This window comes from Osmerus eperlanus, chromosome 16, assembly GCF_963692335.1.
Source record: "Osmerus eperlanus chromosome 16, fOsmEpe2.1, whole genome shotgun sequence".
Taxonomy (NCBI): domain Eukaryota; kingdom Metazoa; phylum Chordata; class Actinopteri; order Osmeriformes; family Osmeridae; genus Osmerus; species Osmerus eperlanus.
The window spans coordinates 1,589,914-1,662,002 of NC_085033.1; the positions used below are offsets into that span (position 1 = coordinate 1,589,914).

Here is a 72,089-nt window from a genome sequence, read left to right on the forward strand (position 1 = left end):
GTGGATACAAAACGAAACGAATGGAGCAGATGCTGCAGTTTGGACGGCTGCGAATACAACAGAGAGATGGAGATCGAGCCTCGGTTGTAGATTTGGTCCTAAGGACACAATGGCTACTCCATACCCTGCAGACACGATCTGCAAAACAAGCCATTTTATATGACCCGAGTTAACAATTATGGACTCTTGTAGAATGTGAAATGGAAAATATGTATTCCAAACGCCTGGGTAATCCCACGCCGGCTGTCCATCTGTCACCACAGTGACGTCTTTGATTTCTATGCTTGTGTCTGTTTGCTGCTTCATTTACCGCCACACTCTCCTGATCTTTGGCTGTTTCCTGTTTGTGTCCACGCAGGTGTTAGTGTTGGGGTCGTGCCTCAGGGCTCAGCTGCAGTCCTCCCCGGTGCAGACGTACCGACCTGCAGGCGCAACGCTGCACTCCAGCAGGCTTCAATATGGTCACCTTTGTTTTCATCACCAAAATCCATTTCTATGTGTCCAATACTTAGGTACTATTGATTTATTTCATCAACTTCAATTGGTCCATTAGACCAGGCAGCTGAATAGGAAGTCAATGTAAAAAGGTACTGTGGATATTTGTTATTCTTGAATAGAAATATAAGTAAAAACTATTATTTATACTTGACAGACTGTGATTGGGTAAAAGTCATCATCAGTACCAGTTGATATTTTTAGGGACAGTGTGCCGAAAGGCTTCCAACCTCCAAAGCAAGGAGGAGCAGTAGAGCTGATATCAGCAAGACTGGGTCTCCAGATTGTCGAGGGGTGATGCCATTCCAAGGAGCTGCCTCAGCTGCCATACTGCAGGGTACCCATCGCTGCACAGCGCCCCTGGCTGCCACCAGGGGGGGTTGGATGGAAACAAGGCACTCCAGGTGGGCCGAGCTACACCCCCACCACCACCCACCCCGGGCGCTCTGTCACGTCTTGAGAAAGAGGAGGGCATGCTGCGCGGCTCCAGAACAAACACAGCCTTCCAAAACTCCTGCCTTCAGGAGTCAGCCTGAGGGGCATCCCCGATTGGGGGGATTGGAAACACATGAAAGAAAGGAAAGAAAAAGTGAGAGAGGAGGAAAATGTGCACCCAGTTGCTCTTCTACAACTCAGTAAGTGACTCACAGTTTGCAAGGCTTATTTTATAATGATGGGATGGATCCCTGTGGTGCATAACAACCTTTTTTCTCCTTTGTGAGAAAATATTGCAGTGAGTTCGTGCATTTGTGTCTGTAATGCGTGTGAGAGTGTGTTTGTGCAGCCCCCCAGCTCCCCTCTCTTGTGTCGACGCCATTAAACACAGGTCACAAAAGCCCCACAACCGAGGTGGGAGGTGGGTGATTGGTGCATGTCCCCTGCTGCAGACAAGCGGACCCCCTGCAATCTGAACGTGTCCATGCTGAGAGTGTGGCCTCTCTCTGCCCCTCTAGGGCTCCTCTGGGCCTATCGCCACCCTATGTCTCCTAGGTGAGAGGGCGGGTGATAATTGAACGCTCCCTGGCACTTCTAACAAATGTATCGAAAGAGAGAATCGAAAAACCTGTTAATGAGATTTCTCTCCCCAGGCAGCGCTCAGGGTTATTATTCTTATAATTTTCTGAATCTAATGAGCAACTCAAAGTTTATTTTCAAACCTGTTTCTTCACTCCCCCCCCAAACCCCATGTTTCCGTTAGCCTCTGCTTTTTCATAGGGTATCACAATGATTGTACATTGGCAGAAAGTTGACCAGTTATACAGGGTATCAATTTATAATAATATGAAATGTATTTCGTTTTGACATTTAGATATGTAATGTTTTTTCCTTTGGACTTGTTTACTACACAAAATGGCTCCTAGGCTCAGGAATGGGCTGAGAAAATGGCTGCTGTCTCTTCCTTCCAGTGTTGTGAGGGACGGGAGCAGAGCAGCCTACGTAGCTGCTGGCTTGGGCTCGGGGCTGCAAGGACAGCCTCTGGGGGATAGGCTCTCATTAAGGGAAGTCGCCTCAGGCTCTTCTCCTTCGTTTCCTGTGGCACTGACCTCGTTCTCGCCCTCAGGGCTTCTAGCTCCGTCCTTCCCTTCTCAGCCTCTCCATCTCCGCGTCTCTCCCCAAAAGCCTCGGGCCCACTCATGTGACTCATCTGACCCCTTCCATGGCCCCCTCACAGCCCCTTCCCTCTCCCTGTCCCATTGGCTGGTGGGCTGGACTGCAATGTCAGGAACAGCATGAGGGTCACATGTGCCCTTCCAAAATGGCGGCAGCATCCTGGAGCCCTTATAGGTTTCCAGGCCTGACAATGTGTCCAGACACTTTGTCAGAAATCATGTCACAAATGTCAGAGGCAAACTGTGTGTAAGTAAAGTCCTTTTTTTTTACTCGACTCCCTGACCTGGGTCAACAGAGGTTAGGACACAGCTGGTCATCCATCTTCTCTCTGAACCATCTCAGAGGCCATCTCCTGTCTACCAGACATGGCCACTGGAGACACCAACGAACCCAGGAACATCTTCAGGTCAGAAGTGTTACTACAGGAAGATTTCCACTCCAAGGCTTGACCATCAACCGAGAAAACGTGTACTCGAGGCACTGAAGAACAGTGCCTGAAATAGATCGTAAAATGTCAATAGAAATGGCCTGATCTGTTCATTAAAGAGCCAGCTAGGCCTTTTGACCCCTACTGCCTGATTGTGTAAAAAACACTGAATGTTGTCATCCTTGTGCCCTGTTCATCAGTCATCTGGAGTTGGGTGTCATTAAACCTTAATGACTCGTGAGGACACCTCTGTGGCAACAGCTCATCTCCATAGTAAACATTTCAGATCTTGTTTTTTTTGTAAAGGTATAGTTTAGGGGCTACTTTAATTATTTTCTTTAAAGTCCTCGGGGGGTGGTGCAGCATATGATTGTAGATTGAGATATCAGGCTAGTTCTCATCAGCGCAGTCCATAGTTATACCTGCAGGCAGTGTTTCTCCTTTGTTTGCAATTAGATTACCCTCACACGCACAATGTCCACCCCTTATTTACCCAATGAAATGCATTTGTCTTCCTCACAAATACCACACACTTTCTTTCTGCATATGCCTGCACAAAATATGCATGCTCTCTCTATGGCACACACACACCCTGCAGGTATAAGGTTCCAGTTGGTATATCTTTGTGTCGTCCTATTTTGATGCCTCAGTCTCATGGTATACAGCCCCCACTCTCTCTGCATCCCCTCAGGGTTCCTCGATGAGTGTGTGTGGGTGTTTGTGTGTGCGAGTGTACATATGTGTACGTGTGTGACAGGGCCTCTGAACCAAGGGCATTGTTGTTTTCCCCACAGTGTTCACATACGTGCGCACACACGCACCCCTCCACTGCTACAACCATATCCACTATACAGACACACAGGCTGTCACGCCATACAAACTCTGGGGTTCCACATTGGTCAGCTCCACCTGTCAACTGACAATGAAATGATTCATACAGCTACAACGTGGAACCTTCTGTTCCTGTGTGTGTGTGTGTGTGTGTGTGTGCGCGCGCCTGTGTGTGTAACTATCTCCTCAGTGATCAAATCCAACCCTCTCATAGCAGCTCGTCGCTAACGTCTTGATAAGGCGCAGTTGGCGGGAGGTGCGGTCCTCTTCAGGTTGTGTCGGCCGGACACACGTGTCAGCGAGGCGGGGAGGAGAAAAGACAGCGGGCAGCAGGGACAAACCCGTCAGCCACTCAGATTGCATCAGGTCTGTCGGGACACATCGGAGCACGACGAGCCTGATGGGAGATGCCCTCCGGGGCTGCCAGACAGACAGGCAGGCCAGAAACAGGACCACATCCACACGGAGGAGAGGACGAGGGAAGAAAGGAGCACAGCGTCTTCCGCACACACATCCAGTATGCTAGCACAACAAAGACTCACACGCAGGCAAATATATACTGTACAACGTACACACCATACTGGACATCTCGCGTAGCGCACGCATAAGGAGAAGGAAAATAAAAAAACGAGGCATTTTCAAAAACGAATGAATCAGATACTTACACACACACACCCATACCCACCCACGCAGCCATGTTCTCATAAACATATAGCCTGGGTCTAGCATCAGATAGCCTACATGACAAACAAGGCAGATATGCTAATGTGAAATGTGAAGGCTTGATGTTTACGAGCTGCACACAACACATATGCTCCCATGTGTGGGTAAACGCACATGGACACGCTTGGCTACATATGTCCGCGGGGCCAAAACAGGAAATAGACACTGCTTCATGCCTGTTCTTTAATTGGGGCATTTATTGTTTTGTGGTGGTGTTTACTTCATTAAATTAAAGCACATTTTTTAAGAAATGCAGTGTTTCAAGGTTTATATAAGCAGAATTATGCTTTCAGCCATAAAGTTTCACATTTACATATTTTATGACTGTGGGTTATGCCAGTTGAGGATGTTTTTGCATTTTCACACTAATCAATTTGACTCTAACGTGTTGGATTTCAGTTTGATTCGCTTTCATCACAAATATATTTTTCCCCCATGGCGCGCATGCTTGTGTGTGTGTGTGTATATGTGTTTCTGTGTGTGATATGGTTGCGCGTCTGTGAGTCTATGTCAGTGTGTCTGCTAGGTGTCCATTACATCGTGTTTGTCCAAATGTTCTCTTTAATCAGAAAATGTATACAGGGTGTTTGAGCATGTGGGGGATTACATGGACAAAATGCACTAATGTTGAATATTCTGTATTGGTTTTAGTGTAATTCTTTCCTAATTCTTAGTTTATTCAATTCCGTCTCCTTGAGGCTGCTAGGTATGGAAATGAACACAGAGACACACATGAGTTTTTTCTTCTTCTTTGCCTGTGTAAATTGCAGCTATCACCTCAAGCCTTTTGAACAAGATTACCCAGATGGCCTTGCGTGGTGTGCCTGAAGTTTTATTTTCCTCCTCTCTCCCTGCCTCTCCTTCAGTGCTGCAGGGCAGAGGAGGGGGAGGCAGGGGAGCCTCCTGCAGACTGGGGGCCAGGCTGGAGGGCGGCAGCTGTGGCAAGGAGAGAGATCTGGGGGGGGGGGGGGGGGCGGGGGGGGGGGGCTGCAGAAGAGAGAGATGGGTTGGTAAACCTGCATCAACGGATGCCAGATACTGTGAACCTTCTGGCTGCCCCCAACCCCTCCGCCTGGCTGTGGCTGTCAAGGGGACCAGAATAGCCCTTGGAGTAGGAGCATGTAGTAGAGTGCTGGAGTGGGCTGCATGGGGGTGGAGGGGTAACTAGTGGGATTGAAGCAAAGGTATGAGGTATTGGTGAGTCTGACGATTCCAGTCGGCCAGCTCCCCAGCCTGGTGGTACTCGTGTGTACACAGTCCACTCCTGACCAGAGGAGGGCTGTTGTGTAGAGCTGTGGGAGTTGTCATTGAATTTCCTCTCACAGCACGCTGGACATAATCTGCCACTGGTTCTCTGCCCCGAGGAGGAATAGCATTTTAATACATTACGCCCAAGTCAAGATAAGGAATTATGCTGGGTTAAAACGCTCACCTGTTTATTATTCTGGCAGGTGACGGCCCACACTAATCTGCTCAACAGCCTCCCCCCCCCCTTCTCTCCTCCAACCCCACACCTCCCCCCCAGATCTCTGAGCTCTGAAGGAGTCGGGGGAGTGAAGGTAAGGTTGGCGGTGCTGGTGAGTTGAGATTCTCACCTGAGACAAATCTTAAGGGAATAGGTAGGAGGTGGCAGAGACAACACCCAAATAACCAGAACTGAGAGGCAGGAGGAAGTGAGAGACTGGTACTTCTTTGGGGGAAATAATACTCCTTTTGTTGCCTTTTGAGACCAATAAGCTCCAGTTATGTATCTTTGAATTGACATTTAACATTGTCATTTAGCAGACGCTCTTATCCAGAGCGACTTACAGTAAGTACAGGGACATTCCCCCGAGGCAAGTAGGGTGAAGTGCCTTGCCCAAGGACACAACGTCAGTTGGCACGGCCAGGAATCGAACCTGCAACCTTCTGATTACTAGTCCGATTCACTAACCGCTCAGCCACCTGACTCCCATTTAGAATTAGAGGTGCATGTTTCCTGTACTCCTGGAGTCAGGTTTCATATTCTTGACCTCACAAGCATTGGTTTGAGATCTTGCACTCCAATCTTTATTCCTTGACAACCGATCATTATCTTGTATTGAGGCGTGTAAAACTTTCAATGTGTAGAATATCATCCACCAAACATCCACATGGGTCATCCCCTGGCCACACGACTGCTTAGGGTCCATTTGACAATAAAAACACTCCTCAAACGCTGTCTTAAAGGAGTCAATTGTATCTTTCGTTTTTTTTGTTTTTTTTTTCAAAAACCCATTTGTTTGTTTTGTTAAGGTCTCGCTCTCCATCATAATGAATCACTTTTTTCATCTTGTTCTTATTTATTCTGCTGGCTGGAGGTAGAAAGGGCTGGTTGATGAGGGGCTGGAATGAACTGAGCCTTAGCCACAGCCTGAGGGCCGTGCGCATATCTTAGCATAAGTGATGGCCGACCGGAGGGCTGGAGCCTGGCTGAGAGCGCCCCCAGGACAGTCGGCACTGACAGATCATGTATTTATAGGTCTGTTGAAAGACCTCTATTGTGTCCCACATAGCCCCAGAGCATGTCTGTCCTCTGTATTATAATAAAGCCCCTGGCCTTACCACAATGATGGATGGGTGGCCCTCGAATGGCAAGCTCCCCCAGAATCATTAGAGCACTGCAGGTCTACCCGTGTTGGTGCAAAGGGGGCTTCTGGTTCTGAGCAATGCAGTCCAGTTTGGGCTTTTTAATCAACGACACGGTGTGGCTCTAAATTCCTAACAGAGAGAGAGTGAGGGAGAGAAAGAAAGATTGAATGAAAAAATTGATTGAGTGAGAGGGAATATATTGAGTGAGAGGGTGTATATAAGTGTGAAAGAAGGAGAGGGAGGGAGAGAGAGAGAGAGCTTGCTGATGTCACAGCCAAAGGGTTCGTTTGTAATTATCTCAGTAGCTTAAAACAGCCCTCAGGCTTCTTCAATACAGGTTTGAATGAGGATCCTATAGTGTCCATAGGCAGGCTTGCCACTGGGAAGACTTATCTACACATAGAAAGATCCGAACATCTGGGTAAATTGTAACTGAACAGCAATGTGTGGGTTGTGTTGTGTGTGGATGTGAGAGAGCAAGAGACAGACATGGAAAGAGAGAGTGAGAGCCGAGACAGACAGACAGAGAGATCGACAGACAGAGAAAGAAAGAAAGAAAGAGAGGAGGTAAGTGGGCACTGGATACATATGAAGAGACTTGGAAACTATCGAAAATGAAAACACAACTTGCGTTAGATATGCAGGGCAACCCCAACTCAGCCTCTCTGTGCCCTGAGCCACACAGGCAGAGTTGAGCTTGAGCCGTTTCCCAATCTCCCATTCCTCTGTTACCTCTGGAGGAGAATATCAATGATTCCCTCTTAGCGTACAGTGTGCGCCAAAGGGCCCACGGCGACCATATTCCAGCCTCAATTCCTCACCCCAAGCACACCATAACTCTAGGGCGGGACTGATAAATAAACTATAAAGAGCTCCGAGTATTAGGCAAGCACTACTGCCAAATTTCCACATGGAGCACTGTCACACGCACGAACGCGCGTGCACACACACATTGGCTGAAAGTCCTCTGAGACTGTTGGAGCTGGGGCTGGTAAGGGGGAGGTGAGAGTTGTTTTTGGACAATCATAGTGGTGGAGGTGCTCACTGAACCAAGTCCCTCCTGGTGGAAATCCTAAAAGGCCTCATTGACTCACAGTGGCAGGATTTCTGTTAGAGCTTTAACTTTGGGAATAATAACATCATGTAGGTCATGTAGGTACTCTGGAGAGTTCTAACACTCCCATTCTGTACTTCAGATATGTGTCTGCTGTCAGTACTGCTGGATTCTGAATCTCTGAAGCACAAGACATCATTGTCGGGTGTTGGGTCACATGGTTTCACTATTGCATGTCCATTTCAAACCTATCTAAAGCCCCAAAAGACAGGAGAGATTAACTCAGGTCTGACAGTCAGATGAAGACTAAAGGGAGAGAGAGAGAGAGAGAGAGAGAGAGAGAGAGAGAGAGAGAGAGAGAAAGATGAGATAGACAGAAAAAGGACATCACCTGACCAGTGTGCTTTCCCTGGCCTCTCATTAAGAATCGTTCCCTCTGTTTGTACTCCTGCTGTGCTGCCTGGATGGCCGCTGTAAGCAGCAGTGGTTTGGAAGTGTGGTGAGAGTAAATCCCCTGACCTTCACTAGTGGTGAATAAGCAGAGCCTGGGGAGGAGGGGCTGGTGGGGGCACAGCCACAAACCACAGCTACCCCCCCCCCCTCTGCCTTTTGAAGAAGAGTACTAATGACTTGAGAGAGACAGAGACAAGATCCCAGAGACACCATGACGAGAGGAGCATCTCAAATTAGCGCCGCCCCCTCCTTAAACCCCCGTCCTCTAAAAACTGTCGGATGTGGGTTTTCCTTGCACCATTCATCTTTTTCACTCTGACAGGCTGTGTCCCCAGTGAAGTCTAATTCCTTTTCAACTCTGTTGGAACTCTGTTGAAAAGGAAGTGAAAAAATAAGGGTGGACAATGTCTCATTACCTAGGCTGCCCCACAGGTTCAAATAAAACAACAACTTTGAAATCACACAGGGGTGCATAAAAGTATACATCTGCCCCTGTAAAAGACTAGGGAGCTCTGAAGTTGGGTTTCCAACTAAAGTCTGGCCTCAGAAGACACTTGACTCCCCAGCTATTCCACAACAACCTGCTAGCCATCTGCCTGGTCTAAAAACGGATTTACCTTCACCTTCACCATCTTTTCTCTCTCTGAGCTCCCACATGTTATTCTGCCATCGTGGACGCTTTCTTGACTAAACTAATAAATGCCTCGCACATTTCTGACTTGAAACAACATTTCTGACCCTAACCCCGAGCATTGGCGTCTTTGACCGCACAGGAGACGCTCTCAGTTTACCTTTAACCTACCGGAGAGTTCAAGTCTGTCATATGGGTATCTGGGCCACCGGAGGTTGAAATGAATTTGGCGAATTGCATCGCTACAGAAAGTGGACATTCTGCCAAAAGCGTTGAAGCCGAGACGACAGCACTCCGCATGGGGTTTCACTTTGGATGCGAGCCCGGCGGAAATATGTGAGAACAGCTGACAGCACTTGCGTGGAGCAGTCGTCTTGACTCAAACTATGTATTGAATGGCTGATTCAGTCAACCATCTGCAAAACGAAATCCGTCAAGGTAGCCTACTTACCCCCACCGGCCTCGTACCCTAAATGAGCTAGGCTATTGCAGGCTCTACAGGTGGAAGTATAGCAATCACCATATTTTCTCCACAATTTCTGAATTCATTTTAATACTGTTGTATACTATTGTATATCATACTATTGTATATCATATTATTCCAAAGATGATCAAATTACATAGTCGTGCCTATCTGATTCCAACCTGTTGGTTTAACATAACTAAAACATTGTTGAATACAATTGTATACAGACTCATCGACAGACATGTATACAACACATTGTTGATGCCTACTAGCATGAAAAAAGACAAAGTTTGAACCCAGCCTTTATTACAACTTATGTTGAAGATTTATTTCACATTTGTGAGCTACATTCCTCTTACCTCAAATCTAGGGAGAGTAGGTAGGTTGGTCATGTTAGAAACTTCATTTCAATATACGCTAAATGTGAGGGTGATCTTTAGATTGGGTGTTACAATAGGCTTGTATCAGTTCAGTCATGTATGAGGCAACAGATTTGTTTTAAAAAGATGTCAATTTCAATGTAAAAAAACACAAACAAACACGTATACAATGACAATATCATACAGTTTGCCACTCCAGAGGGTTATAACCCGCTGAATGAATTACCTTGGTTGTCTCTAGGATAACCTGTATTCCCTGTACAACAAGGCAATGATGTGACATTATAATAATAATTTACTTAGCATTTTCTTTAAGTGATTATAGAATTACCTATGACATAAAATCTTGATGAGACTAAAGTGAACTCTATTTAATAGCATAATCCAATAAGATAACTTCCATTCATGTAAAAACAACTTCATTTGTGGCACAATACTAAACCCTTTTAATCATGAGAAAAATAATGTAATTATTAATTAGTATATTCAATTCTATTGAAAAGCATTTATGGAAACGGAGATCTTGTACAGAAAACTAGGCAATTTGCCAGTGGGGAAACATCTAAGCACTGATAGAAGGGTGTGCACTACATGTACAATCAAACCCTTAAAAACATTGACAGGTAAAATTGAGAACATTAACCTAATGTAGGCTCAAAGTTTTAAAACAAACTTCATTTTGGGCTTCGGTGTATAATTCTTTTAAATTCACTCAAAAGGGGCTAGTAAACAATCAACAAATGTCCTTGAGATTTCAATAACTTATCAAATATTCTGTATCTTCTTATGGCAAAAAAAACTAATTTTGCACCTTTTTTTCTATAGGTGGTTCTCAAGTAAAAAGAAAAAGAAAAAATGACAAAAGAAACAAAACCAAAACGAAAAAACACAAGAGTCCGTACAGAGAGCTCCGCCCACGCAGAGCTCACGCCTAAAGTAAGTAAATAAGTCTAGCGCCTCCTGTGGTTGTGGAGGTCTCTAGTCCAGCTGCTCCTGTTTTATTCTGTTTGAGTTGGGCCCTCCTCTCTGGGGCGTCCTTCTCAGTTCCCTCCTCAGGACGTACTCGCTGAACTGGGACGAGTCCACGCCCCCACCACAGGAGCCCACGATCTCAAACCCACGCTGCTGCAGGCGCTCCAACACCTGGGGGCACCACGGAGAAGAAGAGGGGGGAGAGAGAGAGATGGTGAGCAGAAACTCAATGCCACACTGTCCACCCTTATAAACTCGCCCACACGCATACACGCACACGTGCACACACGCGACCGCTGCGTGTAGAACCAAACTTGTTTTGGAGCCGCCGATATCTTGTGAGTGAATTCCAAACTTTTTTATGGTATGTGGTTTTCGCAGACAAGCAGTCTTGCGCTTCCTGAATTGTGTAATGTTGCATCAAAATATAAACAAACTAGGCTTGTGTATAAAAACCAATGAGATGAAGCACAGTGTCAGCTAAACCATAATTTTAAATAAGGTATATGTTGGACTGCACAGACGACAAATAAAGCTGAATAAATAAGAGAAAAGAGGGACTTTTGTCACCTGAGAAAGAACCCTTCAGTCTCACAGCCTCATTTATCTTGATTGTTTGTGTGTGTGTGAGCGCATGCGCATGTTCATTTCTTCTTTGTGTGTGTGTGAGTGCGTGAGTTCATTTATTGTTTGTGTGAGTGTGCGCGAGCGAGCGTGCGTGTGTGGATACGTTCCTGATCCCCCCAGCCTCTCAGACATCTACAGACATGTCCGCCGGGCTCTAGGATCACATTCCATCAAAGAGGCCCCAGGGATCTCTGGGCCTTTTTCCCCCAAACCCCCCGCCCTCCCCGCCACTTGGCGCAGTCTGGGCTGATCAACCAGTCCCCCCCCCCTCCTCCTCCTTCCCCCAGCCCCAGGCCTTAGCCCCCGCCAAAACTACAAAGGCCCCCACCCCCCAAACGGCTGGCAGTCTCCCTCAACCCCGCCCGCCCCCCGCCCCCCGGCCACCAACCCCCCCCCCCCACCCACCCCTCCTCCCCTTCCCCCCAGCCTCCATTAGCCGCAGATACAGAACCCACCGCCGGCGTGCTTTAATAACCAAACAGGATTATGGGCCCTGCCTAGGGATAACCTGCCAAGGAGCACGCTCTTTCTGTCTCTCTCTTTCTCTCTCCTTCCATCTCTCTTTCTCTCTCTCCTGCATACATGGGCTAGAATGTAGAGTCGACTTCCTGCCTTCTAAAATGGAGACCGAGCCAGTTGTCTGATCTATTCACAAACACTTTAGGACTGTCATTTATTGACGTGCTTTGTGTCCTGTCTTTTGTCATCCTGATTAGTGGATGAGTGGTTTAGTTTGATCTAACTAAACCTGCTAGAATAGTTGTTGCAGTTGACTCTGTTGTAGTGTTGACATGTACTAGAGAGTACATAACAACACCATTGTAGCATGTTCATATGTCCTGCAGAAGCAGACACCCCCTCACCTGGACGGAGTTAAGATGGCAGTAGCCGTTGAGGGGAAAGCGAATGACGTGCGTGGAATCGTGGTTCCAGCCAGCGTTGACCGAGTTGCACATGACGTCGCCGATCTCGGGGAAGACGTCCTCGATGAGGGCCTTGTCGCCGCTCAGCGTGATCCTCTCGCCCAGGTCGGGCGCCACGCGCACCACCAGGCACTCGCAGGGCCGCGACACCCGGCCCTGCTCCCGGTCCAAGCGCCAGCGCTCCAGCTCGCTCAGCATGGGCTGCAGCTGGAAGTAGCGCGCCTCCTCGTACAACAGGCTGTAGTCCTGCAGGCGGGGGGGGGGGGGGGGGGGGGGTTAACGAGCAACAGTTAACAATACTATGACGTGGGGGGGGGGTCAGGGATAGAAGAAGCAGGGACAGAGAGCCGCGTGGGGTTTAAGTTCTTCGAAATTCAGACTCTCTTCGAACACTGTCAGTCTGAGAGACTCTTCTAGAAGCCCCACAGTGAGAGACCCAGAGGGCGGGGTGAACGCCCCCCCCCCCCCCCCCCGCGCGCGCGCGCGCGCGTCTACCGGGAGACCGGACCCTTCCGGGATGACAAAGGAGCAGAGCGGCGGAGATACTGAATGGGGAAGTCACACTGTGTTGCTTCATCTTTTTTTTCTCCTGTTTTTCTACTTTAAAATGGTCCCCTGATGTGAACATGGCCTCGGTCTGAACTTGAGCCAGTCTTTTAGTCTCTGCTTATTTTAGCTGACATACTTTCCACTGATTGAGTCACAGTGTGGACAGTTCATCAGATAATGTGATTATTTATTTTCTCCCAGGGCAAGTTAGTAATTAAAGGCTAAATGACACATAGGAGAGAGCTGACGGAATGCAAATGTGTCACATACAGTGAGGATCAACCTATCTCTGCTGGACACTTGTAGTGGGAACATATAGCCTCTGGTGTCAAATAGCATGTTCGCTATCGGGCTTTTCATTTTCATAACCTTACGTCTAAAATAACGACAATTGGGAATGTTGGGGGTTGTGGGAACAGCGGGATTTCCTTGTTAACAAAACATGGCTTGGCATGATGAGAATGATGGATTTCTTTCAGAATGGCTCCCCGTGAGACTAAAAGGAACTGAGAACGTGTCGGCAGCCCTTGACCGCCCTGAATACCACTGCTGGGGTGACTGATGGTACTCACTTTGAAGTCATCTGGGATGAGGAGCTTGGACGTCCTGAGGAAGTTGAGGATGTAGCGGAACATGTGTCCATCCCTGTCTATGAAGTAGTGCTGCTTCAGGCTGTCCAGGACTATGGGCTCTGTACCATCAAAGAGACGTCCGATTCTGGAGGAACGCACGGAGAGAGAGAGAGAGCGAGAGAGAGAGAGAGCGAGAGAGCGAGAGAGAGAGAGAGAGAGAGAGCGGGGGGGATACAACATGTCAACCACACAACATACAACATGTCTGTTGTTGGCCTGCAGAAAACGATTTGATTCCTCACAGCTGCTTTTACAGAAGGCAGAGCTGACACAGGTGTGTGAGCGTGAGCCAGCGCCGGAGATGACTCACTTCCGCGTGTCAACTCGGAAGCGATTGTTTCCCTTTACACCTTCGTCGAGAGACGCACACGTTGCCGTGCTCAACGCACACATACCGCCGAGAGCAAAAGAGCGAGAGAATGAGGGAGGGAGAAAGAGAGGGAGGGAGACAGAGATGAAATAGAGAGAGGCGGTGTGGTGTGGTCTGATGCCCCTGACCCCTCTGATGGAGGGGTCAGGGGCATGGCCAGCTGGTAGAGAGGTGCTGCAGGCAGGATGCCACGCCAAGGGCTGAGCCCCCAGCGACAGTACAGCCTCCCAGCCTCCAGATGGCCCTGCGCCCTTTGGCCCTTTACTGCTGCTGTGACATCTGTCAGAATAACTGAACTGCTTTTGTCTGTGCTCTGAATTTAGGACTTCCAGCCCCTGCAAATGTTTACGGCTTGAACACAACTGTGGGGTTGAAAGCCATTTTTCAGTTCAGTTTCAATGTTGTGTATTCAATTTCAATTCGTAGATAACGCAAGCATAAACCGTATGAAATAAGTTGCACGATAAATATAAATGCAATTAATTATGAGCACAATTCCCATGCACCAGCTGCTATTGCTCCTTGTTTAAACAAGGGCCTGCCTGTTCATTTCTGCCAAAAGGACTGTGAGCTCTTCATGATTGGACGAGGTTTGACATTACAGTCGCCGTGAATGCTGATGCATACAAACACATCTGGCGTGAGGACGTCAGCTCACTTTCTTAGTCTGAGTCATCCTATCTGAGAGAGTTATGCCCTGAAATCAACCACATTCTTCACATGGACGGAGGCATGTGAATACATACAAATATGTATATAGCTCATTCACTACTCTGCAGTTGCTGATTGACAATGACAGAAAAGTCTTAATTAAAGTAAAAAAAAAAAAAAAAAGTAGTTTTTTGTAAATACTGTCTGGCGTAGGAAACCGTATCTCTGTAATATAACAATAAAAAAACATTCAGCAGAATTTACATGTGACGTACAGGGGGGTTTTGAACCCAGGACTTCTTGATCTACGGTCAAGTACTCTACCACTGAGCTATACCCATCCCCACACATCATTATCTCCATGGATTGTTTAGCCGGTAGATCCAACAGGGGGCGCCTCTCACCTGGACTCTGGGTACTTTGTTAGTGTTGCCAGGCTGCTGGTGTACATGTGTCCTCCCACATCAATGTGCACGGGGGCGTTGGACTTGGTTAGCTGGGCGGGGGCTGGGATGCCCTGGTTACTCATGGGAGACGCTGGCGATCTGGTGATCATGGGTCTGGACATACTGGAGCGGTTATCCTGTCAAGTACATAAAAAAGACGTGTTAAGACAGCAGGAGACCAGATCAGACCTCTTAATGTCGTGGTTATTGATGATCACAGTACTTTTAACGGGTGAAACATTTTCAGAAAGTATTCTGAAACTGTCCTGTTCTGCAGTTCACAGAGAGGTTCAGGAATAATTTATCTCACTCATTGTTACAACATTGCCTAATATTTCCTGACCTTGACCTGAATGTAACCACAAGCAGGAGGCTCTATATCTGTGGGCTATCTCCTCCAAAACCAAATTAATTTGGAGCAGCAATCTCACAGAGAACAATCAGTCTAGATTTGAATAATGTAATAGGATTCTGAGGAAATGTTCCCAGCTAACCTAAAAGCACAATTAGCTGACAAGATTTTTTTACAAAATAAAAAAAATAAAAAAATTGAGAAGATAAAAAGAGCGAAGAAATGGAATGTGACTATGCATTGGTAAAAAACAACAACAACAAAAACAATATCTGAAACAAAAAACTAAAACCACGTACATTTTCAAGTATGTAAGGGGAATTCCCCAGTAGCCATGCATGCACGCAAAAGGCTGAAAGGTGACAGGTCCAACACACAACTGGCCCGGAAAACAATTTGTTTGAGACAATAGCCTGTACCGGACTTATCCATTACCTGTGCGGGCATTACTGTAGTTGGCGAAGTAGACACAGAATGATCATTCTGCTTTAAAGATGCTGCAGGTATGTTGTCGCCTCTGACTGTGAACATGAACGCTGGGTCCCTGCATTCCCCGGTTCTTAACGGGATTCGTTTTAAGGACGCGTGTACGGACAAATCCACAGAACTGATTGGACGCGGTCGTTTTCTCGTTTTCTGATGCGTTAAGTCCATGATATCCGTTTCGTCCATTGCAACAGAGACTTAAGTCGGAGATTCTCTCGGGTTTCACCTTCGGGTTTCACCACCTTCTTAATAGAGATACAGCGCACACACCGAGACGGCGTAGGCTATAAATGCGGCAGTCGCACTGAGAAGCTTCTAAGCAATGGCTGGGAGAAGTCAAAGCCCCCGACAACATTAGCATTGTTGTGCCCTCGGGTCTTTTGGATTGTCGCTTTTTTAATAGCAGATAATGTCGCGTTTTTAGACCAACAGCAAACCTCTGCTAATGACTATTTTACAAAGGGAGCCCCTCGTTGAACTTTTAAGCACCCATAAGGTGAATGTCGAGTCCAAATAACACATCTGGATTGCGACCTGCCCAGTGAACTCTTGAGAATCTTTCTTTGCCCTGTCCTGCTCCTAAAGCTATCCTTTGTTCTTTCTGAACTTTCAAGCCATAACATGCAGATAACACGTTAGCAGCACCGAAGTGAAATTCACTACATTTTCGGTCATATCACTGGCAACACATCTCCACACTTTGAGCAAATAGGGCAACAGCCGCTATATAACTCATCCAACTAGCCTAACAGTATCCAGTAACGAATCGAATGGTATCTTAACCACAGAGGCGGTTTCTGTTCGAGATTAAAACCAGTTACACCATTCACTGGACAAATGTCCCCAGGGCAGCTGTGACCTCACATGAACGGCTGACCTTTCCACAGACATTTTATAGTCTCTGCATGCTGCAACCTCTCCTTTCTCCTCACATGTGTGATTATGTATTTCCTGAACAATGCCTTACATTGATTGTAAGAAAGTTGGTGGAGTAGGATCCCTTTTTTTAAATTAAATAACCTGCATGTCCTTCCCAAACATGTTTTTTTTATGGTAAAAGATTATCTGTTACAGTGTAAAGAGACGGTATTATTTGTGATAAAGGGTTATTCTGTCCTGATCATTTTGCTATAGAGACACTGTTGCACCTTCGTAAAGTGTAGCCATGTCCAGCTATGAAGACTTCAGAGTATTTGTAGATCTGATCAGCTGTGACCACAGGCAATGATTCCTGCCTCTTTCAGAAGAAACAGACTGCATTTCCTTCCACAATGTTCCGAATGATAAATGCACAAATCACAAACGCCCCTCAGAAAGTGGCACCATCAGAACACCAGGCCTGTAGCCGCTAATGTTGACACTCAAATCTCCACACCACACAAATGCCTGACGCGTGTGTTCAATCATAATACCACCCCTCCATGTCTTCCTTGTAACGAGAAGGGAATCCGTTAATTAAAAAAATTAATTCAGGAATATGTTCGGAATAAATTGATTAACAGAAACCACTGTGGCTCTACGTCTCGTTGGCAGTGTGGGTTTCACACCTAGATACCCAATTAGCAATTAAGCCTGCCTCTGAGTGCAGGCCTCCACTGCGGTGTGTGATCCTGGCCTGATTTGCATGCCGTTTGTGCACGCGCTGATAAGCCCAGGCAGCAGCCATGCATAGTTTTTTTTTTAATTCAACTCCAGAATCCCTTGCAGAAGGCAGAGGAGGCCTTCGGGGCGAAGGGGAGAGAAATCACACGGCTGCTCTTCAAAAGGGGACCTGTGTAAGGCATCCGCCAGTGTGCGTGGGATCACACTCAGAATGCAGGTAATTTGTTCCTTGACTAATTTGTGGAGATGATGTTGGTGCTGCTGGTGGTGGTGTGTATGCAGAGGGAAAGAGACACAGAGAGAGAGGGAAAGGGAGTTTGTGTCTGTGGAGTAAGTTCTGGAATTGGATTTCCTCATAGCTTAGACATAGCCTCGTGAAATATTGTTCGGCTTCATAAAAAAAGGCTGTGCGTCTGTGGATGACCTCCTGTAATACGTGTAGCATAACTCATCCTGGCTCAAATGAGGAGAGAAAGAGAGGGAGAGAGAGATGCACAGTGGACCAGTTTTGAAAATAAACAACTTGTACTACATTGGGCCAGGCCTCTTTAGCTACAAAAATGTTGGTTTCAAAACATAAAACCTCTATTGACAGTCACTGTGTCATAGAAGCCTACAGGATATGAGTGACACTACAGTAGCCTCTATATAATATATAATGCTGTTACATCTGGACTGGAAAACTTAACTTCTGGAAGCACTTTACTGTAGCCCCTCTGCAACAGTTATCCCACCTGTTGCCTTTAGTTTTTCTGTATGATATCTAAAAAATCTAAACACACAAGTGAATTAATCAGTTCTCTTTAGACAGCTGTGTTCTGGTCCACTTCAAACACTCACAATGTCTCATGTAGCAAGTGGTCTGTCTGTTTACCCAAAGTGCACAATTTAAATACACAATTTAAATACCCGCAACTTCACAATTTTGTCAAACTGTCATGGAGGAATAAACGCTGTGGTTGTTGGAACTGTAATTTTCAAGCATGATCTCTGTAGAAAACATGCTGTGGTATGTGGCAATGAACCTCTTTTCCAACCTGTTGCAGCCAAGTCATAAATGTAAACATTACAGCCAAATTACCAGGCACATGCAGGATGAGATAAAGCAAATGGAATGGTCTGGATGTCACATCAATGTTACTCCAAGCTATGTCAACCAATCCCCCACTGCAACGCAGATGAGTATTGCTAATAAGTTTGGGCCGGTCAGACTTGAGTTTACATAATGTAGGCTGTCTTTCTCTGCCTGTGGGTGTTTGTTTGAGAAGACCAGAGCAACAGAGCAACCCACATCTATATTTGCAGATGATTCAGTTTTACCTCAACCAAGTAACTGAAGTTAATGACAAGCTCTGTATCTCCAATGCATGTTTATAAAGGTTTACATGACTAATAATGAATAGAAGACAGATGGTGATGACAACCTTGTCCTAATTTTGTGACTCTAACATACCAGCTGATCAGTAAGCCAATTCAGTTTACAGAAATGTAACCCAGTGTGAAATGCTTTCTCTGAGGTTGTCATAATAGCGCCCTCCAGTGAACACAATACAAATTTAAAAACCACGCAACCTAACTCCTTCAAATGTGCACCCCCCCCCCCCCCCCTTATAAACTGGTTATAAGGACATCCAACTATTTAAATTGGTGACCTTGAATAAACGTAGAGTACAAATGCATAAGTTTTATTTAGTATTGAATGTGTATTGAATGGCCGTAGGGCCGTATTTGCGGGAGCAGAAGTTCAAAGAACTGCATTCCCAAGATATGTAATTGCAACAAGGAGCCAAATTCTGATGCATCCTTGCCATCCTTCAATCTAATATACAGAGAAAATAAAATCAGTTGCGTCTAACACAGGCAAATGATCTTGGTCTTGAAATATCTACATTTTCAGTTTCAAATTAAAACTTTATTTTTTACCATACAGAATTTAATAAAAAATCATAGAGCCAGACTTCCGCCCAGAAGTGTTGGATTTGTACAGTCGCATTTTAGCCTTGGAGTTCCCTTGGTATACGGCTTAAGGTCAGCCCCACAAGAAATGGGTAACAAAAGACAAGTAGGTTAGCCTTCAGTTTAACTTGGATTGCAAAAATGTAGTCTTGTTACAAAGTAGCGGAGAGTGTACTACAAAGAGATTATTCAAAGAATCTGCATTGACGTATGTAAAATAGGTACCTCCTGTCTTACAAAATAAGAAAACCCCTCCGGCAAAATTACTCCACAATGGCGTCTTTCATTAGTGGATCTGGGGCAGTCAGGAAATGAAACTGGTTTGGGACTAACTGACTAGACTAGAAAAAACTGTATCGACATGCTTAATCGAGGTTTGTGTAAGTATGTGACAAGTATTCCAAGAGGGACACGGCGACGATAATGCGTTCAGGGCTGAAACAACGCGCCAGAAGCGAATTCGCATGGACGATAGCTATGTGTTTCCCCAACAAGGTCGTCGTATTCGGTTGAAATACAGTCAAATTGAGTATTTTCAACTACGATTTCGTAACATCACCACATACATGCACTTGTAAAACAACGAACAATTTCCAGTAAATGGTTAAACATTTTTTGTAAGAACTGTGGAGCTCATCGTCTGGCACATGCGTAAAAGCGGCTGCGCCTTGAATGCCCCAGTCAAACCAGCCTTGGAAATAATAGCAAACCAAATAAATCTCCGCTTACCTGAAACATAGATCGGCATAAAGTATCTTTTTGAGCACCTTTTCCCTCCGATTTCTGCCGCGATCTGCTTCCCTTCCTACACCAGTGAGAAATGCAATAGCTTGGCTAAGGTAGACAGAACAAAATACAGAGAATACTTGCTCCAGGGCTCCGAAACCCCTCAAGGCAAAGATCAGGATACAATTAGCTCATGTCTCTCTACCCCAGTCTCAACCAATCTGCAGAATAAAACTCCGAGCAAAAGAGCAGATCACAACAGCAGTGTGTCGGCCTTTTTAGAATGTTATGTGTTATAAACCGAATAAAGAAATCTAGCTATTTTGGGGAATACGACACTCTCACTCACTCTTGCCTCCAACTTGCCTATTGCCTCCCTCTCTCGAACAGAAAAGCTGATTTTAATCGTTATGATTAGTTTTGATGGAACGTTCCCTCAGGCGATTTCTACAAATGGATGGGGTGTTTCTTTGCCAAGGAGGAAAAGCAGCACATGATGATAATTATATAGATTGTTAGTAGAGTCTTTTGATATATTTTTTCTCACTCAATGTATCTTGTAAAAGATAAATGGGTACTACATGTAGGCCTACATCATACACAACTTGTTGATAATAATCAACTTTAAATCAACGGAATGGGTTCAAATAGAAATTCTACACCAGATATTCCTTTTTTTGTGCTTTTGGCTAAAATCCCAAATGACGTAGTTATATAAATAAGCACTTGCAGCTTGCTTTGCCCCAATCAAGTCTGAATCAGTGCCCCGGGCTGATGCGAGAGCTCATTTCAAATGTTCAACCATGCATAATTTCAGGAAGATTGAAGCTCTTCTGAAGCTTTTAGCTTCAAACTGCTGGATTGCAACAGTAAAGGGCATTAACCAGTATGTTTGAATTACATCTTCTCAAACATATTTGTTGGACATAATATGCTATATTGTTATTATTGTTATCTAGATGTTAAAGAATCTGATGTTGTCTTACTGCTCATCTCAATATAGACCTACATTTAGAATAGGACAGGGAAGATGAAAAAAAAAGATGATCAACACAAGCTCCAGGATTACACACAATCAACTAACATTTGACTGAAGTGGAATTCTTCCGGTCTCTCTCTCTCTCTCTCTCTCTCTCTCTCTCTCTCTCTCGCTCTCTCTCTCTCTCTCTCTCTCTCTCTCTCTCTCCTCTCTCTCTCTCTCTCTCTCTCTCTCTCTCTGTGTCTTTCTTTCTGTGTCTTTCTTTCTGTCTCTCTCGCCCCCTGCTGTCAGAAACACTAGCTCGTCAGGGTGGATGAAGCCACAATGCAAATCCACATCTCACAGACTTCAGCAACACTGCCCCCATCAACAGCAAATTCCAAAAGCTGTGGAATTCTATCAACACCGATGCATTTCTGCAGATCTAGTTTTTCCCTGGCATGTTCTAGTACAGAGGCTACAGATGATCAGTGTAATTGCTTTTGGAGGAAGAGCCTGCCCACCGTATGTGCCACCCAGAGCAGAGGCCCTTTAAATTTCCACTGTTTGACCAGCGTGTCCTAGAGGAAAACAAACACAGGATTAAAGTGTTACGAGGAAGTTATTTCCCCCAGAGGGTGCCGGCTGGCGCACACAAACACCAAGCCTTGCATTTTCTATTTTCCCCCCTCCTGCACTTTTTTTTTTTTATCTTCGCCATCAGGCTGACAAACTGTAGCAAAGTGAGAACACCCCAGGCGTCCGAATCTCATACGTTCTCCATTTTCCACACAAATAGAGCCAAGTAGTAAAAGAACCTCTCCTGATTCAGTATTCAACATATGCATTCAGTGTTGTAGGAACCAGCCGCTGGTAACTTTCCTGTCTGAAATACTCTTGTGTTTGGGGGCCAACATCTAGCCATTGTTCTAGCACTGCGTCTGAAGGGTTGTGTTTTTAGTTGGACCTCAACCACGTCGTCGCAGCCGCAGCACTGGGAGAGGTTCTGACTGAGCTGTAGTTTTCGGTGGACAAATTACAAAGATTGCTTGCAGATGTGAATGAGCCTAAACAGAAACTGGCCGGCCTCGATGACATCATGCCCGTGGTTATAAACACCTCTACGGGACTGGGGGATGTGTTTTTCCAGCTCTCTTGAAAACGGGATCACCTGAACCCACCTTCAGATTCTGACCATGACATGGAACTGACCTCGAAGCTGCTTCTCATTATCTCACGGCCAATCTGCCCTTTGTCTCACTTCAACATCATTGTTCCCAGATTGGCACATCCACAACAGGCCTATTCTGATTCAGAGTATTATGGGATATCTTGCTCTAGCCTGGGACCATGTTAATTACTCTCTGTGCTCACCACACCCTTATAATGGCCTGTGGTTATGTAAGGGAGTGGGCTGCAGAAAGGGAAAGGACTGAGATCATTCCAGAATCTGACTCAATCTGCCTGCCAGGCATGTACAGTTTAGGGCAAGAGTTTTTCATTGTGTAGTATTTTGGGCATTAAACAATATCACTTTTACAGAAAGGCTCCATGCAAGCAAGCTCGTATTGGTGAAGTATGACCTACAGCTAACACTGGTATCTGTATCTGTCTTAGCATGGCAGTTGAGTTAACATTGTGTTTAATGTGTTTAAGCTGTATACAGTTTAAGAGGTGGGTCTGATAGTAGAGGTTCTGATGAAGAAACTGGGACTGTCTTATTTCACCCAACTTGAACCCAAGATTCCCAGAGCAGGGTATCCCAAAGATAGTTCCACAAGTGCGGAGAAACTTGTGGGCCCTACCCCTCTGCCCCCCCCCCCCCCCCCCGCTCCTGTGGTGGACAGAGAAGCTGGTGACACTGCGAGAGTAGAGGAAGAGAGACAAGAGGAGGGGGTTGCTTGGGTGATGCTGGGAGGCTCCAATAAAATGTAATCCTATTATATGGTTCCCACTAGAGGGCAACAATAATAAAGGTTTCCCTAATAACAGGAGCAGTCCAGACTCAAATGGAAAACAGCTCCTCCGGTGCAGTCCCACAGTCGTACATATATCCTCTCATTAGGGCCAACTGCTGATGGCCCACATTACACCGCCAGGCCTTTGAGATTTGGCATCTGTGCCGGAGCAGGAAGAGTTAAGCCAAACAAATGTGTTTCATCAAAGTGGAGTTTGGGTGTTTCTGCATACAGGGGGAGTGGGGGGGGGGGGGGGGGGGGGGGGGGAGGGAGTTAGGGAATGTGTGGGGGTGGGAGCTGAAGATGAGGAGCCCTGAGGACACCAATCAGAAGCCTCCCCCCCCCCCTGCCCCCACCTTCCTGTCGTGGAGCCATCGGGGTCTCAGGTGTGCACTACCCGGGCTAATACCACCTCGACTTGATTGTTTGTGTTCAAGTAATCAGGGTTTTGTAAATTACCATTTTGGAAAATGAAAGTCCAATCACTGGCACAACACAGTTTCAGTTCAAGGGCAGACACTGGCATCAACATAGTGAAGGGGGTGGAAAGCCCTTCTGTGCAGATCTGGGTCCATGGATGGCTAGCAGGTTTTTAGCATCCCTTATCCACGACAGGTGCTTCTCAAGGAAACTGAGGGAGCATGAACCGTTGAACATGGCTCAGCCCAATGTTAACCGAATGTGGCAAATTGTGTGTTGAATGTGCACAAATACAGAAATCTCATTTTAGTTTTATTTGATAATGTGATAAAATGCCAAAGTTACTCTGTCTTCCAGCTGTCTCCAGCAAAGGCAGCAACGTATTTATCATAAGCGACAAGGTGAGTGAGGATATCAATCATATTCTCCTGACAGATAGAGTTATTAAGTGAGCCAATTGCAGCATTATGAAACCCAGAATAACGAATGATAATTTATCTCTCTTGTGAGCATCTATGTGTATCTTTGCATGTGTGCCTGTGTGTTTATGTGTATGACAGACAATCAGAGAGAAAAAGAGAGATGTGTGTGAGTGTGTGTGTGTGTGTGTGTGTGTCACACTCCTTCCTGTTCCTGTACCACCCTCCAACCCCTGAGCTGCAGACTCAAGGCGGTTTCCAGAATCAAACAATTTCACGCAGCTACTGGAGGAGGAAATGAACTAAGCCCAGAGCAATAATAAAATTATACAAATGTTATTACAGACTCGCCCGCTACTGTCCTACTTTAATTCAAATTTGGGCACTCCAGGCACTGCTGGTGGCAGAGACCTTCCTGAATAAATCAACATTAGCTTACGTCTAAATTATTAAGGAAGTGGGAGACTTTCTTGTTTATAGTATGAATTATTAAGCAAGAGTTTAACGCTGTTTTTCTTCACGAATCCCCAAATATTAATTGCTAATGATCTTTAAGGTGTGTGTTTTATCTTTGTGCCCCCGCCGTCACATCTGCTGAGAGGCATTTAGCATACAAAGTTTTAAGTTGGAAAATGCTACAGCAGTATTCTCTATGGAGCGTTAGTTAATCAAATATGTTTTGAGGTAAATTATTTCCTTCTATATCAAACCAAAATGACCTTTTTTGTTCTTGTGGTAGTTTTATCCAGCAGATACATTCTTGTTCTTTTCTGTCATCGTGTTCTCTGGTAAAAAACAAACTAGCAAAATAAGCTATCAAATGGGTGAAATAATTTTGCCTCGGATTAAAGCATAGTTTTTGATTATTCTAATGAAAATTAGCTGGTTGGTCAGAAAGCATTTGATCCTCCAAGAATTCAATGAGAGCAGCGTGGAACTGTTTGGATTGAACTTGTCCTAAAGAAGGTGTTGGGGGGCTTGTCAGCGTGTGGAATATAGTGAGGGACTCAGCAGATCATGGTGGAGACTTTCCCTCACCAACAACACTTTAAAACTTCTCAACTGTGAAAGTAAACTGCTATATTGCCCAATGTCATTGTAATTTTTTTCTTGCTATTTGTATGGTGTATTGTGATCACACAATAAAGATCAAAATACAAAACCTATGCTACACAGTCATACACTGAACATGAAACTATAATATCGAAAAACGTAATGTCAGTGTGTGTAACTGTATTGTTTTGTATTAGTCGCACACATGAACATAGAGTTGAGAAGGACTGATGTTCTTGTCTATGAACCTCTGCTGTCCACCTGTCCTGCCCTATCTGATCCTGGCATGATCCTGTTCTAAATCACTCCTGGTGATAAAGCACTCCAGCCCAGATTCCCAGCAGAAGCTACATGCTCAACACCTTCCATTTATAGGTTCAGTCATGGAAGCTGTAAATGTGATGCAGCAGGAGCTGAGGGGCTTGACAGGTGGTCGGGCAGGCCAAGGTGAGCTGGTTTGTTGACACCAAGACTGGTTCCTGGTAAGAAACCATCCATCTGTGTCTGTCTCAGCCTGTAAATGATTTGTGGTATTTATCCAGAAACATCTTTCACTGGAGTCAGATCAAGACAAAGCAGCCAAGCTGAAGTCATCAAATTTAAAAAAGCCTGATGAAAGGCTCATGACTGCCTTCTCCTGGTCAGTGATGGGTACACGCATACAAATGGAAATTGTTCATATACAATGAACACCTCTAATACAGTAAATAGACTGTGGCTCATTAAAAGGTTATACTTATCAGAGGAATACATTATTGTCCACACATTTTTGAGACCTTTTACCATGTCAGTATGTCTTTCATAGAATAGGCTCTAAATGTAACATTGTGATTCAGAAAGAACTAACTTTTTAAACAGGTACTTGTGGCAGACCAGAATTCACTGTTCTTGTTTTTTTTATTTTAAATTTTAATTGTAATCATTATTACCAAGATCAGTGGTACAAATGTACAGTATTACAGTTTCTCATATAAACATGTCCAATGGGTGGCGCTGTAGTCATACATTTTCATCAGGGGAAGGAAGTTGTGAGAGTAAACACACAAAGGTATACGGTATGACATGATTTAGTGTCAGAACAAAATTGCCTCCCATTCACAATAAAAGCATTTACTATCTCCCCACAGCTTTGTTGTGACAGTGACACAATCTGTCTGCCTAATCAGTCCCCTTTACTTTTTATTACTCAGCATGGAAGAAACCATGGAAACCACATGGTCCCCAATAATATTGTACTTGTTACTTTTTCAGAGGAAATAAAGTGTTATTGTGACAAATCACCACTATTGTGTGTAACTGGGCAGCGCATTTTGTCAGTGTTCCCACGGATGAGGCAAGATGAAGGGCTACTTTCAGAGACATAAACTCAGAATGAAACGGCCGCACAGCCATTCATCTGGCCTGGGGAACACTAGGAGAACACGGTCCACACAGAGCTGTGATCATCCATCATTACTGCGAGCCTTTCTCCTCTACTCTGCTGAATTTCTATTGCCAGAAGTCTGTGCTGTAAGAGTTTTAGGGCCCTATTTTAACGATCTGAAATGCAAGTATCAAAACGCAATGCGCAATTAACTTTGTGGGCTGGACTCTGTTGCTATTATACCGGCGGGATAAATGACTTATGACTCTAAAATGGGTTGGTCTGAAGTAGCTACATTACTAATGGGTGTGGTTTGGGCATAACGTGCAATAAACCAATCAGAGCGTCATCTCACATTCCTTTTAAGAGCAGGCGCGCTTGTTCCATGGCGGATTGCTATTATAACGGCGGATTTGCCAGGCGCACGCCAGGAGCGGTTCATAGCTGAGGAGACCGACGTTCTCGTCAGGGCCATAAAAGATAGAGAAGTGACATTGTATGGGAAAGGCAGAGCAGTTTTCTCATTGCACTAAGTTGCCCACTCATGCTGCTCATTCAAATTCGTCGTCTCATTTTTATATAGGCCTATATATCTTTTTTAATTTTTATATTTTTAAATTGTTTAGTTCTTAGAATTAGTTTAACCATTGTACTTTTTTTTTTTAACTTAATTTAAGACCCGTATATTATTGTTCGCACCTTCCTGCCACAGAAAATTCCGTGTTTGTGTAACATACATGGCGAATAAATTGAATTCTGATTCTGATTCGGATTGGGATGGGAGAAGAAATCCACCCAAATTATTTTCGGTTAAACAGGCGTGGGAGGAAATTGACACAATTGTTACAAATAAAGTTCACATACATAGATATTTCTCATGAAAATCTTTTTAATTATTGACATGAAAGAAATGTAACACAGCCTGAGCAATACAATAAATCAAAACAATGTAACGCAGGAAGAAGACCCTGGCCTCGTAAGCAGTGCGCACGGGCCAAGCTTGTGCCCTTAAAATAGCATCTGAATAATGCGCCATTGACTTTAGACCATGTTTTTCCTGGTCTGTGGCGAATTGTTTTTCGGAAACTGCAAAATAGCACCAGGGAACGTTTGCGCCGGAACACGCCCCCTTTTTTAACTGAACCGCCCCCGTGAGTAGCCTGGTCCTAACCAGACTGTCAGTGCGTTCACACTGCAGCGTTACACAACATTTATGTAAGTGCAAGATTTTACTAGTGCAAGATTACAGTAGAATACATGTTACGCCACCGGTCACTCAACCAGTCGTTTGTAGGCTGGGCTAGCGAGCTAGCAGTGGCACAGAACAGTCACGTAATGTGACGAGACTGAATTTAAAAGTAGGCTATAAAAACACACTAGGAACAATGACGACATCGGCAACCATGCACCATGCATTATTAGTTTAATGTAATCTTTAAATTCAGGCTCGTCACATTAGTAACTTTGTTCTGAACAGAACTGGGTGTGCAGACACATACGAAAAGTTTCTCCTCCATCTTGAAATTGTCAAACCTAGAAATGTTTACCATGACGAACAGTTGCTACGTTACAAGAAACAAGAAACCAATCCGATTGGCCAACGCTAGCGTTTTCACGCTCCTCATTTACATAAAGTTGAGAAAATCCAACTTGCAACGCTCCGCTCCGCTCCGCTCGCCTTCCCACAATGCCCTACGCGAGCGTCAACGCCTGGTTTCATTGAAAATGAATTGGAAGCCGACGCCGCGCGCCGCCCGCTCCGCTGCAGTGTGAACGCACTGTCACAGTGCGTTCACACTGCAGCGTTTTTTAACGCTCTGCATCGCTTGCCTTCCCACAGTACACCACGCTCGGGGGCGTGTTAGACAAGTTAATACAGAGTTGTAGTTCTCTAAGGTCACTGTTGTAGTCATGGCCAAGCGTGCAGATTTGGGTTAATGTACTCACAATATCGATCAAAATACCACTTTTACACAACATTTATGTAAGTGCAAGATTTTACTAGTGCAAGATTACAGTAGAATACATGTTACGCCACCGGTCACTCAACCAGTCGTTTGTAGGCTGGGCTAGCGAGCTAGCAGTGGCACAGAACAGTCACGTAATGTGACGACTACATTTAAAAGTAGGGTATAAAAACACACTAGGAACAATGACGACATCGGCAACCATGCACCATGCATTATTAGTTTAACGTAATCTTTAAATTCAGGCTCGTCACATTAGTAACTTTGTTCTGAACAGAACTGGGTGTGCAGACACATACGAAAAGTTTCTCCTCCATCTTGAAATTGTCAAACCTAGAAATGTTTACCATGACGAACAGTTGCTACGTTACAAGAAACAAGAAACCAATCCGATTGGCCAACGCTAGCGTTTTCACGCTCCTCATTTACATAAAGTTGAGAAAATCCAACTTGCAACGCTCCGCTCCGCTCCGCTCCGCTCCGCTCCGCTCCGCTCCGCTCCGCTCCGCTCCGCTCCGCTCCGCTCCGCTCCGCTCCGCTCCGCTCCGCTCCGCTCCGCTCGCCTTCCCACAATGCCCTACGCGAGCGTCAACGCCTGGTTTCATTGAAAATGAATTGGAAGCCGACGCCACGCGCCGCCCGCTCCGCTGCAGTGTGAACGCACTGTTACACTGCATTTGTACAGAGAGTCTGGCCTCGCTCCATTGACAAGCGTTGACTTCCTTGTAGGCGGGTACTCTGTTGAAGTTTAAAACTATTGGATCTGCCCAGAGCCACTCTGATCTGCCATAACCAATCGCTAGCGTTCGCCTTAGCCAATTCCTTCACCACTACTGTAACAGAGCTAGCTGCCGTAGCTGCATATTCGGCAGCGTTGCCACAACGGACCGAATGGCTTTGCTCGCATCTTTCTCCGCCGCCATTACGGAACTACAACACAAACTAGCGCACGACATCAACGTCATCGTTGTCAGCCACTCCCTCTGTTCGCTGATTCTCCGGTAGAAAATCAACCTAAAAAATCTGACTTATGTACCTCATGGCCAGACCTATGTACAGAAGCAAAAATAAAATTGAGTGGAAGTACGTAGGAGGGCAGAGCCAGGCTACCCCGTGAGCGCAAGGTCATTCCCTAATTTACCGACGTGCGTCTGTGGAGGGAAAGTCCGCTTTGCGTCGAGTGCAAACTAGGAATGATACTTTGTCGTTGACAAAGTCAATTGCGATGGGTGTAAGATAGGGCCCTTAGAGTTAAGGAAGTGGGAAGATAAATATAATTTCAATGGATTTAGATATAACCGAGGAAAGTTAAAACTACAACTCCCATCTGTGGCTCAGTATCAGGCACGGGACTAAACAATTAACCAAATGCATTCATCATACATCAGATATATATATATATCAAGCGTATATAACCGCTTGAGCTTAATAGTTTAATACGCTTGAGCTTGATGATGACCACATAAATAAAATCCAGTGTCCTGCCTCGGCTCTGTATCCTGTCATTCTCGTATGTTTCAGTGAAGCAAAGATGCGTTTTGTTTTTGTTTTCCCACAGAATGAGTCTTTGGAAAATGGTTATAGAGGCCAGGCAATGTACAAGGTTTTATGTAAAAAAAAACATTCAGTATACAAACACATTCACAACAAGATAACCAATAAAAGTTAAAATCACAACTATGACACATGAAAATCTTCAGATTTCTAGTTTGACTTTTATCTAACATCTATTATGTGATAAAACATCCACAAAAATTGAAGAAACTAACGTTTTTACAAATGTAGAATCAAAATATGGCAGACATTTTCCTGACTAACATGGCCAAAAAGGGACAATCCCCCAAATACTCGGAAGGATGGCTAAATCTATCGACCTATGACTAGAAACTGTTCAACATGGGATTTGTAATGTGCTCAACGACCCCTGAGAAGGCCTCTTCAGTCAATGCATACGCATATTCAAAATGTGACACTAATCCAAAAATAACAAGGCTGCGTTTGACTTGCCTTCCCATCTTCAGCGTGATGACCTGACATAATTGTTCGACCTACACATGTCTCGCTGACAGAATGTATCACTAGTGGAACAGTCTGACATGCAGAACACCAGTAGATTTAAAAGGAGAAGAAAGGGTGATAGGTTGGGGAGAGCAATGTTCAAAGTCCCACATAAGCCAGTTGTTTCTTCCATTGGAGGCCTGAAACCCGAGGTAACACAACTGATGAGGCAGGAAGCCAAGCTCTCGACGTTCGCTCTGAAGACGGAGTCTCTGGCCAGAAACCAGAGTGGAGGGTGGAGATGTCACTCTCACTGCATGCCCATGCACCCCCATGCTCTACAGGTTGGTCTCCATCTCCAGGGCGCGTGATAGTCATACCGAGGACAGCACCTCACCCGAACAGTCCCGGGGAGGGTCCTTCTTCTGGGACTTGTCCAGGTCACCGGCGTGGATGGAGCCAGGCTTGATGACCAGGTCATCAGGGTCTCCCTGGTACACACCACTCTCCACCTCCAGGTACTTCCCAGACGTGTCCTTCTTGAAGACGCCCTGCAGCCTGCTCTTCAGCTCTGGGTCGGGGCAGTACAGGTACTCGTACAGGGCAGCCGCCAGGATGCCCCCCAGGATTGGACCCACCCAGTACACCTACAGGACAGATCCCAAACAGCCACTCACTCCTAGAGACCGGTGCTCTACACAACACACCACTAACTACTGGATCAGCTCTTATTCCAGGTCCTATCAGCTCTAACATTTAGAATCCAGTCTCTGAACTGAGGACCTCTCTACCTATCTGAGGACCTAACCTTTTTCTGTTTACCTAAGATTCAGACGAACCCTTCACACACTCTCATGAATATCCTTTTGTGGGATGATACATTTCACCATGACACACACACATGCACACACGAGTCACACCTCATTATCTCCGAACCTGCTACATTACCCATGCTGCCTGTTTTGTTCTGCAGGAGGGCTAAGTACACCAGGTTGAAACCATAATATGGTTTTCCTGACTTCTCCATGCATCCCCCCTACAAAAAGCTGTCGTTCCCTCGTCCAAAGATGGTGAAGATATCCTTGAGTATTACTGGATGGTAAATATTACACCGCCCAGACATGTCAATATGCCTCTGACCTTACTGGGTTTCAATATGCCAGTCACACCCCCACCTCCCACCTCCCCTACACCCCCCTTCTCCACACACACTTAAATGGCATCCTCAGCATCAGCCGCTGCAGAGGTGAACCTAGCAGAAAAGCTCTGTTATTGTCATGTTATCCACACCACTGACTGCAAAACTGTGTCACCACACGGTACATGTAATGGCCACTGCTGGGAATTCACAGGGCAAGATCGTAACCCTTAATGGCTCCCCTCAACAGAGACCGTTTGTTGTGCTGTTTGTCGTATGTCCTACCCAGTGATTCTCGAAGTTCAGTGTGACCATTGCCGGTCCAAACGAACGAGCTGGATTCATGCTGGCTCCAGTGTATGGAATCTGACAATCCAGAAGGGCAGATTTAATAGCTACTCATCAAAGGAATCATGCTCATCTTCATTTTTCAGTGTGTTCAGTTGGTAATTATGATACACTCACTGTCTAAATCTGGTGTGAAAAACTACTGGATAGTAATAGTCTACATCTGGGTTGATTAGGTTTGTAAATTCAATGAAAACATTGTAGAGTTGCATGAGGAGAGGGCAGCTGATAACAGAAGTGGAATAACAGCAGTGTTATTTCCCGGCAAACATAACTTGTTTATGAATTACTGAAGGGATGATAACCTGGGCTGTATGCAGAATCACAAACAGAAAACATTTCTCTGCAGGAACAGAGAAAGCTCTGTAGGATTTCAATAGTTTCCAAGTGATTGGTTGCCATGGATGAACCACTAGAGATTGTGAACATGTGGTTTAGGGTACAGGCTGATCTCTAATAGATCTCTGCTCTGTGCCACTAAATAACATCCAACATCAGAACAGCTGTGCTTCAATATCCTTCAAGTAGTGTGTATATTATTTTTGCAGTGTTTTATCAAATGTTTTTCATCTGAATTGCCCAATGTCATCAAAGTGAAGTTTTAACTGAATCCTCGGTTAACACTTTACGTTAAGTCTAATCAAACTACAATGTAACTACATAGCTATTGCACATGGTCATATTCAAACGCTGGACACCTACAGCAAACAGGTGGCCGATGGTGACCGCGATCCCGATGGCCAGGCCTGCCGAGCCAGTGAGGTCGCTGCGTTTGGGGTCACAGGTGGCGAACACGGAAAAGACCAGCTCGAACGTGATGAGGAGCTCGACCACAAGGGCATGGCCTACCGAGATCTGGGAGTTCACCTGCGTGGACACAGACAATGTCATCACTTAGATTCTTGGGCAGAAATGCCAGGGGGGGATGGAGGGGGGGCCAAGACCCCCCCAAATCCAATATCATTAAAAAAAAGTCCTACTGTGGTGACTCCCAGACCCCCTCTGACAGCCTCCGGGGTGACCAGGTAGAGGAGGCCTGCCCCAGAAATGGCCCCCAGACACTGGGCCCCCACATAGAACACGGCCTTGGCCAGGCTCAGCTTCCTGGTCACCACCATGGCCGCCGTCACCGCGGGGTTGATGTGGCCCCCGCTGATGTGTCCGAAGCACTGCACCATGGTGGCGATGCTGAGGCCGAAGCAGAGAGAGATGAGGACCAGGTCTGCAGACGGGGGCTTCTCCTCCCGCGCGGCCCAGTTGATGGTGGAGCCCAGGCTGAGGAGAACGAAGATGAGGGTGGCCAGGAACTCCCCGGACACAGCCCTCCAGAAGTCCTTGGTCCAGATTCCCTTAAAGGCCACCATTCTGCTCGGACGGTCACACAAGGATGGACACCTCCTGGCCATGGAGTGATTAGACAGAGCCATTAGCCTAGTTAACCTATCCCTGGTGTGTCTTCCTGAGAATGTACTCTGGTAGTTGACACCTCCCAGGCACAACATTGAACATTTATAACTCCTCTCAGGACTGGGGCCAGTGACTTTCCATCAAACGTTGCCAGATGCTGCAACATTGATCAAAGAATGGCAGGACACTGTGACATGTCATTTGCAATCAGTGATTAAATGTATAATTGTGTATTCTCTAGCTTTTTTACTTTTGATGCAATACTGAGAGAGAGAGAGAGAGAGAGAGAGAGAGAGGGAGAGAGAGAGAGGGAGAAAGGGAGAGAGGTGAAGATTATGTCAAAGTGGGATTTAACATTTTACTTTTTGTTGAATTCATACCAATAATATAACAGATCAGTCCACTGGCATATCATGTTTTAAAAAACGGTAGCAGTGATATTTATACCACATTCTTTGAGCATAACTATTCTATGTTCTCATTTGGTTCATTTATGTTAGCTCTTGTTTTAATTAGTGTTTAAATTAATCCCTAAATTTTGTTTAAACTTACCATAAGCAACTACATGCTGTCCCCCTGTCCTCTATTTCCTGTGTTTTCTCTTCCCTCATAGCTTCAGGTGAGTCTCTTAACAATCAGCTTATCTAAGTAGGAAAATATGACTTATCCTCAGTCCAAACACTAAACCAGGCAGTCACATGAAACGGATAACCAAAAGTCCAAAATTGACACTTACAGACACGCTGCAGTTGGCTGGAATTGACAGAGCTCAGGTGTGGATGGGAGAGCAGGGAGCCGGTCAGATGAATATGAGCCACACATCATGCCCCTGGGCTGGCATCCAGGAGCTTTATTACTCTAGTAACAGGGCATCACCCCCAGGAGAGTGAGTCTGGGAGCATGCTCTGAAGGAGGAGACTGCTGCTTGGGGTGCCTCAGGCCCGCCCACCAGCTCACTAGTGCAGAGTGTCTCTGTGGAAAAACAAGAAACAGGCGAGTGCTCAATTAAAATGGACGCGTTTTTAAAACGTAACGTCTCTCTTACTGTTACATCTTACCTTGTTATATCAAGAGAAAGTAGAAGAAAGCGCCCCCCCAAATTACACATGATTTCACATTTTTTACACCTTTATTTAGATTCAAGCCATACTTCTGCCATTACAAATGAGTCAAATAGTTAGATTAAATCATAATGCTTTATGGTGTTGGATGCCAACACAGAGATATTGAATTGGTGTTGGTCTAGACAAGTTGTTCAACTATCCACTAGATGACATTATTTTTTGTGTGACATCAGAAGCAAAGTGGAGGGGAGTCAGGTGGCTGAGCGGTGAGGGAGTCGGGCTAGTAATCTGAAGGTTGCCAGTTCGATTCCCAGTCGTGCCGAATGACGTTGTGTCCTTGGGCAAGGCACTTCACCCTACTTGCTTCGGGGAGTCCCTGTACTTACTGTAAGTCGCTCTGGATAAGAGCGTCTGCTAAATGACTAAATGTAAATGTAAAGTGACCCAATGGAGTGATCATGTTGATCAACAGAAGTTGATTACTGAAAGAGGGGCTTTGAATTGAACCTCTATTTTGATATGTTAATCAATCACCTCAGATGAGGCAACTGATGTCATGTTGTCATGTCCTGCTGTACGGTACACTCACACTTAGGATATCCTGAACGGTACTTAGACTGGCCAGCCATTTTGTCCGTTTCAGTCAAAATACTGTAGTCAAGGTCTGTTGGCTCGTCACACTAGTTTCACAGGCATAAACGTATATAAACCAGTTTGCTTTGTGGGCTCAGATACTAAGTTGAGATATTGAATGACTTTATTAATGACCTTGGTCTAAAAGGACATAGTGATGAAGTAGCTCATTCGGAAGTTGGGTGACTTTGTGTGAGTGTTTGCCGGGTTATTCATTGACGCACAAGAGCCGTTATGTCCTTCGCTTTTTGTTTGCACAACACCGTAGTTCTATTCAGGATATGACATACTGAGAGGACACAGTGCATGAAGTCAAGGTACAAGAAAGCTAAGAAACTCACCTTCACATTCAGAACTCCACTGTTTTGAAAATATACAATACATTTCTTCTAGGATAATTTAATAGTGAGAATTGTGTCATTGAAAATGCATGAATCGTTGATTGAGTTGTCATGAATTGACTGCTTACCATTTGTGAGTACTTTGCCAAGTAACATGAGCACTTCAGCTTGTCAACACACAATATAGTGTAGGGCCTGATGCAGATATGGTCCAGGTAAAGAAATGACCTTGAATAACAACTGTTTGACGAAGCTTCTAGGGAGCTCTGTGTGCTTGTCAAATTAAGCAATGGAACAATGGAATTTCTAGAGTCCGCCGTAAGACATCTAGACTTTATATATATCTATGGTCACATGTACTAATGAATGCCCACATGCATGAACTCGCCTGTTAAAAATGTGCACAACATATTGTTGTGCAACATACCGTATTCATTGTTCAAGGATTTAAAGTAGATGTGTTTTATTGGACTTGCATTTTAGTGGGTACTTGGTCTTGTTCTATTTACCTGTGGCACGTTCACTTTACCAAAGCATTAGCCAGGTCTACAGTATAGATTAACATCTCGTGGATGATTTATTCACAACACGCCCTAACAGAAAGTAGCACCAAGCACGTCCTCGAGCATCAGACAGCCGGCAGTGGAATGGGTTCCATGACAGACATTCATGTCTGAAGTTTCACAAAGTAAGAGTTCTGTGAGGACATGAAGACACTACAGCGCAGACAGCAGACATCTAGATATCTATCTAGTTATTTACACTCTCCTGAAAGATGATGCGACCCAGTCCTGCAGTGCATTCACAGGTGCTTAACCGATGTATAATGATGTCTCTACTGTATCAGTATAACTGACTGATTGGAATTGATTACAGGAAAGTTACTTCAATTACTTTAATATCGTTTTTTAGTTAATGTGATCTAGAGGCCAAATATACCAGCTATTAGCTTTAAAAGTCATTGATATCTATTAAATGATCAAACGTTTGTACAATACTGTGTTATTTACCGTGGTAAATATGACTTTGAGGGAAACATGATATATTTAAGCAAAAACCTACACTTTCTGAAAGCATGAATATGAATGAGTTTTGTTAATAGTAAGTCATTAACATAAGCATTATTTCTTTCCTTGTTTCATGTCCCTTTTTGCACCTCAAGGCTTCCTACAGATGCAAGGAATATCTCCTTCGCTAATTAGGAGCTTGTTTGAACATGACAATTTTGTACTGTGTGCTTATCAGCACTTAAGAGTTTAGTTTTACGTAGGTTCAAATTAGGATCTGAGGTAAGGTCATTTATATATATATATATATTATTGCCACATTTGTTTCTTAAACATAACTTGTTAATATGTTAACGTTGGGAACCCCACCCTAAGCCCACACTCATCCAATCCCAGCAGAGAAACAGGGAATCACCCTGGGCCATGTGAAATAAATGATGCAGATCCGTTCTGATCAGTAACATGTTTGCCTGCTGAGTTATGTCATCATGCTTGGCTGGGCAGAAGCTATCCACTGTTGTTAGGAAAAGTGCATGGCCAGGTTTTCCACATGCTGTAGTGTGTTGTGCCACAATTCAGTTGCATAATCTATAAATCTGACAAGGGGGCCAGGCCACAGGCCCCCTCCCAAAAGACAAGACTTGAAAGAAAGCCCCAAGGTTGATTGTTATTGAAGAAAATGAAGGAAATCGGACTGTCCGTTGGTTGGAACTGAGAGTGACACTTGGACCATAACAAACCGTTAGTTGTCAGATTTGGTCATTAAGAGTACACATGAAACGACCGCTAACACACATACAGGCCATCATGTATACACACAGGGGGTGGAGACAGACGTTGGAAACATTAGAGGCTTAGCCCAAACCTAGGACTAATTATTTGGCATTAATTTGAGCGTTAAATTGTTTTTTTTTTAGCTTTATGTAATAGCAACATTACGTTGGACTCATATTGTTATATTCGCCGAAAATAACAACCCAAAATTTGACCTAAAAGATTCAGGGCTTTTGAGAAAACATTCGGTGCTCAAGCCCCAGAAGCCAGCCACATACACACAAACACACAAACACAGACGCACACACATACTCAGAGCATCCAGAGGATCTTCAATGTACAGTACACATACACACACACACAAATATATGCTCAGAAGATCTTTGGATTACTGACAAAAATAACTTCACAGAAAAGATCCCAGTGTTTTTAAGTCTGGGTAGAGGGGCACATTCCATACAAGCTTTATTAGTCCCATTCAATCAGTGAGCGTGTGTTCTCTCCAGAGGGTAGGAGAGCCTACGTTCTGCTTGTAAGGCGCTCTGGCCAGGCTGAAGATGAAAGTGCAGTCATGGATACATGGAGGACCATCGTTTAACATTTAGCCTGGTTAGAAAGTAAGAGGGACAAGGGCTTGACTATACAGTACCGGTAGTTGAATATGATGAAATACACTTTCAAAAGCCTCAAGAAGGTCAACTGTCCCTGTTTATTTTGTGGGAACAATACATTTGAGTACATTGTATGTGGGGTGGATTGACATGAGATAAGAACTCGAAGTTAAGTCAGTTTCGACCACTTTTGAAGTGTTTGGTTTAAACTAAAGTCTTGTGCCAAACAAGTTTTGAAAAGACAGTGTTTAGGTTTTCAATGGATGCGCATTCACCTTGATGATTTCCCTAGTTCCAACCCCACTGGGAAGCTCAAACACTCATGTGACAGAGAACATCTCATCATCTTCAGAATAAGGATAATCATTTGCTGAGGATTTACAGCATTCAATCCCCACTATGCCCCACTCTCTCTCTCTCTCTCTCTCTCTCTGTCTCTCTCTCTCTCTCTCTCTCTCTCTCTCTCTCTCTCTCTCTCTCTCTCTCTCTCTCTCTCTCTCTCTCTCTCTCTCTCAGACACACCACACACAGTCACACCCACATCAACACCACATTTGCAGTAATTGTTCCTTCATTTGATTCACACTTGCTCTGAGACCAATCAAATGCTTTTGTTTACATTGTTCTGCAAGCTGGAAAACACCGCGGCATAATACACCAGACCATATTTATCACCCAGACTTGGAAGGCTCATGTTACCATGCACTCAGACAACAGCAGGACACATCCTGCCCCAATACCGTTTGGTTTTTACTCCCACCAATCCATTACAAAAGCCGGAGGTGCTGTTTGCTGCCCTCTCAGTTCCTGGGTGAAGCCAGCCTCCCCAGCATGGCCCTGCTCTCTGGGGAACAGATCTAATCCTCTCAGCCAGAAAAGCTCATAAATAGCTCTCTCTCCCGCCACAACAGGCAGTAAAAGACAAGATTTGTGTTTGTCTTTCCAATTTACATTTTGGTTTTAGGGCTGGCGCAAGATACAACCGGTTTTTGAGGAGGTCTTCCATACGTCGCCATAGTGGTGCAGCGCTGGTGCAGCTTGTTGTTTGTTTGTGACGGATGCAGCTCTGTGCTCTCTATGTTCCCCTCTGGGAGTTTTGGCACCTCTACCTGTCCCCTCTCTGACCCCTGCTATGATTGGTGCCATGATCTAGGAAAGTGCAGGTCACAACAAGGGACTCTAATTAAAAAACGGTTGTTCCTAAGCAACACTGTGCCTTATGGGGACATGGCAAACCTCCTCCAGCCTCTCTCACTGGAAACACAATGCTAGCACTTAGTGCAGTTGTGAGGCAATTACTAAGAGGCTACGTTCTCCGGGAGTGTGTGGTGATTAAAAACTGCCTTCCTGTTAAACTGCTCTGAGAAGAAGAGAACAACATTTGGTTGAAAGACGTGTCAAACAGCACATTATTTATTACATCTTACTAATTTAAGATTCAACTTAAGATTCAAAGATTCAACTTAAGATTCAAAGATTCAACTTAAGATTCAAAGATTCATCTTAAGATTCAAAGATTCATCTTAAGATTCAAAGATTCATCTTAAGATTCAAAGATTCATCTTAAGATTCAAAGATTCATCTTAAGATTCAAAGATTCAACTTAAGATTCACATTTGCAGTCTTGTCATTGGCCAATATCGTGCTACTGCTGAGACCTGAATAGGTACCCTATCTGGAGACAGCAGGAAGTCTTTTATCTGCCCCTCTTTGGGATTTAGACTCAGGTGTGTCAGGTCATGTGCCCTTTGGTTCAACTCCTCTTCATGACACCCTCTTCAGAATATGGGATACACGATACATAGTGTAGTGTTAGACAGAGTGCTCATCCAGTCCTGGGATCTCAGCATAGAATCATTGTGTTGACGGATGTTTGAATACTCCAACTGCTGTTTGTCTGCTATTCAAGTTCTAGGCAGCAATGCACAAGCTCAGAAAAACAAGCGTGGAATCGCTGTCCTGACACATGTAGGCAGAGCGAACACAGTCTCTCTCATTATCAGCCTTCCGAAAGACAGGCTGTCAGGCTTCTACCCACAGCAGCCCAGCTCTGGCGCTGCTTAACATCCTCTTCAACTCCCCCAGCGTGCCCAACACGACGCATGCTAGCATTAGAATGAGGGAAAACATACTGGCATTCAAAAGGAATTTTCTATCACAGACGTCGGGGCTGTTTTCAAACTCCCTGTGTGAAGCGCTCAGCACTTTGGGTTCAGTTTGAGATTTGGTCGTTGTTGTGTGAGTAGATGGCTGAGGTGATATATCTCAGAGTCTCCCTTCAGAATGGTCAGTACGCCTCACTTCAACATGGGTACATGAGACGGTCAGTCAGTAGACAATGTATTTAGATGGATGGATGTTGAACCTTTTCGAGATGTGCCTTCTGAGAAACAATTTGAAGAAATGAAGTATTTGTCTGTTCTGAGCTGTAATTTGGAGCATTGCGATCAATATGTAGTTCAGCTTGACCAAAAACACCTACCGCGTTCATCATCCATAACATTGATTGGATTTGTTTGTAACTTATGGTGATCTGTTTGTAAATTCTGGAAGTCACTTCTAGCAAAACCTTCTATAGCTTCCCCTCTGCCCTTAAGCCATCTCCTCTGCCTTCTGTGCCAACAGTAGAGCCTGGCATGCAGTAACCTAACCTCTGCCAGTCTGGCATCTCCCATTACCAGGGCAGCCTGCCAGCACCTCCCAGCAAAGCACAGCATCCTTTAACCGTCACTTACACCCGCCTGGGCTGCACCCTGTTTGGCTGGTCAGTGGGGTAAACCAGCCAAACCAGCCCCCCCTCCCTCCCTCCCTCCCTCCCTCCTCCCCAGATGTGACTGTTATTTTAAACTCCACGGTGCCCCTATCTAGGCTTTCGACTCCAGCTCAAAGCTGAATCTTTCAGTGATGCGATGTAACAACAGATTTCAACTTGTGCTTGTGGCTGACTGTTAGTCCCACACAAGTGTGACTTAGGTGGGATGGACCTGTCATGTAGGAAAGACATGACACCATCCATTTTTTATGCAGCTGTCACAGTAAACCACAGAGACCACCCCCTAGTGGCGTAAAGGGGATCAGAATAGAAACTAGGCAGAAGAACAGAGACAGTGATTTGACTTTTGCTAGGCAAACTTATTGTATCTGACAGACATTATAAAAAGTGTTCGCAATGATCCCATTTGCACATTTTCTGATGACCAAAATGTACCTATATTGTCTTTTTATTTTTGTTTCCAAAACTGACGGTCTGACTGTATTTATGGACAAAATACGAACATTTATAAAGCCTTAGACAGAGACTAATTTAGGGTTTTACTTTCATAGCCAGGCAACTGTTAACTTAGCTCAGTTACAGCAGTTTATTTTATCCAATAAAGTACAGTTGCTTTAGGATACCTCAGGGTGGAGCTAGAGTGCTATAATACAAAGGCATCTGAACTCAAAGCCTTCAGCAGAGACCTATAGCTTCTCAAAGCATGCTGATATACTGAATCCAATCAATGTCAAACCGGAAACAAAAAAAACAACTAATTGTCTATTTACTGCGTCTTAATTCCGTTTGCATCTGTCGTGATGGGTTTTTCCATTTGTTTTGTCTTCTGTGTGTGTTTGTGTGTGTTTGTGTGTGCGTTTCTGTGGGTGCTTCTGAGTCTAAGCATGCATTCTCTTACACTCAAGTGGATACACAACCACACTCAATCTGTGTCACCTATTTTTAAGTGAATTGTTCCAACCCTGGCATCTAGTGGGACAGTCCCCTGAGAACCTGGGGTATGTGGATGTTTGTTTCTGCTTGCTTTTACAATATACCAAGGAGGAGAGATTCTTTCTAGAGTGTATGAGTATGGGACAGGAAAACTATTAAATGCGTAGGTGTGTGTGTGTGTGCGCACGTGTTTGAGCTAGCGAGGGGGGGTAGGTGGAGGAGGGTCAGGGATTGGTCCCCAGTGTGAGTGAATGTGACAGGTTCTCGCCCGGGAGAGCACTTGTACTGAACACACAGTGGAGACCAACCAGGCCACCTGTCACACAGATCTGTGACTAAAGAACTCTATTACCACACCAGCACCCTGGGGTAACACACACACACACACATACACAGTCAGACCTACAGGCACACACAAAATCACTCACACAAGAATATACACACACACACATTTACACACGCACACCACAGGTAAACCCTCCCAAACACACGCAAAACCTACACACACAGAGCATACAGTTCAGCACAAAACAGGACAGAATATTTGATACAGACTCCAATTCAGAATGGTATTACTGTTAATTTAGTGTTGGCAGTAATGTATTGTCCATGTCATTGTTGAAATGGCTATATTTTGCATATCATGAGCAGTGTGATACTAACAGTGTGATCGCCATGCGCCGTTGCATCCGCTTGTTACGCAGGCCGATCATGTTCACTCCGTCCGCAGCGGACTCCAGCATATGACAATTATCAAGACGGATCTGAGCCTTGGTGAACAGATTTCCATGAACGCAAAGTGTTGAAGTAAAGATGAAAAGTGCTGAGATTAAATGTATTTTAAATAACAGTAGGCTATCTATCAGAGGGTGGTGGACTAGGCAGAGCTTGTAAGCCCCGCTGGGCTTTTATCAAGTCTGAGTAATGCTCTGGGGCGACTCTCCCTTTTATTGTCTAGAATAATTACCTGTCAAACACTGTTTATATGTAATATAGGTTACTTAATGTGCAGAGATACTGTTCCGGAATGAAATAGCCAGGGGAATTTTCCACACTGTCACTCTGTTTCGGTCAAAAAATAATCATATTTGACACCGCCTCGTCTTTGAGAAACAAGTCTGGCTGTCAGGCCCTCTTTGCAGGGTTCTTGTCCTTGAAACCTTTTGTCATCTCTCAACTTCTTATCCTCGTCCCCCTTGAAAGTGGAGCCTGGTGTTTGCTTTCTAAACTGCCACCGAACTAATACCTGTAAAATCGAAAGAAAAAAAAAATTATATTCCGGACCACTCGTCCTCCTTTACGCGGTTCCACCTTACTGACAAATGCATTTGAACAGGTGGAGGCACAGATCATCTCCCATTTGAAGACCTGTCAAAGGCCAGTCCCTCAAGAGAAGTAAGCATAGAAGTGCATCTTTGGCATACACCATAAATATAAGCCATTATGACTGTATGGCAACTCATTGACTTGCATTTTATGGAAGAGAATTGGACGGCTGAAGCAGACATTTTCACCAGCTAGAACCAACTGCAGTTCACACACCGCGGTCGTGTGCAGTTGCTTTGGAGGACAGTGTTTAGCCTGGAAACATTTAGCAATTTGCAATGTAATTTGCGATGAAAGTCAGCGGGTGTGTGAGTGTAGGCAGGAGGTGTGGGGGTTGAATGTGGCTGTGACTTTGACTCTGTTAGTTACAGTAGAAGACCCCGCGGCCCCGCGGCTCTCACTGCATGGAACTGCCTGCAACATTTTGTACTGTAGCACTGCAGCGCTTCATCTGATAACACACGTGATGTCAACAAAGGAAGACAAGCTGATAATGCAGGTGTCGCCAAATAATTCAGATCACAAAATAATAACTAGTTCCCAGGTGAAATTACTTGTGTGGAAAGTGTGTGTGTCTGTGCCTGTTGGAATAAATGAAAGCAATTAAAACTGGTAGTTTACATTATATAATTTAATTATGTATTTTTCATTATAATTGGCTGTTTAACAGTTTTGAGAATGTTCGATATTGCTCATCTCTCTGGTACAACAGTCAACAAGGCACACTAAGCTTTAGCAGCGTGAAATTACAATTTCTGAGTGAGCACCTGGTCAGATAATTAACAGTTGCTAATGCATAGTGAATCAGAAATATATTGTATGCTGCACAGCATGTCAGGACAAAAATAATCCTCCTAACAATGCTTATTTTGACGTTGGAGACAAAAACAGAATCATGCAACTGGATGCAGGCATACACAATAGGAAGGTACAGGTCAGGAGCAAATCTCAAGTTGAGTCTCTCCTGAGGTCATTTAACAGCATCTTCAGAGAGAGGGGAGGGATGGAACCAGGTAGCAGGCAAACAGACAGGTTACCTTGATATACGATGGCCAGTTTGGACAGTGCTGTTCTGGTCTCGTAAGAGAGCAGGAGGGAAAAAACGTTCTAGTCTGTTACTCTTCACAAGGCTGTCCCTTTCTCCCACAGTGCTTGTGTATGTTTGCGCTGGCTGGCTATGTTTTCTTCGCCTACCCGCCTCTACCCAGTCCATGTTTACTTGCTCTGACTGGAGCCAAACTGCGCTGAAAAGAACATGAAATATTCATGGGACTCAGACTCCAGGGCCCTACACCGTGGGAGGCCCTGTGGACCGAGGGAGCATGCAATCGTCCTTTAGTGGCGATTTAAGAACCCTCGTCTAGGGAACAATCTCCATTATTAAGCTGTATATGGTGGTGTTTAGGTGGAAAAAAGTACCCATCTCAATTAGTAGGCATTAAAACTCCCACTCCTACCTCCTTCCAATCCTGGCTCCCAACACCGCTCTCTGGGGAAAAGCCAGCAGCTCAGCTAACGGTGTGAAGCATCCTCAGAGGAAACAAGTGGAGGAAAAGAAAAGGTTTTTATATCGTCAGCTGAACAAACAGCTACACATTCCATGTATGGCTCACTGTTTACCAGTGTAGTATAGCAATGTATCGTGTGTGTCATAATGTAAAGTAGCCTCTTGCTTCTCGTGACCTTTATGTTCAGCATCCCCACTGTACATTACTTCAAACTCAATATGCATCCTGTTGTTTTGTGTCCTATGTGCTAGGCACAGGCCAGAAGTTGCACTTCCCATTCATGTGTTGGCTAGGTTGGAAGCATACAGTTAACTGCTGAGAAAATGAATTATAAATAAGGTACATTTTCTATTGTGCTTATAGTTGCACCTATAGTTCAACTGAAAGACAATCAATATAGCTTGTGCAAACCGGACAATACCAGTGCAGCTTGAACCCTCATGAATCATCTTAAAGAAGCATGAACTAACAGTGCTTCAAGATAAATGTTTTATATGCTCCACATTGACCTGGCACATCTCAGGGCCAGCCTTAACTACAATTGTGGATCTGCTGTTGTAGTCCATGTTAAAGCATGTTGTTCTTTGTTTAACACTAGGTATGCTTAAGCAGAAGTGCTGTGCAGTAGTGATGTAGCTACCGCCTCTACCCAAAGGGTAATGACGAGAAACTGAGAACAGCCCTTCTTTATTTCAGAAATTGATTGACAATTGATGCTGTATCAATTTCTGAAATAAAGAAGGGCTACTTTCGGAAACAGTAGTCTACTATTTCACTGAAGTATTAGCATCCCCCCCCCCCCACACACACACACACACACATTTCTCATTCTAAAACATTGACTTTATCCCTTTATTTTCTGCTCAGATGCCAAAATCCAGAAAGAGTACCTGCCAAATAGTATATTTTCCTGTCAGACTCACGGACTTCCAGAAGTATCCATTTGAAGAGCCTTGGAGTCTCCTGAGTTAAAGTCTGAAATATCTCCTCAGATTTGTTCTATATAGCCCCTACCCCCTCCATCAAAGTTTTAAATGTCCTCCGCTCAATAATGAAGGATTGGCTCATCTCTCCCAGACTTTCTTAAAACCAATCACATCTGTACGCCCTGCTCCGCTGCAACTTTAATGTCATTAACATGAATATTGCACAAAGGAGACTTTAAATCCTCGTGGGGTGGAACCAAACTATTTCTCCAGTATTAAACTTGAATGAACATTAAAATATCCAGTGGATAGAGGTGCTCTTATTTCAAATGTTTTTTTGCTTTGCCAAATGAATAAATGTGAATGTGTTTGACCGAACTAACAATGCATGACAACATGCTATATATGTGTTGACACAAAACTTTTATTTTAGATGAGAAAAATAAATTATGTAGGGAGCGACTCCTATGGGACTAAAAGCATGAGACTATTGTGGTAGAAATGGAATGACTCCAGGCTTTATACAGAGTCACAGCAGGCTGTCTTGTCTTTTCTCATTACAGTAGATACTTAACCTCAGATGCCATCAGTCCCTTATCCAACCACAGAGAAGCAAACAGCAAACGTCTGCGAGTGAATGAAAAATCCACTCAAAAACGGAGAAACAAGAAATTACAACTTTGTCACGCCATCAGTCCTGTCCTTCTTTTCTGTTAAAACTGCCTGACTTTCATATAGTTTATCAGACTTTCTTTTGTAAACATATGCATGCATCATTCTACATGCACCCTTGTCCTACGTTGATTGTTATGATCTTCTTCTTGTATCGGGAGCTCTGTTGGGCTGCCCTTCACTTCCGGTCTCAAGGTCCTGGCTTCACAACCTCTTATTGACACTGACCATCACAATCAGGGCAGAGCCACAGAATTTATCCATCATTTTCACGAGACGGCGATCCTTCAGTACTGTCTGACATTCCTTCTCTGATACTAGGTTTTTGTGCCATCATAGAAAGCAAAAGTTGGGAAATATTTTTTCTTCTTCATTGGAATAAAGTTGCGTGGTACAGATCCTTTACAATTGACGTCTTGGAAAAACTTTATTCATTTATCTTGTACATGTTCAATAAAGCACCTTACAGAATATAACAGAATATTTCATCATATAATTCTACATCATGAAATATGCTGTATGATCATTTCTACTTAACAAAGACTCTTCATTGTAATTGATCAATGTTTCACATATTTCACACACTGTAACTATACATTGATGGTCTCAACTGATGGTTTCAGTTTCTATCTGCAGGTCGTAGATGTACGGTTGGTTTTCTCTACTGACTGGAACCTTTATTTTCCAGAGTAGGGGTGTAGCTTTTTCTATTTAAAGTGCATGTTTCCCAAGGAACTCTTGGTTTTGTGCATTCCTGTTGATGACTTTGGATGAGGTTGTACGAAAAGTTGTGAAATCTGTCCCACAACAGTACCCTCATAGGAGACAAAGGGGAATGAACACAGCATTTTCATAATGGCATGTGCTAATTGGTGTTGACACAGTTGCTCAGTGTGAACAGGACCACCTGGCAAAAACATCTAATTTGCAAGTATATCCTTTTGGGGTGTGCCCCCCCCCAAAAAAAAACACAAATCAGAATGCAGCTTTGTCAGGTAAAAACAGAAGTGCATTAATTAAAAGTACTGTAATTATGACAAAAAAAATAATCTAAGTTTGAATAATAAAGTAATGCTGCCATTGAATGGAAAGCATTCCAAGCATAAGACCAACCACATTCTTTACTCTCAGGGAACCAATAGTACAATGTGCCACAAGTCTGAATACGTAGTAGTTAGATTGAACCCATATTATGCCACACTGTCCAACCCTAGCACATACCATAGTAATAGGCAAGTTCCATCCACTGGCTAATAGACAAGGATTTCCAAAAATACTACAGTGAAAAAATGTATCACACATGGAATAATGATGGATTGAATGTAGCTGAGAAAGCAGAGGAATGTCAATTTGACTGTGTTATTTTCAGGAAGGTGTCAGTAATTGGAAAATATCTATAATATCTACCTCTTCCCTTCTCCTTCTGTCCAGGACATCAAGGTATTAGACAGACTAGTTTTGCTTATTGAGGAAGACAGGTAATGTTCAATTTCATTTCACGAAGCCTTTGTCAAGATGTCAGAGCATGTACAAGTGGGATAGTTTCTGTCAACCCAGCAAGTAATTTATACCTATTCATTAAATCTGTTTTCTCAGCAGATGATTGCCCACAACTCTGTAATTGACCATTTTTTGTGGTTAATGAAAGAAACATTTTTCCAACTTGTCTATAACAATAAGCAGTACCTTGTCACTTTCACGAAATAGAAAATAAGCATAAGTTGAATAAACATACTAATCTCTGAAACTAAGATAACATGTTCAGCATAACAGAGAAGAAAACAGATAAATTGTGTATGGAGACTCACCTTTATGTCACGTGTGTGACAGAAGACGGCATCAATCAGAATGATTATTCATTCATCTTCATTGGCAGTGGTAGTCAAGAAATATCTATATGACCATGAAAATAACTTTCTTTCTTGTGACTTGTGAGATTTTTGCTTTTGATTTAAATAACGATGTTGTACCTCACAGCACACCTCTCATAAGTTGCAGCTGAAATCTCTCACACACCAGAAAATATCAGGGCCTCTCAGAGGGATTGGGAACCTAATAATTATCTATTATCTTACACGTTCTGTCGTACATCCTACATCCTACACCACACAATTCCTAGCAGCAGAATCTTGGCCTGAATAATTTGGATTTCAAGGTGAACAGGAGACTTGTGGCCTGAAATTATTAAGTGTATGCTTGTTGTTTCACAAACAAACCCCAAGAAATAATGAGCAATTTAGCTCAATTTGCTTGTGTTGGTAAGTGGACTGTCACATTTATATGTATCCGTGTTGACGTGTAGCCATTGTAATACTGTAGAGTAAATATGTACACAGGGATTTGGTGTGTGGACATGAAAACAGAGATGAAGGGTATAGAACTTATTATTGCACGTGATACGCTGCCTATACCAGCCATCAACCTTGCTAGCGCTGACTGTGAAGTGGTCAGTTCTCAAGTACTTTCTGAAACAGCCTCTCCACCATCTTCGATATTCCCTCGTAATGCTCCCTCCTCTTTCACCCCCGAGCTACGTGTCTTTTATCTTTGAACAACAAAGCGCATATTGTCTGACGCCTCAAAGCAACTCAAAATGTTGCCTCATAAATGTGTGTATGATGCCAATAAGTGGATAAAAACTCAAGGCTCAAAAACAATGTAAAATCACTTGGGGTTATGGGTCATTCTAGAACCTCCCCTCACACTTGCTGTTCAATCACAAAGCCAGGGGAGATAGATAGCAGAGAAATAATAAACAGACACATCCATGAGAAACAAACAATGCAATGTACGGCATAGTAAGGTCTTCATGAATTCCCTGTTTACAATCTAACCAAGGATATAATTTACCAACTTCCTCTGTTGTAAATTGAAGTTCAGAGAGGTTTCTGTGTTACTTGAAGGGGTACTGGTAGTCATATGTCATACTGTGTGTTGACATTTTGAAAAAACACATTAAAAAGGTTGCATGATACGAAATGAACTGGATTTGTGACATGAAGATCAGCCAACCCCTAACAACCTAGAACACAAACGTCAACTTGTTAGTGAATCCCCGCTCAAATACTGTTCACACGCAGTTATAATTCCAATAATAATATCAAAGAGTCCATAATGTTTACTACTGATTCAATGCTGAACTCAATGCTCAACTATCTAAACAGAAATCAATAGAACATAGATTTATGGATGATTATGGCATACAGTTAGATCAGAAGGTCAGAGGCATAAACAATACATTTTAGAGAAATGTTTCATAAGTTAAACAAAGGTGAAAGACCCTGAAGCAGCACTCTAGTTACACACACTATTTAAAAAGTCAAAATTCTAAATGTCATTTTTATTTAATTTTTACAATCTTTATTGGAAAACAGTACTTGTTCCAATCATCATTCAGGTTTAAACCTGACCAAGAAGGCTGTCGTAGATCCACATTGTAATCTCATGTCTGTATATCTACACCACTCCCTTTTAAGGCCCATGTCTGTGTTGAAGGTTGACCTGGGATGACCAGAAGCAAGGGTCTCATAAGAGCAGAGCGGACATGACAATGACGTACTCCTGGTTTCAGATTAAGACTCTTCCATTTCCAGAGCTATAGTAAACTTAGCTCTGCATGCTGGAAAGAATCAAGTAAGCACTATTCAACAACTAAAACCTGTCAGTATCACTGTCATCAAAGAGAGTGACAGATATGTGAGCATGGAAGTATGACTAAAGAACACTACATTGATCAAAATCTCCATGACAGCATACCAGGAGCCTGCCAGTGTATCAAGGAGAGGGACATCAAGGGCTGATGGACCAAGACCATGTGCTGTCACCAGCCTTGACATGGGAACCTATGAGGGGGGTGTTTGGGCGCAAAGTTCCCCTGGAAGCAGGCAGGACACCCACTTGGGACGCACACTTCAAAAAGCCACAAATGATATTACTTTAGGTCCAATATTACGTTGAAAAAGGCCAGAAAATCGAGTCAGGGTGAAAAAAAGAGAGTGATAGACATGCATCATGTTAAGAGACATGTTCCAGTGACTTTGCTCCTACGAATTCTTCTAGAAGCCCAGCACTGGTCCACGGTGGTGGCAGCTGACATCTCCCTGTCATCAGTGTGCTTCCATTTGGAGCAAATGAATTGGAGGGGGTCTTTCAACAATGTCGAAGCACCGTGTGCCTGACACAAACTCTCCTCCAAGCTCTGAGCAGAACATCCCATTATTTTACTCCCTCACATTATTCCTCTCACTCCCACTCTTAACACTTCCTGTTTGACACGTTCACAAACTTCCTTGCATGAGGTGAGAAAGTGGGTGGAAGGACTATGTGCTAGATGGATAAATGAGCATGCGAGCAAAGGAAGAAATGAAACAGGTGATCAAGGAGGAGAGTGAAAGAAAGTGTGCTGTACACTACAGATTTTCAGTGTCAGTGAATGTTACAATGCCAATGATGTGTAGCAACATTCCTTTAGACATGCAGATTGATAGTGTGGTTTCGGGTTAGGTGATAACTGAATGCTCCAGATTTGCATTAGACATCCACTGGTCCGGAAATTAGCTAAAATAAAAGTATATTTCAAAAGACAAACGAGGTGACTGAACTTCCAGTCTCCTAGACAACTACACCCAAGAGCAAAAGTAGCGACAGTAGTATGATTCACAAGGTCAAAACACAACATGCTAGTATTACAAACTTTCACAAAGGAATACCTTTTTCATGCACAGTCTTATCAAGGTGTTTGGCTTTGACGAAAGACCATGTTGTGCAGTTGTAGTGATGTGAGCCTGCATCTCCTTATCTAAATGGACTGAAAGCACTGCATAATTCATACAGGACATGACACAATGTTTAATGCTTAAGCTTTCAATTCATAGTCCTGCAGTAAAAGGTATGGAGGCCACTGAAGTGAAGCTGTAGAAATTTACATTTAGTCATTTAGCAGACGCTCTTATCCAGAGCGACTTACAGTAAATACAGGGACATTCCCCCGAGGCAAGTAGGGTGAAGTGCCTTGCCCAAGGACACAACGTCATTTGGCACGGCTGGGAATCGAACTGGCAACCTTCAGATTACTAGCCCGACTCCCTCACCACTCAGCCATCTGACTCCCGAAATGCAATGAATTGCCATTTGTAACAGGTTGAGTGGATATTTTTGGACCTGCTCTTTTTGATAATGTATTCATTTTGAGCAGACATTTAACTGTCACAAACAGTAAAGGTGTGGATTTTAACCTGCAACCTCATGATATTTAGTCAAATAGTCACTGAGCTATACTCTCCCTTTTTTGGAATCTCCAGCCCATCTAAACCTATGAAAATAATCTCAACCGAAAGTTAGTTCCTAAACTACAGTATATGAGAAACAACAGAATAGAATACGTAAGAATTGGAAAAATGTCATAACACAAAATAATTCACCAAACAACTGAGAATAACTTCAGCTAAGAATAACAGCTAAGGATAACCTAACTATGTACATGTAAGCAAATGTAAGCAGAGTAAAGATACTTATATATTGTGCAACAGTTGGGTCAGATGGAGTTTGATGGAGTGCAGCTGGAACAAGGGCAAATAGTTCAAGGGGTGAGTGACAGGGGAGAGGGTGGGGAAGGGGGGTATATTCTGGTAGGGGGAAAGACAGATCAGGGGGTGGGACACAGGGGTGATGGGTGGATCAATAGCGGTGAGGGGTGGTAGGATGGGGTATAGTCCGGTAAGGGGGGCCAAATGTTACATTTTACATTACATTTAGTCATTTAGCAGACGCTCTTATCCAGAGCGACTTACAGTAAGTACAGGGACATTCTCCCCAAGGCAAGTAGGGTGAAGTGCCTTGCCCAAGGACACAACGTCAGTTGGCATGACCGGGAATCGAACTGGCAACCTTCGGATTACTAGCCCGATTCCCTCACCGCTCAGCCACCTGACTCCCCGTTCAAGGGGAGGATGACCCTGGTGAGGGAGTGACGGGGTGTGGGAGTTATAGTCAGGACAGGGGTGGCTGATGGACTACAACTCGATGAGTATGCTGTCCACCCGGGGAAAGAAGTTGTCAGGGACAACTGCCCTGTTTGTTCTTGTCATGATTCGCCACCATCTGGAGTCTCTGGACGGTAGGCGGTGGAACAGATGACAGCCAAGGTGGATAATGTTTCTGTATGACCAGTTTAAGTGAGTGCTGTACGTCCTTTGGCTTCTATTTCAGAGTTTTAGAGAGGAAGAGTGGAGGGCAGGGTACAGTTGAGAGAGAATGCCATTCTATATAGGAAATGGACTAGAATTGTCCTGAAAAAGAAATGCCTGTCATGTTTGTGTATCTACTCTGGGAACTGTATGAGAAACCTTTTTCATGGGAAGGGCAAAAAAACTCTTGTTGTTTGTGTTGCTGTCAAAAACCACTCAAAGAGAGAGTCGATGACACTAGCTTTTTACAGTCAAAAGTTCAGAGGAGAGAGAGAGAGACAACAGTGTGCGCTCAGTATGTGTCCCGCTCTCCTCTCCCCTCGAGTACAGAGGCCGACATGTGAAAACAGACAATCGAGATTTGAACACGCTCTCTGCGCATTCCTTTATGTCACCGTGACCCACTCTCACAAGGATTGTATATGGCTTTGATTCAATAGTCTGATGCCTGGGGGAAGTCATGTTCCCCCACATTAAAACATTTACAACCCACTGCAGGAACCGGTCACGGCTATCCCCCGATGGTGAACTCTGATAGGCCAGACATATCGGCGAGGCCCGGCTGGTGACGGTGGAAGAGCGCTTCATCAGGGGAAGCCTGGAAGCAGGGAAACGCAGACGAGTGGTCTGAGCCCCGTGAACAGAACGTCATAACAAATGGGACAGAGTAAATAAGAGGCGGGCTGAATCAGCAAATGGCTGTCAGCCATCCAGACGTTACATGACAGGCTCAGTGGCATCAAGAGCGAGCGGGCGCAGGCGTGAGGGACACACGGGACACATTGAGCCTGACAGTAGCACACTCGGAGCTCAGACACTACCCAGACAGAGGAAGCGGGATGGAAGGCCAGCCTTTATTATGCAACATTCTTGACACAGACACGTACGCACCTGACTTCTATTGATTTCTCAACTCGTTGCTTCAATTGGGTCATTTGAATTATAATTCGAGTCAAATAAAAAAGCACAATGTCTTTGCAGTGTCTTTGTGCACCACTGGAGTTGAAGGTTACTTACTAAGACATGCTACTTCCGACCGAGCAATTATTAATAACTCATGAGGTCTTGCATACAGTATTACATCTGCCTTACATTTAAAACGTGTATGCAGTCGAATTGCACTCGCCAGAAAATCCCCATGTATTCCACTGTAGCCTACTGGTAGAATCCAGACATGTTGTCATGACGTCAGACATCACTTCATCTTCATTATGGATGCCACTAAGGTTTATTCAGAAGAATCCACAGACGGTATTGTAATTTAGTGAAAGATGAGGCAAGACTTATGCTGTTGCGGCAGTGTTGGCAGTGTGACAGAGACAATGGGAGCCAGCTAAGACGAAGTACCATCGACTGCAGCAGCCTCTCAGGCCACCAGGGGAAGAGAGGCCTCTTATTACTTCTCCCCCCCCCATCTTCCTTCTTTTGGGAATAGCAGTGTGTATCCTCTCTCTCTGCATCACCTCCATAGATCTTCCTGAGTTTGACAGCTCCAAGTCAATTGGCCCTGACTAATGGCTTGTTTCTCAGATTGAAATGCAGAACAATACGTACCCGTTCAGCACTCAGGAAAACCGACCTAGACAGCCTAGCTGCGAATATCAGTTCTAAAAAATGTATATCTACAGACGTGTTTTTTATTATTTATTCTACATCATATTATTGGGTGTGCTCAAGCCTTCGGCGAGAGCACAACCTTTGTTCTCTCACATATATATTATTATTGGGTGTGCTCAAGCCTTCGGCGAGAGCACAACCTTTGTTCTCTCACATATATATTATTGGGTGTGCTCAAGCCTTCGGCGAGAGCACAACCTTTGTTCTCTCACATATATATTATTTATTATTGTGAGAATGCTGTTAAGCATTCTCACTATTGTTTTCCTGTTTCTCTTTATTATTATTGTGAGAATGCTGTTAAGCATTCTCACTATTGTTTTCCTGTTTCTCTTTATTATTATTATTGTGAGAATGCTGTTAAGCATTCTCACTATTGTTTTCCTGTTTCTCTTTATTATTATTATTGTGAGAATGCTGTTAAGCATTCTCACTATTGTTTTCCTGTTTCTCTTTATTATTATTGGGTGTGCTCAAGCCTTCGGCGAGAGCACAACCTTTGTTCTCTCACATATATATTATTATTATTTTTTTTTTAATTTCTTTTTGCCCCCCTAAAACTCAGTCAATATTTGGCTTACATAGACAACGTAGGTGTCAAAAGTTTCGTCTTGGTAGCGATTGAGTTGCTTGTATTGGAATTTACGTTCCGTTGCATGGTTTGGACTTAAGTTAAGTTTTTGTGGCAAAAAGTGAAGCTAACGGTGGCTAATTTGCTAGCCACAGTCACTGACGTTACTAACGTCACTACGTCACTAACGTCACGAAAACATGCGTGACTACCTTTGGCAGAACATTCGTTTCGCATCTGTTAACTTGGGGGATAGCTAGGCTAACTATAGCTTTACTGCAAGGCAGCTGCAGAAACGCCACAAGCAAAGAGGCCAGGGTGATAACTATTTACTCATTTTACTTTGTGATATGACACACAATTGTGATGTGTAATGTACAGTATAAGCTGATATTATTAAGGAAGTACATCTACTTTTGGAAACAGTAGTCTACTATTTCACTGAAGTATTAGCATCATGACATTATAGCCTGTGTTGCCCGGGCAACACATACTACAGTGGTCTATGATGTAGCGTTACCTGTTTTCAATCGTTAAAATAAACATTCCTCACATATACATTTTCGTTGTAGGATTTATTATGACATTAGATTACAAGTAAACGATTTGTGAGTGAAATTATCATTACCTGTGGTTTCAATCCAGTGTATCACTGCAACGCTGTAGCCTACGCGAGACACTACAAAAACATCTACACAGCTGTAGGAAGTCAAACGGCGACAGAACATGTTCGGCACTCCCCTTACTTAAATCAAAAGTCTATCTAACTACTAACCTGAACTTCATTGCCACAGCCTAAACTTTGTCAATCTGTTCATGAAAATAATTAATTTCAGCCTAAACCGTACAACGGAACGTTAAATCCAATTCAACCAACGCAATCGCTACCGAGACGAACACAGCAGTAGTCTAGTACTGTACCGTAGTAGTACAATTTACCGGGGCAGCTTCTCCACACAGGGCTATATCGCATTTTGCGTTGTTACTGACAATGATCGCTACCAGTGAGCTTTTTATGAATGAGCGATTTTCCACTAAATAAATGTCAAGCTTATTTACGTTTTTGGGGGCATATTTTCAGTTAGCAGATGGTACTGTTTGAATCGCGATTCCATCTTCTACTGCCGGTAACGTCGTAGAATAATCTTCAAAGGGGGTTCTTTATTAATGAATGAATGCAATGAGTAGGCTAAATGCCTGAAAATATCATGAGAAGGGAAAAACTTAAAATGACGTTTAAGTCATAGAGATTAGGTCAATTTTTACACCGGTCTGCCCAATTTATTCGTTTTGATTCAACGATGAGGCTGCCTCTTGCAGGGGAAATGAGAAGACATCTATTTCATTCTACACTTCACTCGTATTTTCAGTTGTAAATGAGCAGCAAAAAAAATGCTTTTAAATCTATGTAATCTTTATAAATAATAAGTATGCATTTTTATATAAAATACAGAAATATCAGTTGTAAAAATGTCATTAAAAAACGGACCCCTGTCCAACCGACGCAAGCAAGCACACCCTACAATTTCCCCAGAAATTGTACCCTCTCTAGTTGTGAGAATGCTGTTAAGCATTCTCACTATTGTTTTCCTGTTTCTCTTTATTGTGAGAATGCTGTTAAGCATTCTCACTATTGTTTTCCTGTTTCTCTTTATTGTGAGAATGCTGTTAAGCATTCTCACTATTGTTTTCCTGTTTCTCTTTATTATTATTATTGTGAGAATGCTGTTAAGCATTCTCACTATTGTTTTCCTGTTTCTCTTTATTATTATTATTATATCAACTTCTTAGTTCTTCCGCCGTTTTTTGGCCTTTAACTCGTTCTGCATACTTTAACAGATTAAATTATAGTTGGGATAGTAATAGCAGTAGCAGATGTAGCCTACCATTGAGTGCGTTTACTCGGCTTTCTTAGTAGGATTCAATGTGTTGATGGAATGAAACATACAGCAGTAGAGCCGATACAGGAAGACACGGCGACACTTTGTTGCAGAAGGATGATGGTGCAAGTTTTGTCCGTGGAGCATACAACGATTAATAAAAAAGAATCATGTAGACGCGTTTATTGAGTAATCGCATAACTAATTACACATGTAAACGGAGTAATCGTATTATTGGTATAAACCGACAATTGCTAGTAATCGTGTTTCTCATGGTCAAGTAAATGTACCAATCACCTGTGTGAGAGACTGAGTGGTGCGTGTCTGTCGTTACGGTGATGGTGCAGCTATGATTGCTAACGCGGTGAGGGCACAGAATAAGAGAAATGTAGCTAGAATCCACACCTCAAACAAGATAACCTAGACGCAAAACTGTACGTCCAATCCAAAATCTAATGATATTTTCCGAGACCCAAGACTCTGCCGAAACCAGAGATATTCTTTATATGTATGTGTAGTCAGAAATACGACTCTACCTGCAGTTTCAAAAACGTGTTCCTTCTGCTTTCCTGGTGCGTGTTTGTTTGGTTGCCACGGCGATGGAGCAGCTATGATTGCTAACGCGCTGAGGGCAGAGAATAAGAGAAATGTAGCTAGAATCCACACCTCAAACAAGATAACCTAGACGCAAAACTGTACGTCCAATCCAAAATATAAGGATATTTTCCGAGACCCAAGACTCTGCCGAAACCAGAGATATTCTTTATATGTCTGTGCAGTCAGAAATACGACTCTACCTGCAGTTTCAAAAACGTGTTCCTTTTGCTTTCCTGGTGCTTGTTTGTTTGGTTGCCACGGTGATGGCGCAGCTGTGATAGCTAACGAGCTAGGCAGAGAGAAAAACGAACATTTACCTAGCATCCACACCTCAAACAAGTTGACCTAGACGCAAAACTATACGTCCAATCCAAAATATAAGGATATTTTCCGAGACCCAAGACTCTGCCGAAACCAGAGATGTCCTTTATATGTCTGTGCGGTCAGAAATACGACTCTATCGGCAGTTTCAAAATCTTGTTCCTTCTTGCTTTCTCTGACTGATTTTACTCACCTCTCCATTGAAGTTAGTGAGAGAATTTGAAAGGCTGCTCTCGCTTCAAGGCTCATAGCTGAAAATCTGTAAATGTGAGCTCTTTAGTAGTTACATTGGCTGAAAGAGGACAATTTTTCCTACATTTTAAGGTATAACTTGTTTCTGTAAGTTAAACTATATGAACGTTAGAGGAATTTGTTTGACAAATTAGTTGAATATCAGAAAAAGAGCAGCAAGCAGAGTGTGCCACTCTGCTTGCTGCTTGTTCATAAAAATCAAGAAGGAGCAAACATTTTAATGTATTTCAAACTGTCATAATTCAAAATTGGCTGAACATTTGAAAAAGCTGAATCATTTGGGAATAGCTGAATGTCTTGTGAACATTTTAAAGGTTGAATGGTGTCTCTAGCTGAAAGTATGCTGAAGTAGTTACGTTTGAAAGAGGAGGAAGCTTTTTAATGATTTGAAAGGATTTATCATTACTTTTAATGGGAGAATAATTTGCACAAAAACCTTAATGTCTTAAAAAGTATAAAAGTGAGAAATACCAAAAGTCATAGCCATCATCTCCTGAAGGAGCTGAACGTTTTGATACAAAAGTTGTAGGAATCAGTTAAAGTATGCAGAACGAGTTAAAGGCCAAATACGGCGGAAGAACTAAGAAGTTGATATAATAATAATAACTAGAAACGGCAGTTCCTGCGAAACAGCAGTGAGAATGCTGAAAACCTGAATGGGGATAGCTGACCATGCTAAAAAAGCTGAAAATAGTGAAAATTTAGTAGAAAGTTATAAGCTGAAGCTTCAAAGCAACCGAAAGGTATTTTTGAAAGGGACTGGAGCAGCATTCCAACAATGATTTGAAAGGATTTACCATTACTTTTAAAGGGAGAATAATTTGCACAAAAACCTTAATATTTTAAAAAGTATAAAAGTGAGAAATGAGAAAATACCCGCAAGCTGAAATGAATTTCAAAAATGTGTGAGTCACACAAAAGAGGCAGTGTGGAAGCTGAACTGCATCATCTTAACAAAGCTAAGAGCTAAAATAGCCTACGAGAAGCTGAAAGCTGAACTGTTAAAGAGAAGAAGTAGGCTAGCTAGTCGTAACAAGAATATTATCGTTTTAACAGATTAAATTATAGTTGGGATAGTATTAGCAGTAGCACATGTAGCCTATGCGTTTACCCGGCTTTCTTAGTTTGATTCAATGTGGTGATGGAATGAAACATACAGCAGTAGGGCCGATACAGGAAGACACGGCGACACTTTGTTGCAGAAGGATGATGGTGCAAGTTTTGTCCGTGGAGCATACAACGATTAATAAAAAAGAATCATGTAGACATGTTTATTGAGTAATCGCATAACTAATTACACATGTAAACGGAGTAATCGTATTATTGGCATAAACCGACAATTGCTAGTAATTGTGTTTCTCATGGTCAAGTAAACGTACCAATCACCTGTGTGAGAGACTGAGTGGTGCGTGTCTGTCGTTACGGTGATGGTGCAGCTATGATTGCTAACGCGCTGAGGGCAGAGAATAAGAGAAATGTAGCTAGAATCCACACCTCAAACAAGTTAACCTAGGCGCAAAACTGTACGTCCAATCCAAAATATAAGGATATTTTCCGAGACCCAAGACTCTGCCGAAACCAGAGATATTCTTTATATGTCTGTGCAGTCAGAAATACTACTCTACCTGCAGTTTCAAAAACGTGTTCCTTTTGCTTTCCTGGTGCTTGTTTGTTTGGTTGCCACGGTGATGGCGCAGCTGTGATAGCTAACGAGCTAGGCAGAGAGAAAAACGAACATTTACCTAGCATCCACACCTCAAACAAGTTGACCTAGACGCAAAACTATACGTCCAATCCAAAATATAAGGATATTTTCCGACACCCAAGACTCTGCCGAAACCAGAGATGTCCTTTATATGTCTGTGCGGTCAGAAATACGACTCTATCGGCAGTTTCAAAATCTTGTTCCTTCTTGCTTTCTCTGACTGATTTTACTCACCTCTCCATTGAAGTTAGTGAGAGAATTTGAAAGGCTGCTCTCGCTTCAAGGCTCATAGCTGAAAATCTGTAAATGTGAGCTCTTTAGTAGTTACATTGGCTGAAAGAGGACAATTTTTCCTACATTTTAAGGTATAACTTGTTTCTGTAAGTTAAACTATATGAACGTTAGAGGAATTTGTTTGACAAATTAGTTGAATATCAGAAAAAGAGCAGCAAGCTGCTCATTCATAAAAATCAAGAAGGAGCAAACATTTTAATGTATTTCAAACTGTCATAATTCAAAATTGCATTTTGAAAAAGCTGAATCATTTGGGAATAGCTGAATGTCTTGTGAACATTTTAAAGGTTGAATGGTGTCTCTAGCTGAAAGTATGCTGAAGTAGTTACAACGATAATATTCTTGTTACGACTAGCTAGCCTACTTCTTCTTCTGTTTAACAGTTCAGCTTTCAGCTTCTCCCACATTGTAGGCTATTTTAGCTCTTAGCTTTGTTAAGATGATGCAGTTCAGCTTCCACACTGCCTCTTTTGTGTGACTCACACATTTTTGAAATTCATTTCAGCTTGCGGGTATTTTCTCATTTCTCACTTTTATACTTTTTAAAATATTAAGGTTTTTGTGCAAATTATTCTCCCTTTAAAAGTAATGGTAAATCCTTTCAAATCATTGTTGGAATGCTGCTCCAGTCCCTTTCAAAAATACCTTTCGGTTGCTTTGAAGCTTCAGCTTATAACTTTCTACTAAATTTTCACTATTTTCAGCTTTTTTAGCATGGTCAGCTATCCCCATTCAGGTTTTCAGCATTCTCACTGCTGTTTCGCAGGAACAGCCGTTTCTAGTTATTATTATTATTGTGAGAATGCTGTTCAGCATTCTCACTATTGTTTTTCAACTTCTTAGTTCTTCCGCCGTTTTTTGGCCTTTAACTCGTTCTGCATACTTTAACCGATTCCTACAACTTTTGTATCAAAACGTTCAGCTCCTTCAGGAGATGATGGCAATGACTTTTGGTATTTCTCACTTTTATTGGACGTATAGTTTTGCGTCTAGGTCAACTTGTTTGAGGTGTGGATGCTAGGTAAATGTTCGTTTTTCTCTCTGCCTAGCTTGTTAGCGATCACAGCTGCGCCATCACCGTGGCAACCAAACAAACAAGCACCAGGAAAGCAAAAGGAACACGTTTTTGAAACTGCAGGTAGAGTCGTATTTCTGACTGCACAGATATATAAAGAATATCTCTGGTTTCGGCAGAGTCTTGGGTCTCGGAAAATATCCTTATATTTTGGATTGGACGTACAGTTTTGCGTCTAGGTTATCTTGTTTGAGGTGTGGATTCTAGCTACATTTCTCTTATTCTCTGCCCTCAGCGCATTAGCAATCATAGCTGCACCATCACCGTAACGACAGACACGCACCACTCAGTCTCTCACACAGGTGATTGGTACGTTTACTTGACCATGAGAAACACGATTACTAGCAATTGTCGGTTTATGCCAATAATACGATTACTCCGTTTACATGTGTAATTAGTTATGCGATTACTCAATAAACACGTCTACATGATTCTTTTTTATTAATCGTTGTATGCTCCACGGACAAAACTTGCACCATCATCCTTCTGCAACAAAGTGTCGCCGTGTCTTACTGTATCGGCCCTACTGTTGTATGTTTCATTCCATCAACACATTGAATCCAACTAAGAAAGCCGAGTAAACGCATAGGCTACATCTGCTACTGCTAATACTATCCCAACTATAATTTAATCTGTTAAAACGATAATATTCTTGTTCCGACTAGCTAGCCTACTTCTTCTGTTTAACAGTTCAGCTTCTCCAACATTGTAGGCTATTTTAGCTCTTAGCTTTGTTAAGATGATGCAGTTCAGCTTCCACACTGCCTCTTTTGTGTGACTCACACATTTTTGAAATTCATTTCAGCTTGCAGGTATTTTCTCATTTCTCACTTTTATACTTTTTAAAATATTAAGGTTTTTGTGCAAATTATTCTCCCTTTAAAAGTAATGGTAAATCCTTTCAAATCATTAAAAAGCTTCCTCCTCTTTCAAACGTAACTACTTCAGCTTACTTTCAGCTAGAGACACCATTCAACCTTTAAAATGTTCACAAGACATTCAGCTATTCCCAAATGATTCAGCTTTTTCAAATGTTCAGCCAATTTTGAATTATGACAGTTTGAAATACATTAAAATGTTTGCTCCTTCTTGATTTTTATGAATGAGCAGCAAGCAGAGTGGCACACTCTGCTGGCTGCTCTTTTTCTGATATTCAACTAATTTGTCAAACAAATTACTCTAACGTTCATATAGTTTAACTTACAGAAACAAGTTATACCTTAAAATGTAGGAAAAATTGTCCTCTTTCAGCCAATGTAACTACTAAAGAGCTCACATTTACAGATTTTCAGCTATGAGCCTTGAAGCGAGAGCAGCCTTTCAAATTCTCTCACTAACTTCAATGGAGAGGTGAGTAAAATCAGTCAGAGAAAGCAAGAAGGAACAAGATTTTGAAACTGCCGATAGAGTCGTATTTCTGACCGCACAGACATATAAAGGACATCTCTGGTTTCGGCAGAGTCTTGGGTGTCGGAAAATATCCTTATATTTTGGATTGGACGTATAGTTTTGCGTCTAGGTCAACTTGTTTGAGGTGTGGATGCTAGGTAAATGTTCGTTTTTCTCTCTGCCTAGCTCGTTAGCTATCACAGCTGCGCCATCACCGTGGCAACCAAACAAACAAGCACCAGGAAAGCAAAAGGAACACGTTTTTGAAACTGCAGGTAGAGTAGTATTTCTGACTGCACAGACATATAAAGAATATCTCTGGTTTCGGCAGAGTCTTGGGTCTCGGAAAATATCCTTATATTTTGGATTGGACGTACAGTTTTGCGCCTAGGTTAACTTGTTTGAGGTGTGGATTCTAGCTACATTTCTCTTATTCTCTGCCCTCAGCGCGTTAGCAATCATAGCTGCACCATCACCGTAACGACAGACACGCACCACTCAGTCTCTCACACAGGTGATTGGTACGTTTACTTGACCATGAGAAACACAATTACTAGCAATTGTCGGTTTATGCCAATAATACGATTACTCCGTTTACATGTGTAATTAGTTATGCGATTACTCAATAAACATGTCTACATGATTCTTTTTTATTAATCGTTGTATGCTCCACGGACAAAACTTGCACCATCATCCTTCTGCAACAAAGTGTCGCCGTGTCTTCCTGTATCGGCCCTACTGCTGTATGTTTCATTCCATCACCACATTGAATCAAACTAAGAAAGCCGAGTAAACGCATAGGCTACATGTGCTACTGCTAATACTATCCCAACTATAATTTAATCTGTTAAAACGATAATATTCTTGTTACGACTAGCTAGCCTACTTCTTCTCTTTAACAGTTCAGCTTTCAGCTTCTCGTAGGCTATTTTAGCTCTTAGCTTTGTTAAGATGATGCAGTTCAGCTTCCACACTGCCTCTTTTGTGTGACTCACACATTTTTGAAATTCATTTCAGCTTGCGGGTATTTTCTCATTTCTCACTTTTATACTTTTTAAAATATTAAGGTTTTTGTGCAAATTATTCTCCCTTTAAAAGTAATGGTAAATCCTTTCAAATCATTGTTGGAATGCTGCTCCAGTCCCTTTCAAAAATACCTTTCGGTTGCTTTGAAGCTTCAGCTTATAACTTTCTACTAAATTTTCACTATTTTCAGCTTTTTTAGCATGGTCAGCTATCCCCATTCAGGTTTTCAGCATTCTCACTGCTGTTTCGCAGGAACAGCCGTTTCTAGTTATTATTATTATTGTGAGAATGCTGTTCAGCATTCTCACTATTGTTTTTCAACTTCTTAGTTCTTCCGCCGTTTTTTGGCCTTTAACTCGTTCTGCATACTTTAACCGATTCCTACAACTTTTGTATCAAAACGTTCAGCTCCTTCAGGAGATGATGGCAATGACTTTTGGTATTTCTCACTTTTATTGGACGTATAGTTTTGCGTCTAGGTCAACTTGTTTGAGGTGTGGATGCTAGGTAAATGTTCGTTTTTCTCTCTGCCTAGCTTGTTAGCGATCACAGCTGCGCCATCACCGTGGCAACCAAACAAACAAGCACCAGGAAAGCAAAAGGAACACGTTTTTGAAACTGCAGGTAGAGTCGTATTTCTGACTGCACAGATATATAAAGAATATCTCTGGTTTCGGCAGAGTCTTGGGTCTCGGAAAATATCCTTATATTTTGGATTGGACGTACAGTTTTGCGTCTAGGTTATCTTGTTTGAGGTGTGGATTCTAGCTACATTTCTCTTATTCTCTGCCCTCAGCGCATTAGCAATCATAGCTGCACCATCACCGTAACGACAGACACGCACCACTCAGTCTCTCACACAGGTGATTGGTACGTTTACTTGACCATGAGAAACACGATTACTAGCAATTGTCGGTTTATGCCAATAATACGATTACTCCGTTTACATGTGTAATTAGTTATGCGATTACTCAATAAACACGTCTACATGATTCTTTTTTATTAATCGTTGTATGCTCCACGGACAAAACTTGCACCATCATCCTTCTGCAACAAAGTGTCGCCGTGTCTTACTGTATCGGCCCTACTGTTGTATGTTTCATTCCATCAACACATTGAATCCAACTAAGAAAGCCGAGTAAACGCATAGGCTACATCTGCTACTGCTAATACTATCCCAACTATAATTTAATCTGTTAAAACGATAATATTCTTGTTCCGACTAGCTAGCCTACTTCTTCTGTTTAACAGTTCAGCTTCTCCAACATTGTAGGCTATTTTAGCTCTTAGCTTTGTTAAGATGATGCAGTTCAGCTTCCACACTGCCTCTTTTGTGTGACTCACACATTTTTGAAATTCATTTCAGCTTGCAGGTATTTTCTCATTTCTCACTTTTATACTTTTTAAAATATTAAGGTTTTTGTGCAAATTATTCTCCCTTTAAAAGTAATGGTAAATCCTTTCAAATCATTAAAAAGCTTCCTCCTCTTTCAAACGTAACTACTTCAGCTTACTTTCAGCTAGAGACACCATTCAACCTTTAAAATGTTCACAAGACATTCAGCTATTCCCAAATGATTCAGCTTTTTCAAATGTTCAGCCAATTTTGAATTATGACAGTTTGAAATACATTAAAATGTTTGCTCCTTCTTGATTTTTATGAATGAGCAGCAAGCAGAGTGGCACACTCTGCTGGCTGCTCTTTTTCTGATATTCAACTAATTTGTCAAACAAATTACTCTAACGTTCATATAGTTTAACTTACAGAAACAAGTTATACCTTAAAATGTAGGAAAAATTGTCCTCTTTCAGCCAATGTAACTACTAAAGAGCTCACATTTACAGATTTTCAGCTATGAGCCTTGAAGCGAGAGCAGCCTTTCAAATTCTCTCACTAACTTCAATGGAGAGGTGAGTAAAATCAGTCAGAGAAAGCAAGAAGGAACAAGATTTTGAAACTGCCGATAGAGTCGTATTTCTGACCGCACAGACATATAAAGGACATCTCTGGTTTCGGCAGAGTCTTGGGTGTCGGAAAATATCCTTATATTTTGGATTGGACGTATAGTTTTGCGTCTAGGTCAACTTGTTTGAGGTGTGGATGCTAGGTAAATGTTCGTTTTTCTCTCTGCCTAGCTCGTTAGCTATCACAGCTGCGCCATCACCGTGGCAACCAAACAAACAAGCACCAGGAAAGCAAAAGGAACACGTTTTTGAAACTGCAGGTAGAGTAGTATTTCTGACTGCACAGACATATAAAGAATATCTCTGGTTTCGGCAGAGTCTTGGGTCTCGGAAAATATCCTTATATTTTGGATTGGACGTACAGTTTTGCGCCTAGGTTAACTTGTTTGAGGTGTGGATTCTAGCTACATTTCTCTTATTCTCTGCCCTCAGCGCGTTAGCAATCATAGCTGCACCATCACCGTAACGACAGACACGCACCACTCAGTCTCTCACACAGGTGATTGGTACGTTTACTTGACCATGAGAAACACAATTACTAGCAATTGTCGGTTTATGCCAATAATACGATTACTCCGTTTACATGTGTAATTAGTTATGCGATTACTCAATAAACATGTCTACATGATTCTTTTTTATTAATCGTTGTATGCTCCACGGACAAAACTTGCACCATCATCCTTCTGCAACAAAGTGTCGCCGTGTCTTCCTGTATCGGCCCTACTGCTGTATGTTTCATTCCATCACCACATTGAATCAAACTAAGAAAGCCGAGTAAACGCATAGGCTACATGTGCTACTGCTAATACTATCCCAACTATAATTTAATCTGTTAAAACGATAATATTCTTGTTACGACTAGCTAGCCTACTTCTTCTCTTTAACAGTTCAGCTTTCAGCTTCTCGTAGGCTATTTTAGCTCTTAGCTTTGTTAAGATGATGCAGTTCAGCTTCCACACTGCCTCTTTTGTGTGACTCACACATTTTTGAAATTCATTTCAGCTTGCGGGTATTTTCTCATTTCTCACTTTTATACTTTTTAAAATATTAAGGTTTTTGTGCAAATTATTCTCCCTTTAAAAGTAATGGTAAATCCTTTCAAATCATTGTTGGAATGCTGCTCCAGTCCCTTTCAAAAATACCTTTCGGTTGCTTTGAAGCTTCAGCTTATAACTTTCTACTAAATTTTCACTATTTTCAGCTTTTTTAGCATGGTCAGCTATCCCCATTCAGGTTTTCAGCATTCTCACTGCTGTTTCGCAGGAACAGCCGTTTCTAGTTATTATTATTATTGTGAGAATGCTGTTCAGCATTCTCACTATTGTTTTTCAACTTCTTAGTTCTTCCGCCGTTTTTTGGCCTTTAACTCGTTCTGCATACTTTAACCGATTCCTACAACTTTTGTATCAAAACGTTCAGCTCCTTCAGGAGATGATGGCAATGACTTTTGGTATTTCTCACTTTTATTGGACGTATAGTTTTGCGTCTAGGTCAACTTGTTTGAGGTGTGGATGCTAGGTAAATGTTCGTTTTTCTCTCTGCCTAGCTTGTTAGCGATCACAGCTGCGCCATCACCGTGGCAACCAAACAAACAAGCACCAGGAAAGCAAAAGGAACACGTTTTTGAAACTGCAGGTAGAGTCGTATTTCTGACTGCACAGATATATAAAGAATATCTCTGGTTTCGGCAGAGTCTTGGGTCTCGGAAAATATCCTTATATTTTGGATTGGACGTACAGTTTTGCGTCTAGGTTATCTTGTTTGAGGTGTGGATTCTAGCTACATTTCTCTTATTCTCTGCCCTCAGCGCATTAGCAATCATAGCTGCACCATCACCGTAACGACAGACACGCACCACTCAGTCTCTCACACAGGTGATTGGTACGTTTACTTGACCATGAGAAACACGATTACTAGCAATTGTCGGTTTATGCCAATAATACGATTACTCCGTTTACATGTGTAATTAGTTATGCGATTACTCAATAAACACGTCTACATGATTCTTTTTTATTAATCGTTGTATGCTCCACGGACAAAACTTGCACCATCATCCTTCTGCAACAAAGTGTCGCCGTGTCTTACTGTATCGGCCCTACTGTTGTATGTTTCATTCCATCAACACATTGAATCCAACTAAGAAAGCCGAGTAAACGCATAGGCTACATCTGCTACTGCTAATACTATCCCAACTATAATTTAATCTGTTAAAACGATAATATTCTTGTTCCGACTAGCTAGCCTACTTCTTCTGTTTAACAGTTCAGCTTCTCCAACATTGTAGGCTATTTTAGCTCTTAGCTTTGTTAAGATGATGCAGTTCAGCTTCCACACTGCCTCTTTTGTGTGACTCACACATTTTTGAAATTCATTTCAGCTTGCAGGTATTTTCTCATTTCTCACTTTTATACTTTTTAAAATATTAAGGTTTTTGTGCAAATTATTCTCCCTTTAAAAGTAATGGTAAATCCTTTCAAATCATTAAAAAGCTTCCTCCTCTTTCAAACGTAACTACTTCAGCTTACTTTCAGCTAGAGACACCATTCAACCTTTAAAATGTTCACAAGACATTCAGCTATTCCCAAATGATTCAGCTTTTTCAAATGTTCAGCCAATTTTGAATTATGACAGTTTGAAATACATTAAAATGTTTGCTCCTTCTTGATTTTTATGAATGAGCAGCAAGCAGAGTGGCACACTCTGCTGGCTGCTCTTTTTCTGATATTCAACTAATTTGTCAAACAAATTACTCTAACGTTCATATAGTTTAACTTACAGAAACAAGTTATACCTTAAAATGTAGGAAAAATTGTCCTCTTTCAGCCAATGTAACTACTAAAGAGCTCACATTTACAGATTTTCAGCTATGAGCCTTGAAGCGAGAGCAGCCTTTCAAATTCTCTCACTAACTTCAATGGAGAGGTGAGTAAAATCAGTCAGAGAAAGCAAGAAGGAACAAGATTTTGAAACTGCCGATAGAGTCGTATTTCTGACCGCACAGACATATAAAGGACATCTCTGGTTTCGGCAGAGTCTTGGGTCTCGGAAAATATCCTTATATTTTGGATTGGACGTACAGTTTTGCGTCTAGGTTATCTTGTTTGAGGTGTGGATTCTAGCTACATTTCTCTTATTCTCTGCCCTCAGCGCGTTAGCAATCATAGCTGCACCATCACCGTAACGACAGACACGCACCACTCAGTCTCTCACACAGGTGATTGGTACGTTTACTTGACCATGAGAAACACGATTACTAGCAATTGTCGGTTTATGCCAATAATACGATTACTCCGTTTACATGTGTAATTAGTTATGCGATTACTCAATAAACGCGTCTACATGATTCTTTTTTATTAATCGTTGTATGCTCCACGGACAAAACTTGCACCATCATCCTTCTGCAACAAAGTGTCGCCGTGTCTTACTGTATCGGCTCTACTGCTGTATGTTTCATTCCATCAACACATTGAATCCTACTAAGAAAGCCGAGTAAACGCACTCAATGGTAGGCTACATCTGCTACTGCTATTACTATCCCAACTATAATTTCAGCTGTTAAAACGATAATATTCTTGTTCCGACTAGCTAGCCTACTTCTTCTGTTTAACAGTTCAGCTTTCAGCTTCTCCCGCATTGTAGGCTATTTTAGCTCTTAGCTTTGTTAAGATGATGCAGATGATGCAGTTCAGCTTCCACACTGCCTCTTTTGTGTCACTCACACATTTTTGAAATTCATTTCAGCTTGCGGGTATTTTCTCATTTCTCACTTTTATACTTTTTAAAATATAAAGGTTTTTGTGCAAATTATTCTCCCTTTAAAAGTAATGGTAAATCCTTTCAAATCATTGTTGGAATGCTGCTCCAGCCCCTTTCAAAAATACCTTTCGGTTGCTTTGAAGCTTCAGCTTATAACTTTCTACTAAATTTTCACTATTTTCAGCTTTTTTAGCATGGTCAGCTATCCCCATTCAGGTTTTCAGCATTCTCACTGCTGTTTCGCAGGAACAGCCTTTTCTAGTTATTGTTTATTTTCGCCCCCCTAAAACTCAGTCAATATTTGGCCTACATACACAACGGCGGTGTCAAAAGGTTCGTCTTGGTAGCGATTGCGTTGCTTCTATTGGAATTTACGTTCCGTTGCATGGTTTGGGCTTAATTTATGTTTTTGTGGCGAAAAGTGAAGCTAACGGTGGCTAATTTGCTAGCCACAGTCACTGACGTTACTAACGTCACTACGTCACTAACGTCACGAAAACACGCGTGACTACCTGTAGCAGAACATTCGTTTAGCATCTGTTAACTTGGGGGATAGCTAGGCTAACTATAGCTTTACTGCAAGGCAACTGCAGGAACGCCACAAGCAAAGAGGCCAGGGTGATAACTATTTACTCATTTTACTTTGTGATATGACACACAATTGTGATGTGTAATGTACAATATAAGCTGATATTATTAAGGAAGTACATCTACTTTCGGAAACAGTAGTCTACTATTTCACTGAAATATTAGCATCATGACATTAGCCTGTGTTGCCCGGGCAACACATACTACAGTGGTCTATGCTGTATCTGTTTTCAATCGTTAAAATAAACATTCCTCACATATACATTTTCGTTGTAGGATTTATTATGACATTAGATTACAAGTAAACGATTTGTGGGTGAAATTATCATTACCTGTGGTTTCAATCCAGTGTATCACTGCAACGCTGTAGCCTACGCGAGACACTACAAAAACATTTACACAGCTGTAGGAAGTCAAACGGCGACAGAACATGTTCGGCACTCCCCTTACTTAAATCAAAAGTCTATCTAACTACTAACCTGAACTTCATTGCCACAGCCTAAACTTTGTCAATCTGTTCATGAAAATAATTAATTTCAGCCTAAACCGTACACCGGAACGTTAAATCCAATTCAACCAACGCAACCGCTACCAAGACGAACACAGCAGTAGTCTAGTCTGTACTACTACTGTACCGTAGTAGTACAATTTACCGGGGCAGCTTCTCCACACAGGGCTATATCGCATTTTGCGTTGTTACTGACAATGATCGCTACCAGTGAGCTTTTTATGAATGAGCGATTTTCCACTAAATAAATGTCAAGCTTATTTACGTTTTGGGGGGCATATTTTCAGTTAGCAGATGGTACTGTTTGAATCGCGATTCCATCTTCTACTGCCGGGTAACGTCATAGAATAATCTTCAAAGGGGCCTTCAAAGGGGCCTTCAAGCCTTCGGCGAGAGCACAACCTTTGTTCTCTCACATATATATTTATTATTGTTTATTTTCGCCCCCCTAAAACTCAGTCAATATTTGGCCTACATACACAACGGCGGTGTCAAAAGGTTCGTCTTGGTAGCGATTGCGTTGTTTCTATTGGAATTTACGTTCCGTTGCATGGTTTGGGCTTAAGTTAAGTTTTTGTGGCGAAAAGTGAAGCTAACGGTGGCTAATTTGCTAGCCACAGTCACTGACGTTACTAACGTCACTACGTCACTAACGTCACGAAAACACGCGTGACTACCTGTAGCAGAACATTCGTTTTGCATCTGTTAACTTGGGGGATAGCTAGGCTAACTATAGCTTTACTGCAAGGCAGCTGCAGAAACGCCACAAGCAAAGCGGCCAGGGTGATAACTATTTACTCATTTTACTTTGTGATGTGAAACACTATTATGAAATGTAATGTACAATATTAGCTGATATTATTAAGGAAGTAGGCCCACATCTACTTTCGGAAACGGTAGTCTACTATTTCACTGAAGCATTAGCATGACATTAGCCTCTGTTGCCCGGGCAACACATACTACAGTGGGCTATGATGTATCTGTTTTCAATCGTTAAAATAAACATTCCTCACATATACATTTTCGTTGTAGGATTTATTATGACATTAGATTACAAGTAAACGATTTGTGGGTGAAATTATCATTACCTGTGGTTTCAATCCAGTGTATCACTGCAACGCTGTAGCCTACGCGAGACACACGACAAAAACATCTAACATACACAGCTGTTTAGGAAGTCAAACGGCGACAGAACATGTTCGGCACTCCCCTTACTTAAATCAAAAGTCTATCTAACTACTAACCTGAACTTCATTGCCACAGCCTAAACGTTGTCAATCTGTTCATGAAAATAATTAATTTCATCCTAAACCGTACAACGGAACGTTTAATCGAATTCAACCAACGCAATCGCTACCGAGACGAACACTGCAGTACAGTAGTCTAGTACTGTACCGTAGTAGTAGAATTTACCGGGGCAGCTTCTCCACACAGGGCTATATCGCATTTTGCGTTGTTACCTTACAATGATCGCTACCAGTGAGCTTTTTATGAATGAGCGATTTTCCACTAAATAAATGTCAAGCTTATTTACGTTTTGGGGGGCATATTTTCAGTTAGCAGATGGTACTGTTTGAATCGCGATTCCATCTTCTACTGCCGGGTAACGTCGTAGAATAATCTTCAAAGGGGGTTCTTTATTAATGAATGAATGCAATGAGTAGGCTAAATGCATGAAAATATCACGAGAAGGGAAAAACTTAAAACGACGTTTAAGTCATAGAGATTAGGTCCATTTGTACACCGGTCTGCCAAATGTATTCTTTTTGATTCAACGATGAGGCTGCCTCTTGCAGGGGAAATGAGAAGACATCCATTTCATTCTACACTTCACTCGTATTTTCAGTTGTAAATGAGCAGCAAAAAAAAAATGCTTTTAAATCTATGTAATCTTTATAAATAATAAGTATGCATTTTTATATAAAATACAGAAATATCAGTTGTAAAAATGTCATTAAAAAACGGACCCCTGTCCAACCGACGCAAGCAAGCACACCCTACAATTTCCCCAGAAATTGTACCCTCTCTAGTTGGGTGTGCTCAAGCCTTCGGCGAGAGCACAACCTTTGTTCTCTCACATATATATTATTATTATTATTTTCTTTTTTTTCTTTTTGCCCCCCTAAAACTCAGTCAATATTTGGCCTACATAGACAACGTAGGTGTCAAAAGTTTCGTCTTGGTAGCGATTGAGTTGCTTGTATTGGAATTTACGTTCCGTTGCATGGTTTGGGCTTAAGTTAAGTTTTTGTGGTGAAAAGTGAAGCTAACGGTGGCTAATTTGCTAGCCACAGTCACTGACGTTACTAACGTCACTACGTCACTAACGTCACGAAAACACGCGTGACTACCTTTGGCAGAACATTCGTTTCGCATCTGTTAACTTGGGGGATAGCTAGGCTAACTATAGCTTTACTGCAAGGCAGCTGCAGAAACGCCACAAGCAAAGAGGCCAGGGTGATAACTATTTACTCATTTTACTTTGTGATATGACACACAATTGTGATGTGTAATGTACAGTATAAGCTGATATTATTAAGGAAGTACATCTACTTTCGGAAACAGTAGTCTACTATTTCACTGAAGTATTAGCATCATGACATTAGCCTGTGTTGCCCGGGCAACACATACTACAGTGGTCTATGATGTAGCGTTATCTGTTTTCAATCGTTAAAATAAACATTCCTCACATATACATTTTCGTTGTAGGATTTATTCTGACATTAGTAAACGATTTGTTGGTGAAATTACCATTACCTGTGGTTTCAAACCAGTGTAGCTCACTGCAAG

The 72,089-nt window shown here is 42.8% G+C and overlaps 2 protein-coding genes across 3 annotated transcripts; both read right to left on the bottom strand.

Annotated features, from left to right (window-relative positions):
* Positions 1 to 9,602: 9,602 nt before the first annotated feature.
* Positions 9,603 to 20,362, bottom strand: LOC134036708 (BTB/POZ domain-containing protein KCTD1). Of its 2 annotated transcripts, none has more exons than XM_062481761.1 (5): positions 19,977 to 20,362; positions 14,810 to 14,988; positions 13,325 to 13,469; positions 12,144 to 12,449; positions 9,603 to 10,824 (listed from the first exon to the last, which is right to left on the bottom strand). In XM_062481761.1, the coding sequence occupies exons 1-5, from the start codon at positions 19,983 to 19,985 to the stop codon at positions 10,660 to 10,662; spliced, it is 804 nt and encodes a 267-aa protein (XP_062337745.1). In that variant the 5' UTR covers positions 19,986 to 20,362; the 3' UTR covers positions 9,603 to 10,659. The 2 variants fall into 2 exon arrangements, with proteins under 2 accessions (XP_062337745.1, XP_062337744.1); XM_062481760.1 differs by lacking the exon at positions 19,977 to 20,362 and adding an exon at positions 15,639 to 16,651.
* A 9,409-nt stretch (positions 20,363 to 29,771) lies between these two features.
* On the bottom strand, positions 29,772 to 33,858 carry LOC134036904 (aquaporin-4-like). Its single transcript, XM_062482070.1, has 5 exons — positions 33,739 to 33,858; positions 32,576 to 32,993; positions 32,298 to 32,462; positions 31,533 to 31,613; positions 29,772 to 30,756 (listed from the first exon to the last, which is right to left on the bottom strand). Exons 1-5 carry the CDS (start codon positions 33,825 to 33,827, stop codon positions 30,484 to 30,486), a joined length of 1,026 nt encoding a protein of 341 aa, XP_062338054.1. The 5' UTR covers positions 33,828 to 33,858; the 3' UTR covers positions 29,772 to 30,483.
* Between the last annotated feature and the right edge of the window lie 38,231 nt (positions 33,859 to 72,089).

What these genes read in the sequence shown, in the direction of transcription:
- LOC134036708 (XM_062481760.1), bottom strand. Translation starts at nt 15,875, where the DNA reads ATGGACGAAACGGATATCATGGACTTAACGCATCAGAAAACGAGAAAA. An exon ending in TCATCCCAGATGACTTCAAA is followed by an intron (nt 12,450 to 13,324) that starts GTGAGTACCATC and finishes CCCCGCCTGCAG; the next exon opens with GACTACAGCCTGTTGTACGA. An exon ending in GCCATCTTAACTCCGTCCAG is followed by an intron (nt 10,825 to 12,143) that starts GTGAGGGGGTGT and finishes TGGTGCCCCCAG; the next exon opens with GTGTTGGAGCGCCTGCAGCA.
- LOC134036904 (XM_062482070.1), bottom strand. Translation starts at nt 33,827, where the DNA reads ATGATGTGTGGCTCATATTCATCTGACCGGCTCCCTGCTCTCCCATCC. An exon ending in CAGCCAACTGCAGCGTGTCT is followed by an intron (nt 32,994 to 33,738) that starts GTAAGTGTCAAT and finishes CTCCATGGCCAG; the next exon opens with GAGGTGTCCATCCTTGTGTG. An exon ending in GGGGTCTGGGAGTCACCACA is followed by an intron (nt 32,463 to 32,575) that starts GTAGGACTTTTT and finishes GTGTCCACGCAG; the next exon opens with GTGAACTCCCAGATCTCGGT.